Genomic DNA, 72,089 nt, shown 5'->3' with positions numbered 1-72,089 from the left:
TTCAAAACATTTAATCAATTCATAAGATGACTAATGATATAATAAATAATTAGATAAATAAATCAATGAAAGGAGAAACCAAAAATCAAAAAAAATAAAATAAAACAAACTTAGCGCATATACGACTTTTTTTATTTGTTAGTTGATTAGAAGAACACGCTTATATTTTAAAAAAGTCAGCTAATCACAATACATGTGTTGGTTGTTTTTTGGTTTTTTTTTAATTCCCCTTGTTTAATTGTGTATTTATAAATCACGTTGCAAACTTAAAAGTGGAAAAATTAGCAAATAGTGAGTGACAATATAAACATAAAGTTATATCAGGTTCTATTTCACATTCTCTAAAATAACCGGCAAAGATACCGACATTGTTCTGGTTGTGAAGACATTTCATTGTTTTTTAAAATGTTTACATCTTAATATCTCGCGTTTCGTAGAAATGTGCTTAAAAATGTGAATATGCGTAACTTTAAAACGTAGTGGTAAACACTAACTTTACACTTGCTTTTAATACATAATTAAAATACCCCTTACCCATGATTTAGAACCCCATCAATCAAAGTAAAACTAAAACATTTCAGTTTCTCATCATATCATTGCATCCTGTCTCCCGTTTGATATTTAGAAGAAGAAATATATAATTGTTTTTAAGATCGATCGTCAATTCTAACGGTATTAATTTAAAATTTATAGCCTTTTGGACGAAGGGAGTAATACATTTCCACGTTTTCTTCCGTTCCTCTACAAAATTAAGTCAAGATTGGTCAGTTAGTTCCCTGGGAGAAGCTTATACATTGATGGTAATACATTGGAAAATTAAATTTCCAAACCGGCGTATTTTCACTCAAATGTGTTCTCACGTGTTCATAACGTCGAAGTCAAAACTGTAGATAAGCATCGATTAGATGAAAAAGATTCGAGGTATTCCGAATTCCGTGTATAAGGTGTTCCAAAAAGGGGTGAGAACAGGTGAAATAAACGATGATGACCCATGCATGTTATAAAGGCGCATGCCTTAGTTCATATTTGGGGTTGAAAAACCATGTATAAACCGGCGCATTTTCACTCAAATATGTCCTCACGTGTTCATAACGTCGAAGTCAAAACTGTAGATAAGCATTGATTAGATGAAAAAGATTCGAGGTAATCCGAAATCCGTGTAAAATTTTATTCTATGTATTAATAAATGCCATAATTATCCTTTTTTTGTGAGAAATTAATATCATATCAGTTATTGCAAATTATTGTCACGAATGGTCCGCAATAAACATGGCCGGAAAGTAAAAATGGGGGAAAATCCACTATATAGTAGGTTTTCCGTGGGGGTAATCTGGCTATAAAAAGGGGGAAAGCCCACTATATAGTCAGCTTTCCGTGGGGGAAAAACTGCTATATAGCCATTTTTCCGGGGGGAAGAACTGCTATATAGCCATTTTTCCGGGGGGAAAGATGGCTAGGGGGAAAAGGCACTATATAACACCGGTTTTCTGAAGTAAATTGAGGCTAAATATTTCAATGCATTGACAGTTTTCACACATGACGTTGGTGTTAGCTTGTTCTGATTTCCGTTTCGTTTTCATTATTTATGCTTTGTAACCTGGGAGCTATAGTCTGTATTTCGTGATTTTTAAGTATCAAATCAAACAGAGACTTCGGTAAATCAAACAGTTAACTGTTTACCTGCGCAAATTAAGCAAAATCTGATGTATCAAAAAATTACTAAAGTATAATTTATTCTATCGGTAATACGGCATTATCTTTTGCGTAATGGTAGATTAATGCAATATGTTTTGTTAAGATGCTCGGCATTTTCTCGAGTTTATTCAGTTTAAATAGAGTTTGATATCGCTGAAGGAAATATGTAGGTACATACATGTATACATATGATTCATCTCGAAAATATAAATTGTGTTCTTTATTTGTTATAGTGCATGTTTCTTGTGTTTAATTGTTTTCAATTTCTATTTACTAACCATATTTGAGTGTTAAGCTTCGAATTATAAGCAAGATACAGAGATTTGCTCACAATTCTATGTTTGTACACAGATCTTAAAAACTAAAGATTAAAAAAGTAAAAAATTGGTCAATATTTATTAAGAAAATTTTCAAAGTCTGTTCTTCCAGAAACAAACTTTAAAAACTTATTATATTGTAAACTTAACCTTTTTTCGTCATTTTTACTCCTACTGGTCATGTGATCCTTGACTGTGTTTGTGTTCATTGGTATAACCTGATTTTGAACCTCAAATACCAGTGAAATGGTCTTGAGTGAATAAAAGAATTGAAAATCTTAGGCCATTCTTTTTTTCCATTTTAAATGCTGAATAGGAAATACCAAGTTAAAAATCTTAAGCTGAATGTAATAAACAAATGTGAACAAAATATGACTCAAACCTAGGCGAACTGTGAGCTCTGTATCTTGCTTATAATTCTACGATTGACGCTGAAATTTTGGTTGAACATTAGAAATTCTATATGAATTAGAGTATGTTAAATACTTGTACAAACAAAATAAAAGAATGATATTCTGTATATACCTACTCTCTGGGGCCCCCTCTGTATACAATAAATAATGTGAAATCTACATCAATTTTGATAGTTTTTCAGACACGAGTAAATAAAAACGACATCTTTAAAACAGTTTCCATAGTTCTGACACATTTCTGTTGCGGGGATAAAGTAATTATCGCTATTCCTAAGAAAATATCACAGCGGAAAATTATCCTGGTTTGTATGCAAAGTTAATAACAGTCATTAAATTATAGTGGAGAAGACAAATAAATTTTTTGAATGTTTTTAATTTGAGGAATTGAGCACATAGAGGGACAATTTTCTTCTTCACATCTATACATGTAGGATTTTTAAAATAAAAAACAATAACTATTTTATATTTTTTAAAAATACAATAACTAGTAAGTAGTTGATGAAAAAAATGTACCTATATGCTCTCATATATTTTGATCGCTTCACAAAGTGGGGGGGGGGGGCAGAACGAAAATATAGGGAATTGGAAGTTAACAACTTAACAGTGTACCCCTACCAAATGTTAAGTTTTATATCTTGCGTGGGATTTTCTTATTCTGGTAAAAATTAGTATTTCATGAAGGTTCAATGTCAAAGATTACGTGTATGCAAAAATAAATGTAAAATTCGAATACTTTACAATATTTATTTTTTGTTATTCTACCGATGGACCATATGGCACAATATCTTTTGAACGCCCATTGTTGCTCAGGTGAGCGATGTGGCCCCATGGGCCTCTTGTTCATTAATATATTTTATTTTGCAATGCGTTTATCTGTATGAATTCTGGTACATGTAAATCATTGTAAAAGCTGGGAAACAATTTTGGGAAACAATTTTCATCTTGTAGGATTTTTTAAAGTAAATGGCCTAGGAAAAGAAATAAAAAATGGATTTCTTGGTATATTATGATAAAAATAAAGCACATTCATCTTATCTGTTTACATAACATGTATATGTGAATGTGAATTTTCACAAAGTCTAGGTATAATTTTCATCTGAGTTAAAAATAGTTATGTAGAAATCTCGAGTACGTCCCGTTCATTTTAGCTTTTCATACTCTTGGGGTGCAAACTGTGCGTACACGTACATGTAACACAAAAAATGTACATTGTCTGTGAAAAAGGGGTGCTTACGTGGCATTATAATGTATTTACAAAATAACTCTTAATTGCAATCTATAAAATCTATAATTACTAGATATGTTATCGTTCATTTATTTCATCAAGGTATTTAGGTAACTTTAAACAGCAACAAATAGATATTTCGCAATTACAATTGAATTATTACGGGCCGCCGGAAGGCGGTCCGTTATTTGATACACATTTAAATATTGTTACTGCGTTTCTGCGGGATAGTTCTTTTTTAATAGAATTAATACTATGCTTATTTTTATGAATTAATAGTAAATTTGCATGTAGAAATATGTTTTGTGCCTTTTAGAAAATATCACGTATTTTTTGTTTTACTCGTAAATGAAAAGTAAGTCATGCTTAGTAGATTGTCGTATTTGGCGCGTTTTTATCGAGACAATAATCTATTCGGAAAATTTCGGAGTTCTTCATTCTTTTCAAAACAATGCATCAGGATCGGTATGCGGGACATACTAAAGACCTGAAATACTAAAGACCTGAATGTCATTAAATTTTATATAAATGATATTTTTGAATTTCTATGTGCCGTGTCAAATAAAATGACTTTGCGTGTGTACTTATTATCTTTCCATGTAAAATATTGTCATGAAATGACATTTAATTTTATATCAATTATTTACGCAAGAATATGACAGAAATGAAAATTTGAATTGACTGGAAAATTTGAAATAATCCATTTTTATTTTATTATGAGGTCCCTTAAAATCATATGTTAAACTAATGCATTAAGTTTTCATTCAATACAATGCAACAACGAAAAAACCAAAATGGTTTGAAATACATAATCTCTAAGAGAAATATGATGAGTTGAACTTTGTATTAGAGTAATGTACACATCATGCAATGTGTTCTCCATTACTTCATACTATGGCAATGATCATACAATTTCCGTTAGAAATGCTTACAGTAACGAAATCGATTCTTTATGATAATAGTAAAATGTTAAACTCTTCAAAACAAGTTGCTGAAAGTATATTAAAATTTACCATAAAGATTAGTACAACCAACTCTTATTTTCTTCTTTGTGGTGTGTTTTTATGTTAACATTAATGATTCATACAACAATTATATTTTTGCGGCCCATTTGACGCTTGCGTCAATTTGATTTCTTGTGGTATATTGAAAGACGATACTTGTTCCCTTTGAAATAAAAAATTTACGGCATCAACTTCAAGAAGGTTTGTTTCTTGGAGAATGGCAATGCTAGGCCAATTACTAGTTGATTTTTATAATTGTTATACTTTTACACAAGGAATATTTGTAGCAAGCTGAGAAAGAAGGCCTCTTCGACTATTTGATAGACCTTTGATATCGCCTTGGTTAAGAAAAAAAACGACTTCAAAATAATTTCTAATTTATTAATGTACTTTTACCTATAAGTGTCCTACAATGACACAGTGAATGGGGCGACATTATATATAATCAGGGACTCTCTCTCCCACTCCCTCTCTCTCGGTTGGTGATATTGATGTTTTTGGATTTAGACTAATACATCAAAGGGCCATTATTTAAAATGTACTGTATCCTTGTCGAAAATGATCTTAAAACTAGATGTCATTATTGACAACAATACACGCATCAAGTGTTTCCCCTTAATAAACATTATCTTGTAACAATTTTAGTCAAAAAGAAGGCCACATGCTTTTTTTGGTGGTTTTTAGAAATGTTGATTTTCATAAAGGATGGGTCACACGTTATCAGACTTTTATGTACCATCTGGAGTTGAGCCGTTTGCATGTGAATTTTAAATGTATGAATAATCTTCACATTTCATATCATAGAAAAAATGGTCTATATAATTATTACAGACCCGGTGCTAGATTTGCTTTTGCACGTCAACATCATCGGGTACTAGATTTACCAAGCTCTTAGGCTGATATAGATGGGTTTCACGTGGTGTACATATGTGTTTTTGATATACAGAATAGGATTAATTCAGTGGCATCGGAAGCAAATTGAAAGGGGGGGGGGGGCGAGACTAATCCTCAGAAATCTTGACAAGCAAAAAAAAAAAACCTAATTTCCAAAATCGTTAAAATCCTAATCCGTGGGGGGGGAGGGGATGTTTGGAGTATACCTATAGATCGAAAAAAAAATTTTTACCTACCAAAATTATTTTCACAAATCATGAAATTCTTAATCCGTAAGGGGGGGGGGGGGTGCTAGTGTACCCATGACTCTAACTTCTTAGTATTTCAATCTTTTCTTGGTTAAATTTGGAACTAATATATTTGCTTCGAGAAAAATTGGGGGGGGGGGGGGGCTGAAACCTCAATGATACTGTGATGCTATGTACCTAATGGTTAGGTCTAACTTTGCAATACAAGTGTGTGTGTGTGTGGGGGGGGGGGGGGGGGGGGGGCTTAGCCCCCTAGCTGCCCCCCACCCCGGTTCCGACGCCTATGTAATTAACATGCATAAACTTTTTTCCTTTTCTGGCGATCAAGGAATTAATAGTGTGATCTAATTGGATTATCATTATGATGTTGACCAATACAGGAAATGATAATACATGTAGTAGCACAATATTATGAGAGACCGGTATATATGGAACGCCATAGCTGCCTTATGTGGTCATTTCATGAGAAGATGGTGCTTAATTATAATATGCTCGAGTTATTTCATGTGAAGATGGTGCTTTTTAATATGAAGATGATGCTTTATTTTATAAAAATGGCGCTTTATTGTATGAAGGTGGTGCTTTATAATATGAAGATGGTGCTTTATAATATGAATATGGTGCTTTATAATATGAAGATGGTGCTTTATTATATGAAGGTGGTGCTTTATTATATGAAGATGGTGCTCTATTATATGATGATGGTGCTTTATAATATGAAGATGGTGCTTTATTATATGAAGATGGTGCTCTATTATATGATGATGGTGCTTTATAATATGAAGATGGTGCTTTATCATATGAAGATGGTGCTTTTTTATATGATGATGGTGCTTAATTAAATGATACATGAAGCAACACTGTTAGCAACATGAAGGTCGAAAAGACATTATGAATGCATATATGTACATGTACCTCTTGAATGTTTAATAAATTCGTTTTGAATGATTTTCAACTAACAAGATAACTATGGTCTGTTTGCGTTTTTCTTCATTTCAGCTGCTGTGATGCTTTCCACGCTGATGTTGCATACTGGCATAAAATCGGCAAATTACCAAATTACCAAGCTTTGACCTTTATAACCTTCAGGGTCAGTGCTTTCTACATGTTGAGCTTGAATCCGTTGAATGCTTAACATAGACGGTACGGTTATGCTTCTCTCTGATATAGTATACTGGCTGTGGACTTGTATGTTGCTTAAAGTTTTTCTTTTGAATTTGAGCTACATTTTTGTATGCGTAGCTGTAATGTTGTATATGCATAATATATATATATTTTTGGGCATGCTCCTTTTTGCGGCCCATTGCTCAAGTTGATACATTTGATTTGACTTGATATTTGATTTGTACCTGTAATTCATAGTAATAGCCGTGAACACAATATCGATTCAAATACTTATCAAAATATTATCTTATCAAACCTATGCTTTTGTCACACGTTTTGGAGATAATATGATTATTTCGTCCGTGACTTTTCTTAAATTGCTGAACGTTGAGACCGATCAATAAACTGATTGGAATTGGATCTTGTTAGACTCCGGTCTTTTCAGTTTCTATTACAATATTAGTATAATTATTGTAAGAAAAACTTAATGGGTGTAAATACATAAATATATATCAATGTGATCTGATAGACATTGTTTAAAATACATATACATGTGCATGTAACCTTCAAACTTAAAACCAGTGAGATAGCAGGGACATTTTTTGAAAGTCCACCGGTGATATGAATAAAGCCCATGCCAATGACATTTATTTTATCTATTTTTAATCTTTTATTTATATTTGCATTTGAATAATCTGAATTTTTCTCAAGGACAAATGAATACAGTTATATGGGGTAATTCGAATCACCCTGCGTTTTGTGTTTTTATGGAAATTTCAAATATAGCTTTACAATGTACAAACCAAATGAAACAAATCAATAGTCATCTTCAATTATGCTGTAGTTTTTTTTAATAATTATAGAAAATTAACAAATTGTAAGTTAATATATCGGAAATGTTATAAGCTTTCAAGGAATTGTAAAGGTTTTTTTTAAAACAAAACTTATCCAATGTAGACATAATTTCTGCATTCCAACCCCTTTTAGTTTGGGGTGATTATGGAATTACTTGTGTATACAATGACCATACCAAAATAAATCAGGGCTTAGTTACCACACACCTGAGTTGACTATTTTTTAAAACTGTTTTTGTTTATGCAAAGTAAGCGGTTTATACAAAGTGGGGCTGGTATAGTATATCTATAACTTCAATCTCCTAATTTCCTTATTTTCATACCAATTTTTTACATACTCCCCAAAAAGGGGGGGGGGCAACTCCATGATAATTTTTATATCTAAATTTAACAAAATTAATTGCTTCGAGATGCTAAGTGCCTGTTTTATACTGCATTTAATAGCCAAAAAAATCAGAACATGGTTTGAATTGAACATATTTTATTGTTAAGATGGTAAACAATAGGATCGGGCACAAGTTTTGTAAACTTAAAACCTCTCCTGTGAAATTTACACTATTAAAAAAAAATGACAATATCAAAGGTACATGTAATTATAAAACACCATGATTGAAGTAACACTAAAGCATATATTCGTGGACAAAAAGAAAAAGAAATGTAAGTTTTTATTTTAAATTGAAGACAATGTTAAAACCGCCCAGATCACTTTTAAAATCGCTGAACATTAAAAAAATGAACAAGATGGGTGGATAAAGCGTGTAAAATGTCTATACACGGACGGATAAGATACTAAAAAATGTAAATATCAATGAATCTGAAATCTTTACAAAAAATTATTCAAAACAACATTTATTTAACATATCATCAATTTTTAACCTTTAAATATGTGCAATACTTGGAATATGTTGACTCAAACAGACGTATACGTATCAAAACTTCCAAATACATGTAGTGTCATTTTTTAGAACTTCAAGGCCTTTTTTATAGAGTGTTTATTCTCATAGTATTAAACAAGTCTAATGGAAATGAAACCAATCAAAAAACAAAACAAAACAAAACCGTGGAGAGATGACCCACTACACATCAAAATAATCATTTTGTATTCCAACATTTGAACGTTTGGGAAAAATAATTCAAGTTCGTACTAAATTGGTTAAAGTCATACATATTATTTAAACAGACCACTTCGTTGTGTCTGAAATTTATTTACTTAATTTTAAGGATTTCGTATTTAACATCAAAGCACCTTCAAACACATCTAGTATGGATCATCTTTAAAAAAATATGCTTATCACATAAGCACTTAAAACTATTGGACAGTATTCCTAATGAAAATACGTGTTACTTGATATCTAAACAATTATTTGTATACAAGATTTCATGTTTTAATGATAGTTCTGAATAACAAACTGTACTATCTTTCGACTTTATTGAATGTAGTCTTTACTTTAAACAGATCCAAATTGCGCTCTAAACTTTTAATGGACGATCTATGTTGTATTCATTTGAGAAAAAAATAATTACAACATCATTAAATCCAACTTGTTAAAACAAAATATTCTTTTGGGCTCACCGTACACTTTAAAGCTGAACACCGACAGTAAAAAGTCACCGTCATACAGTTACAGAAAGACCCTTTTACAATTTGCGCACGAGCAGAAGCGACATGATGTGAATCTACCATATATCTGAAAGCTAAAAATAAAGTTTGGATATGACAGGTTTTATTGTTTTGAAAGAATATTTCTAAACTGCTCCAAATTATTTTCACTTTTTTCGCAATTATGTTATTGTATTATTATTTCGCAAGGACCTGACTTCTCGTTAGGCTACTTTTTTTCACGTTTGGTTAAAATTGGCTCAGTGGTTCTGGAGGAGAAGAAGGAAAGACGAAAACAACTTTAAAGAGGACAAAGAAATAGAAAAGCTCACATAAGCCTTCGGCGCAGGTAAGCTTATCGTGATGATAATAACAACAACAATGAAAAGTATTTTGTTAAATTCAAAAATAAAGACTGGTTATATCACGATCCTCATTTAACTCTAACATTATTCCAAATAATTATTCTTTGCAGCCGTCCTGTTTCTAAGTACAGTCTTTGTCTCTTATTAAAAATGGGTCGGCGTCATTAGCCGATGTCTATAGACGGCCCCAAAGTTCACACGTTTTGCTTGAGGCGGTTGAAACTTCCAACTTTGTAATCGCAATAATCACCTGGTCTTTAGCATTTACAAACGATAGCTTCTTTTTTGAAGACAAATACAGATGACCAGATTTTAGCATAGCTTCCATTGGAAACTGCGATTACTTTTGCAGCAATAAATTGCCATCTGGTTATTTCCCTCGCCTTTTTTATTTGATGGGCTTTTAAGCTTCCACCATTCTGAAGTAAACTTCTGTGTATTTGATTAATAAAACATAGTTTTTCTTGCTACTAATGATGCAATACATGTTCATATATGTATGGGCCATAATGTTTGCTAAAAGTAAATTGATTTGACAAATTCTGATATACATGTATGCTTATAAAACATAATATTTGATATACTATCTGATCATCTGCAATTGAGACTCTTTATAAATATACATGTAATCGTTTGAGAATGTTGCAGATAAAAAAAAACATATTATCGGCCGTGAACGTGTGACAAAAATGAAGGCGAGTAGAAGATCTTTCTAACTGTATAAAATGATGGTAGTGTTTACTTAATCAGTTAGGAACGCCGATGTTGTTTTCCATACAATGTTTTATCAGCATTATACTAGGAACAACCAATAAAGTTACATCTCATTTTGTTGGGCAACTAGATCTGGGTATTTTTCTTCTTCTAGTTTTCTGTCTGTATATCATGCTAAATGTGTATATAAAAGGATTAAGTGCCGAGTTTATTGGAAGGACGACCACAATAACCCAGGCGTAGATGTCCGGGGAAACTCCAACTCCTCCATAAGCCATAAGCCCTGAAATAACATTTAAAAAATCAGAATTATAATCACGTTTCGATAATGTATTTATCATTTTAGTTATAATAAGGGCAACGAATGCGCCGAATTCATGATGGCAAGAGGCTGGGATGGGAACAAAAAATGAAAGTTAGCTTCTCAGCGCAGAACGTGGTACGCAAAAATACTTTTCTTTTTTAAATCAAGGAATTTTTTAAGTAACATTTACTTATCGGTCTTTGGTAACTAAAGTACGAAATAAGCAAATTGTGTTTGATTAATAAATATTAAAAAACTGTTCTTACCAATGAGGATAATAGGAATCCAGGAGAAAGTGTCTGATACAACAACATACGACAGAGATCTTAAGATCGACTTTCATCTCCCGCTTTGTATTGTCGTTGTTAATCTTTTCCCCCATCCTTTTGACATGTATATAAATCAGGAGTTGTCCAACCACAACAGCTAAAAATATTAGCAAATTGAATCCAATGAACAAAAGGGTTGAATATTCCCAACCGGATACCCTCTCTGTTGTTAAAGGTAGCGATATGCACACTGTTGATCTGCTATAGAAGTCTTGGTAGACGCACAAAGGGACAGCTGAAAGCGCAATGGCAATCAACCAAGCTATTATTGTAATTAAAACGACTGATATTCTGTTCTTGAAAACTCCCGCAGAAAATGGATATTTTAATACGATAAACCTTTCCATGGTAATAAGAAAAATAAACATCACTGATGCCTCACTAGAGGTTGTTGCTAACAATCCTGCTATGATGCAAGTCGTGCTATATCGCCATTCACTATCATTAAATCCATAGATGTTTTGATACTTTAGATTGGCAATTGCTATGATGAACAAATATAGCCCCATAAGAAAATCAGAAATGCTCAAATGCAAGACAAACACACAATGCGAATTGCTTTCTTCGATTCCCCCACAGTTGCGAAAGTATATCACAAATGCGTTTCCAATCACGGAAAACAGTGCCATGTACCATATCATCTGTGAAAGAAAACCAACACTTATCAGTTGTTCACAGGAGGATATACTATCTCGTGGCGCTATGCAGTTATTTGAAGATACAGTAGAGGGTTTTGCGCAACAAATAATATAGGAATCTGTCCGCAACCATTCTAGATTCGAAAGACCGTGGAACATTGTTCTGAAAACTGTTAGTTTGTTGCTATGAATATATAAATACTTTACAGCATGAAGTCCTTGAAATGTTGAGTGGTCCAAAATTTCCAAATTGTTTTCCGATAAGTCAAAAATCTCAAGTTTGACTAGAGCAACAAATCTTGATGAAGCAAGAGCTTTGATTCTGTTTCCTGTGAGATTTAACTTTTTAAGCGACACGAGACCTTCAAATGCCTTTTTATGGATTAATTGTATCCGATTACAGGCAAGATCAAGTGAATGCAACGACTTCAAATTTGAAAAAGTTGATTCATTTAATATTGTTAGCATGTTATTGTGTAAATTTAATATTCTTAAACCATCTAAACCTTCGAAAATGTTATGAGTTATTTCAAAAATTGAATTATAACTTATATCTAATTCACCGAGCATCAATAAATCTGAAAATGTATACCCATCTAGCATTGAAATTGAATTATTTCGTAAATTTAATACTTTCAATTTCTTCAATCCCTTAAACATGTATTCCCTGATATTCTGGATTGAATTGTAACTTAGATCTAATTCAAGCAGTGTATTTAATGTTAAAAATGAAAATCTATTTAAATTTGATATCAAATTTTGTTGTAAATTTAATATTTTCATTCTATCGTAACTCTGGAACATATAATAAGGAATAATTTTGATTGCATTAAAGCTTACATCTAATTCTACCAACCCATCTATTATCGAATAAAGTGAAGTTGGATCAATAGTTTTTAAATTGTTATTTCGTAAATCTAAAACTTTTAGATTTGACAATTGTTGGTTGTATGGGTCTAAATCTGCTACTATATCCTCTATGCAATTATTATTTATAATCAAATGTATTAACTTTGGAGTGTTTGAAATGAAATTCATTTGAAGACTTCTGATTTGATTATTTGAGATATTTAGGTACATCAAGCTTGACAACCCAGAAAATGCTCCCGAATCTAGATCTATAATATTATTATATGAGAGGTCCAAGTTTTGAAGGAAGGTCTTATTTGATAAAACTGCAAGTGATGATTGAATTATTGAACACCTTGATATGTTTAAGTGTACGAGGAAGTTGAATTGTTTCAAATTACTCGTGTTAATGGAATTTAAGCTTAAATCAAGAACTTTGACTTCATTCCTGAGATTTTCCGGTGAATTGCATTTGAAAGCGATGCCATCGCATCGGCAGTGGGAAGGACAAGGTGTTTGACAGCCATCGGTATCCTTTAAGCACGCTGTGTTGTTGATAAACATACACGTCGATTCGTCCTCATCCTCTTTAAATGGACAATTGGTAATTCCATTACATAATTGATCGACTGTAATACATCTTCCATCATTACATCTAAACTGTGAAATGTTACACAGGTCATCGTCTTTATCTTAAAAAAATATATATATTCAAAATATAACATTTCATAACTGAATACTAGCTTCTCTTATGAAAATGATCGGTCGTGAAAAGTTCCGTTCACACACATTATATTTTTTTATATTTAAAACACAAAAACGAAATCTAGTTAGCTACCTGCACAAATGCCTTTTTCATAACTTATGTTTCCGATTTGTATTTCTCCAGATTGGAATTTTTTGAAAGATCCAACTAAAATGACCTGAAAATAATGTTTTTCGGTATTTTTGAAAAATTCAACCACAATGGCATGAAAATTAAAAAAAATGATTTACAAAGATAAATTAAAGTTACTTTAAGATAAACAAAATATTTTTGTTTGTCCACATCAAAGTTAACACAATTAAAATGTTTACCATGTATGGAATATCCATCGGTGTCTGAACACTTGTGGTGGTAAACATTGTGTTATCAAGTTCGCTTCTGAAAACGTTTATACTGTTTGTATATAATGTTCCTCGGGTTACATAAAGTTGTAAACGGACACCCTTTCCTGCGTAAGAAATTGTTACACAACCAAAGTCTGGTGAAGGAGGTTGCGGAGTACTATACAACACAGCTCTATTTTCAATACCATATCTGTTTGGAAACCAGAAGCCGTATTGCGAGGGAGTGTATCTGGCAGAAAGAACTATTTTTTCTGTAATAAATATAGAAATAGATTTAAGCATATAGTATTGATTTTGTTTAAATAAGTATCTGTTTAAATACATCTAAAAAAAAAAAAATTAGACGTTACAACAAAATGTTTAATCAGTGTATGTATGCTATGTATGTATAACTGCTTTTTGAAAAATTGGCATTTTGAAACTCTTGACAAAACAGATTATTAAAGGAGTTTAAGATAACTAAAGTGTCCAGAAAGAGTTAGTTTTTAGTAAATATGAAACATCTTGTCACTTAATTTTACCCAAGAATCATATATGGAACGCCATAGCTGCCTTAAGGTCAATTTCATATTATATGAACTGGTATTTCATTTATATGCAATAGTAATATCATTATATGCAGTGGTAACATCATTACATGCAATGGTAACATCATTATATGCAGTGCTAACATCATTATATGCAGTGCTAACATCATTATATACTATTATTTCACCATTATATTCAGGGGTAAAATCTTTATATGAAGTGGTAACATCATTACGTTATGTCGTAAGATCATTATGTGCAGTAGTTTATTCATTATATGCTATGAATAAATCTTTATATGATATGATAAACTCATTTCATACAGAGCTAAACTCATAATAAACTATTGTTGAATCGTTATGTTATATGGTACACTCTTCATGTGCGGTTGCAAAATCCTTTTATGCAATGCAACTTCTTGACAGTACATGTAGGTGATAAGTTCATTATATGCAGTACTAACATCATGTTATGGTGTATTAAAACCATTATGCATGGTGGTAAAACCTTTATGTATTGTGGTGAAAGCTTTACATGCAATTGTAAATCCTTTATATGATGTGACAATTTTATAATATGCCGTTGTTGAGTCATTATATTATGAGGTCAGTTCTTCACATGATGTGATCGTATCATTATATGGAGTGGTAACTTCTTTATATGCAGTCGTAACTCTTTATGATGAGGTTGTAAACTGGTTCTCGCTGAAAAGTTTTAATGGGGAAGAGGTCCAGTTTTATTTTTAAAAAGATGCCGCGTTCATTGTGACGATGCACATTTCCTGCTGGTCAACTTGTCGTTTGTTTTTAAAAGAGAGAGAGAGAGAGAGAGAGCGAGAGAGAGGGGGGGGGGAGAGAGAGAGTTTATCTGTCCTTTAACATCGATATCATAATATCAATCATTGAACCCATTTTGTGTGAAAATTCGAATGTATTATTAGTAGAGTATGCTTTTAAGTAAAAGAAATTACAAAGAATGAAACAAGCTTTTTAAAATGTTGAAAGACCTTTGTTTCAATGTACCAGGTAGATGCTACTCCTCGCTGATTAATGCCTCCAACACAAAAGGAATAGACAGATTTTTATTCATAGACATAAATAAAAATTATTTTTCATTTTTCTTAAAATCAATTTGATTTTTAAGAAATATTAAAGAGATTGGTTGGTCTTAACCTCTTTTTATGATTGTTTCATCCACTGTATAAAATTTAAGCTCATCGGGCATGTATTTTTGTATTTTAAATCCTACAAAGAAGGTGTTGCAGTTCCTGTGCTATTTTCCATAAAGCTTTTGGAGATATCTTCACATCATTTTTATAGGACCATTTTAAACGCGGATCAATAACAAATTTTCGGGGGGGGGGGGTGCGCGATGAATACTGAAGTTTGCCAATGGGGTGAGGGGAGGTGGGTCCGAGGCAAAATTTTGGTAATTTCATGGAAATTTAAATTTGAATTTTTCTGGGGCGGGGTCCTCCCCGCGACCCACCACCACTCCCGTTCAAGACCCCCATGCATCAAACAAATTGTAAAATGGTTTCTCTGAAAAATGTGACTGGTTTCATGGCATATCCGATTTTTGTTTCAAAGAGGCATATTTTTAAAGATTAAACCTCGAAAAAAAAAACCCGAAGTTATAAACGGTGTTTTAAATCTTAGCAAACTTCATCGTGTCTAGTATAGCCGAGTGGTTAAGCAGGATGTCCGAATAATCACCGAGACTAACTGCTTGGTATTTTTTAAATTAATTTTTGAAAAGGTAATACCCCTATTCCGATGGTTTTGAAAATAAATGATGTCGGGATAAATAAGTTTGAAAACGCTTGTCATTGTAATATTTTACATGTGTGCTGATTTTTTCAACGTTACCGACTTTGTTCACATAAATTGTAAACATTTGCTGCTGAACGAAGAAGTAACGCATTAATCGATAAAGTCAATGTATTTTTTTGTAAAATATGTCGTTTTCAGTATATATATACATATTGTTCGACATCGTTAAAAGCAAGCCGTGCAATAATGTATGAATCAGCAAAATACGGATAAGTTTGTTCCAAGCACCACGGTTTATATGGATGCTATTAAAATTATTTTAAATAACAATCAAGAAGAAAGTAACTCCTCAATTTAAACGTTTTTGAAGAGACAGAATTAGATTAATTAATATAAAAAGCTCCAAAGAATTACATATATATTTAAAACACGATAGCAAGTAGAAATCAAATTGTTCTATGTTAATATCAAGATACATAAAGTGATCTTCCTAACTGTATGCGCGGATCTAGAAGCAGAGGGGGGTATTAAATTTCTACAAAGTACAATCATTTTTTGAAATTTATTTCACTTTTAAAATTAAACGCGTACTGTACTAAAAATTCATTCGATTTATCACACATCGATGTATCAAGAACAGAGAATCTCTCTCTCTCTCTCTCTCTCTCTCTCTCTCTCTTCAAAACAAACGACAAGTTGACCAGGAAATGTGCATCGTCACAATGAACGCGGCATCTTTTTAAAAATAAAACTGGACCTCCTCCCCGTTATAACTTTTCAGCGAGAACCAGTTTACAACCTCATCATAAAGAGTTACGACTGCATATAAAGAAGTTACCACTCCATATAATGAAATGATCACATCATGTAAAGAACTAACCTCATAATATAATGATTCAACAACGGCATATTATAAAATTGTCACATCATATAAAGGATTTACAATTGCATGTAAAGCTTTCACCACAATACATAAAGGTTTTACCACCATGCATAATGGTTTTAATACACCATAACATGATGTTAGTACTGCTTATAATGAACTTATCACCTAATGTCAAGAAGTTGCACTGCATAAAAGGATTTTGCAACTGCACATGAAGAGTGTACCATATAACATAACGATTCAACAATAGTTCATTATGAGTTTAGCTCTGTATGAAATGAGTTTATCATATCATATAAAGATTTATTCATAGCATATAATGAATAAACTACTGCACATAATAATATAATGGCAAGATAAAGGTAAATAATGATGTTAGCACTGCATATAATGATGTTAGCACTGCATATAATGATGTTAGCACTGCATAGTATAATGATATAACTATTGCATATAAAAATATATCAATTCATATAATATGAAATTGACCTTAAGGCAGATATGGCGTTCCATAATCATATACAAATTACAATGATCAGTTTATCAATTTCAATATTGTTTGAAAAGAACGAGCCGCTCTTTGAGTTTATCTACGATATATAAACATATTTTGCGTTTGCTATACGTTTTTTCAGTCTTTGAAACAATAATGAATAAAGTTTTATTTATTACAGGTTAGAAACGGTTTTTAAGGTCAAGATCTAGTAAATGATTCTATAGCATGACATAATTGATTTGATGAACCTTTTCCCGTATTTTACGCCTTAAAAGGAATTAGGTAGAAAATAAAACAATATATTGACATTCTATATTTAATCCCGATACCTATATTCAATTTGACATCAATTGAAAGAGGAGATCAAGCGCTTGTGCAATGTCGTTTTTGGAGAGACTGTAGGCATTCTAGATATATTTCATTATTCAAAAATGAACAGTATTTGTTACTTTTATCCTTCATATTTCATAGACAATGATTGTTTAAAATTTGATTTTTTATTGTGTTAACCAAAAATTAAAGCCCCGGTACATCCTATGAAACAAAGATATTGTATTAAAGCATCATTAAGAAAATTTATATCTTGAATTTCATAAACCTGTAGGCACCTTTCATTTACTAGATCTTGACTTTAAACGGCTTGACGAGGGTGTTTTATGCGCGCCCAAGGCATTCATTTTGTTACAATGTACATATTCTTCAATGAATGGTTATCCTTATCAGGGTTTAATTGTCAGGGACTGTAATTAGATTATTAAAGAATCGATTATACAGTTCTGAGATATGTTTATTTAAGAATCAATTACACAGCTCTGAGATATGTTCAATATGTCACATCATATGCTACAAACAAGAGGCCCATGGGGTCACATCGCTCACCTGAGCAACAATGGCTTTATATGGGTGTTCAAAGGATATTGTGCCATATGAACTCGTGCGACGTTTTATAACCTTACTTACTTGATCGATGAGTACACTCAAATGAAAAATGTTGTCATGTGATATGTTAAAGAGCTATTACATGTATAAGCAATGCATAGGCGTTGGAACTGAGTGGAGGGGCCCCCTCCCACTTTTTGTTTTGCAAAGTTAGAAATAGCCGTACTCAAAATCTTTTTTTTTGCTTGTCAAGATTTCTGATAAGGTCTAGCCCCCCACCCCTCTCAATGAGCCTGAGACTGCAATGTATTGACAGGCATATCGCTTTATTTTACTAAGGCCCACCCTTTAAATTGATTTTAATTCAAAATCAACGTAAACAAATGGCTACAAATCAAGATGTTTTTCCACTGTACTTTTTTCTTAACAATAGCGATAATACATTTTTGTCAACCAAATTTTTCCATAAATATAATACATAAGCATTTCCAAGAGAAGCACTTTATTAATTTTGCCCAATTTTGAGCTTTGTTGCTACAAGTAATTTACCCAATACAAGTTACTGAATCAAAAATCTTCCAATGAGTCAAAATTCATTTGCAATAAAATAGACCAACAGAATGCGTTAAAGGTCGTTTATTCAATGAACCTAATTTGTATTGTTTAAATTGAAAACAATAAATTGAAGAAGAAACAAATCATTGAATAAATGACAATTTAATTTGCAAAGGTGGGGTTAAAAAACGCCAACTCACAATAATTCAAATACTCAATGAAAGCCAGAATAAATGACAAATTACTTTTCAAAGGTCGGGTTAAAAACCGCCTACTTATAATAATTCAAATACTCAATGAAAGTTAGAACAACATTTGACTATGATATAATGTGCGTGCATATGTAAAGGGTGTAGGTGGGTGGGTAAAACAAAGTTCATGGACAAATACATCCATCAGCAAAATCAAAGAAAATAAGAATGAGAGAATTTACATGTGTCAAGTTCTGAAAAGACAATAATTTATTACAAAAGATGATTGGATGCTGGACATGTTAATTGATCTATTATGTTTAACAACCTTGAAACCTACCCCCCCCCCCCCCCAGTGACCCTGCTGTGCACAGATGCAAATTACCATCTGTAACATGACAAAGTATTTTGACATGGTTGTTAATGACCGAGCATTCTTATTACATGCAAACAAACATTATTGTACAAGCTTGACTAACAAAGAGATATCAATAAAACACACACAAGTATATTATTACAAACTTCGTTACCAAAAATGATTTTATTTACAATAGAATTAGTTTTTGTCAACCAAATTTTTCCATAAATATAATACATAAGCATTTCCACTTTTTGACCAATTTTGAGTTTTGTTGCTACAAATAATTTACTCAATACAAGTAACTGAATCAAAAATCTTCCAATGAGTCCAAATTCATTTGCAATGAAATAGAACAACAGATTGCGTTAAAGGTCGTTTATATAATGAACCCAAATTGTATTGTTTAAATTGAAAACAATGAATTAAAGAAGAAAAAATCATTGAATAAATGACAAATTAATTTGCAAAGGTGGGGTTAAAAACCGCCACAACTGAAAGACCTTGGACTGGAAGGACCCCACCCGAGGACTCATTGGAAGAATTGTAAAATATTCATAGTTTCTAAAACTAGCAGAAAATTATTTGACTATGATAAATACCATGATGGATAAGAAGTACATGTACAGGTATAATAAGTCAAATATGTGAGGGGATTTATTTTTAAATTATTACATGTATATGCAACTCAGTGAAATATGAACGAAATATCCAGGTGGATTGTGATATGCGGTTCACAAGCGGAATACTTTGACCAATGAGTTATGATAATATACAACCAAATAATTCATGCAAAAAATTTAAATGATTGTAAAGTTTCTGGCATGACCCTATAAACATTATGACAGAGGAAGCCTTGTTGACCTCTATTAGAAACTATGTATAGTTCTTAAAATATTTTGCTTATAAAACAAAAAATCGATAAAGAATCCCTTGTTGACCACTATTAACCAATACAAACATGCATAAACTTAATAAATATTTGGTCTTGTTAACCTTTATCGAATAATACATCGAACAATTAGCCAATAAAATGATACCTGTCTAGAACTTAACTACAGAGCAAAACTTGTGTACAGTATATAATTCTTAGTGACACAAACAGAGCAAGCCTTGTTGACCTCTATCAAACCTTCAACAAAACAAACAACAAAAATTAAAAATACTTCAATGGAATATAACAGAATAGAATACAGAGTAAGTTTTATTGACGTTTTTCAAAGAATGTACATTTACTTAATGACACAGGCTTTCAGAATAGAGCAAACCTTGTTGACCTCTATCCAGCTTTCTATATACTTTACATTAAAGGAAAGCATTGTGTATATATTAAAGAAAAAAATTAAAAAATCAGCTATTGATAAGCTTTGTCTACGTAGACTGAAGGTAATGAATTGTTGACACAGATAGCACCTGGATTCTGTGCAATAGTAAAAAGGCTCTTTAAGAACCCCCCCCCCCCTCAAAAAAACAAAAACAAAGCGGCACAAATACCATTAACGATTTACATGTACCAGTCAAACATCATTCTTTTGTGCACCTCACACAATTTTGAATCATAAGACGTATAGTCCATGTAAAAACTAAATTGTTTTAACATTGAACAGATGTTGTAGGTATATTTATTCAGCGTAAAAGGGATTAGTTATATTGCAATGTAAAAAGACTAGTAAATATCAAATGCTGCAGTCTATTGTTAAATGAACTAAAATTGGTTGTTTTTAATAATCTGATGAAATTTTAAGTCCCTTAATTTAAAACAAATTACATTGAAAACCGTAGGTAATGATACCAAGTGTTGTATTGTAAATACCTATAGTTTCTGGGTTTTTATTGCCACTGCTTAAGATCTTGGAGCCTTGGTGGTTGACATAGGTGCCAGGTAGGGAAATTGATACTTGAAGGGTCCTTGCATCCCTGTATCTGCTCTGACTCTAAGCTGAGCAATAATTAAGGTCTTCCGTTTCCAACGGAAGACCTTATAGTTTTCGTACTGTTTCTTCTTATTAAGGTCTTCCGTTTCCAAAGGAAGACCTTATAGTTTTCGTACGATTTCTTATAAAGGTCTTCCGTTTCCAACAGAGGACCTTATTGTTTTCGTACTGTTAATTAGGGTCTTCCGTTTCCAATGGAAGACCTTATTGTTTTCGTACTGTTTATTATTTTTTTTTCCCAAATTTTGTGCACGCGATTTCTCAAAAACTACTCAACCGATCTGAACAATTTTTTCACAGATGATGGGAAATTATCTGAATTTGATATGTTTTTGAATTTTTTGTCGTCGTCACTTCCGGTCCGGATTTACGGTCGATTTTGTAATTTTTTACGACCAATTTTGTGCAGAGTTGATCTCAGAAACTATAAGAGATATGACTTTGAAATTTTCAGGATAAGTAGAGCATGGTTTGAAGTTGTGCACTATTTTGTTGTTTTGCACCAGTGGCGCTATTCCTTGGAGCTCGCTTAGGCACAAAAATGGGGTACAGATTTCGAATCAAAATTTCCATATGTTTTGATCAGTATCTTTTTATCCGTTGATATTTTGACAAGACATATAGAACAAAAGTAGTAGAGAATCAAAAGTTCTATCCAATAAAATCAAGAAAAAGGGGCTGGCCCCTTTAATTAGGGACCAAGAGACTCGTAAATTCTATTACGAATAACTTGAAAACGATAAATATTTTGTTATGCATTATAAAAATCAAAGTTGTTGATCTCTACACTATCGGTTTGAAAGAGTCATCGTCAGGCCCATGTCTGACGTAATTAGGGTTTTTATTCTTTATCTTCAAATTTTTTTTTTTTGGGGGGGGGGGGGGTAATTTTGAAATTGTATCGATATATCATGGTATCATTTTATCTAAAAAAAAAAAAAATCGGACGGAAGACCTACTCGTTACTCGTAACGAGGTCGTATCTAGTGATACCAAATCCTGCACAATCTTCTACAAAAATCGTTATGTGCATGGCGTTTAAGAGTGGTAGACAATAAGTTGAATAATGTTGTCTGAGGTGGGATTAGAACGCACCTTTGGGTTCGCGCGTACGAATTTCATTGACCATGCAGAGAGTGCAATCAAAACCACTTAATTCATGGACGTGAGAGTGTGTTAATGCCACGGTAAGGACATAAATAGAAAGGTCAGGTCTAAATAATGTTAGTAATTGATTGAACAGTGGGGAACATGTCAGTTTCAAAAGCTGCGATCGGAAAGCAAACCGAAAGTAGAAATCGCGGGTTCAGTTTACACCAACGCAAGGATGTCGATAAACAATTAGTTATGCATTCTGCACATGTATTTCTGCTTTAAAAGTTTTTTTCACGTCGTTTACAAGGATAATCTACTGTTTGAATTAAATGGGATTGATATAATTATGCTTGATAAATGAAGAAATGACGAAACACGTAACATGTAAATTTATTCAGTATAAAATCGATGACTGTAATTTTCACAGTTTCAACATTCAGAAATAATGCATATCTTTTCTGATTTAACAAAATACAAAAAATATACATGCATCTGAATAGTTATACGTTTGCTTACATCCCGTGCACTGTGTACATTTTGATTCCCCGTACAATCAATACATGTACGTGCTGTTTGATTTCAGGATTTTAATTATAAATTGTTCATTCTGCTTAAGATTTGGCCGACAATAAGAATGAGGTCCGATGTACATTTACATGAGTTTTTATTTAAAATTGAGTGAGAGGATCGGGAGTTTCAAATGTTTCCCCTACAGATCAAGCCATACACGGCAGCTGAAGATTCAATAGTCATTTTTAGTCGCCTTAAACTCCTAAAAGGTGTCAAAAAGTAACCCCCGGACCACATTTTTTAAATTGTATTCTCTCCTCTGTACAATAAACCGAAAAGATTTTAAAAATCAGATGAATAGTATAAAAGTTACAATTTTTTTTTAATTTTTTTTTTTAATTTTTTTTTTTTTTTTTTTGGGGGGGGGGGGGGGTAAGCCCCCTCTAAAACCCTTAATTTTTGGCAGTTTTATTCCCAAGACCCTTTCTAGGTCTGCGCATAACGTTAATCATTATATAGATGAAATATGGAAAGCTTCACTTTTAAACTGTGCGAGAAAACGAAGAACGCGTGATTTCAATATTTTACCTTATTAAGGTAATCCGTTTCCAACGGAAGACCTTATTGTTTTCGTACTGTTTATTATTATTTTTTTTTTCCAAATTTTGTGCACGCGATTTCTCGAAAACTACTCAACCGATCTGAACAATTTTTTTCACAGATGATGGGAAATTATCTGAATTTGATATGTTTTTGAATTTTTTGTCGTCGTCACTTCCGGTCCGGATTTACGGTCGATTTTGTAATTTTTTACGACTAATTTTGTGCAGAGCTGATCTCAGAAACTATAAGAGATATGACTTTGAAATTTTCAGGATAGGTAGAGCATGGTTTGAAGTTGTGCACTATTTTGTTGTTTTGCACCAGTGGCGCTATTCCTTGGAGCTCGCTGAGGCACGAAAATGGGGTACAGATTTCGAATCAAAAGTTTCATATGTTTTGATAAGTATCTTTTTATCAGTTGATATTTTGTTAAAACATATAGAACAAAAGTAGTAGAGAATCAAAAGTTCTATCCAATAAAATCAAGAAAAATTAGGGACCAATAGACTCGTCAAATCTATTACGAATAATTTGAAAACGATAAATATTTTGTTATGCATTATAAAATCAAAGTTGTTGATCTCTACATTATCGGTTTGAAAAAGTCATCGTCAGGCCCATGTTTGACGTAATTAGGGTTTTTTTCTTTATCTTCAAATTTGGGGGGGGGGGTTATTTTGAAATTGTATCGATATTCCATGGTATCATTTAAACTTAAAAAAAAAAAAATCGGACGGAAGACCTACTCGTTACTCGTAACGAGGTCGTATCTAGTTATTATTATTTTTTTCCACAAATTTTGTGCACGCGATTTCTCGAAAACCAATAGACCGATTTCGACCATTTTTTCACAGAAGATGACACTTAATGTAAACTTAAAACATTTTTTAGATTTTTCCTGTCGTCACTTCCGGTACCGCTTTATCGGCATTTTTGTACTTTTTACGACCTATTTTGTGCAGAGCTGATCCCAGAAACTATCAAAGATATGACAATGACATTTTCAGGATAGGTAGTCTATAGTTTGAAGTTGTGCACTATTATTTTGTTTTACGCCAGTGGTGCTATTTCTTGGAGCTCGCCTAGGCACGAAAATTTGGTACGAATTTTCATTCAAAATTTTCATACGTTCTGATTTGTATCTTTTTATCAGTTGATAATTTGTTAAGACATATTTAACAAAAGTGGTAGATAATCATAAGTTCTTTCCAACGAAATCAAGAATAAGGGGCTGCTCCCTTTATTTAGGGGCCAAGACACTCGTCAACTCCATAACGAATAACAACTTAAAAATGATAAAGATTTTGTAATGCATTATAGAAGCAAAGTTGTTGATAGCATCAATATTTATCAGAAAAAAAATTATTGCCACGCCCATTTTTTACGTAATTAGGGGTTTTTACGGGCCAAAATACTTAAACTTTGACGCAATATATCTAGAGAAGGAGACATAATTTGTTAGACATTGTAGAAGAGAAAATGTTTGCATTGGTGATTCTAATAGATTCCATTAATCCAAAGACCAATGCTTGTCCCCATTAGGGATATAGAGGGCTAGCCCCTAAAATATTCAATCATTTGTATCTAAAAAATGAATAACAATTTTAGATGGGTGGAAGACACAAAATGCTAGTATTTGTGAGACCTTTTGAATAAACTAAAAAAGAAAAAAGAGAAAAGCCCCGGAAATTAGGGGCCAATACACTCGTACATATCTTTTAAATATTTCTTTAAAACGTTGTCACAGTGGAGACTCTAGCCTTTCTGTTTTGTTTAGGCATGTCTTTTCTTTAATTCACAATCTGTCCAATCACCCGTTGCGTGTATTGTTCTGCCCTGGAAGGGATGACCAATTTGAGTCTGATCACGCTCATTCCGCCCTTGACACTGTTGTCGAGCTGCTTGCCACAATGGAGACTCTGGCCCTTCTGCTTTGTTTAGGCATGTCTTTTCTTTAATTTACTAAAGAATTTAATATAAATACGCAGTAATGATGCTAAATACACCAACTTGAAATCTGAATATCCTTGAATACTCAATATTAATTATTTTTCCCAATGTAAAAACATAAATAACAACACTGAAATATGATATTTGTGCACCAATTGAAAGTAGTTAAACCCATTATAAAGGAACTTATATATGCTTTTGGCTATTAATTGTAATGTAATTATACATATTTATTTTAAAATACTATTTGTATCAAGTGAAAAGAAACCACATTTCGAGAGACTCACAATTGAGCTTAAGGTGTAGATAATATGAAATATTTGGTGGTCATGCAATGCCCTTAGATTGAAATCAAACTAAAACATTCACAACACACATGTATGTACAATGTTACAGGATGAACCGAATATAATCAACCATACACAATGAATTATTCATTGCAAAAAATTTCCATAATAATGCAAAGAACACAGTTGCACAGAAATTTGAATGCTAATGATAAGCATGAAGTTTTACCCAGGGATGAAGATCCCTGTAATTTAAGGAACCGAAAACAGGATATATGGTGTTTCAATAACAGTGTTTCAGCTAAACCTTACAGAAAACTATTGTATAAATTTGCAATATTAATGATGCTTGAAACAGTAAGACATTGACCAATACAATTAAGAATAGGACATATCTTCTTCATGCCGATCAAATACAAATATAGCTCAACTCCTGTACTTGTATGTACAACGATGCTTTATGAACCAACTAAACTGATAATCACTTTCCCAATATGTAGCCAAAAAAGCTAAATGAGCAGATGATATTTATAGCTTAATGACATTGATCATAAATTGAAACTGAACCTTAAGCCATGAAGTATATGAAGGTTCCATGATGAACCATTAACAACTTGAGCAACAGAACTAGATTCAATTGTTTGCATAATGATGGAAGATGCAAAATTCATATTAAGGGCACAAACACGTGTAAATGTATATGACAGGCAAGTATGTTGTCAACTATACATATTAAACCATAACAACTATAACCATTTGAATGCTGCAGAATACCACTTCTCTCTACAAATAGAGATACAATAGACTATAAATATTAAAAGCTGCAGATGATTATTGAATTATGCACTGATAAATAGATACAAGGCCCTAAAGTTTTAATATATCAGTGTTTTAGTTCTATCTTACCAGAGACCATTATATAAATCTGATGCTTAAACAGTAACACATTCATTAATACCATTATAAATAGAATATACCTTCATGCTAGTCAACTACAACTATAACTCTACTATGAAGTGGTGTAAAATGATGTCTTATGAAAGAAATAAACCGATGAACCCCTTTTTTTATGATAAGTAACCATATAACTTAAAATGTGTAGATGTTATTAAGAGCATGGTGATCCTGACCATTTACTTAGCCATAGGCAACGTATATGAAAGTAGCAAGATGAATCGTAATCAAAATGTGCGCAACAACTTTATTGAAATACTTTGTATAAGGATGCACGTTGCTAAGATTTCAATGGCTATAAAATGAATGATAACCTTGATGAAAAGATAATATGTACCAGCAATGTACATGGTAGCATAAAGAACTACACCCATGTACGTACAACAGAATGTGTATGATAGGCATATTTGATGATAATTGTCAACTAAGAATAAACCATGTGCATAAGGATGCAAAAAGTACATGTTGTACCATGTATGTAAATACAAAATACACTATGATGAGTGTGAACATTAAGTATTGAAGACACCATATATGCCTCCAATAAATGAATAAAATGTAAAAAAAAAACTCAACTAAATGTGTATGGTAGGCTTATATGTAATCAACTACAAATAAACCATATGCATATAGTGATGCAAAAATTTACATGATGAAACATGTATATAAACACACTTTAATGAGTGTGACTATTCATAAAGATGATAATATGTACCAGCAATGTACATGGTAGCATAAAGAAGTACACCCATGTACGTGCAACATAATGTGTATGATAAGCGTATTTGTTGTAAGATATAAATAACCATATGCATAATAATGCAAAAAGGTACATGTTGTACCATGTATGTAAATACAAAAACCACTATAATAAATGTGAACATTAAGTATTGAAGACACCATATATGCCCCTGATAAATGAATAATGTAAATACACAACTTAATGTGTACGATAGGCTTGTATGTTCACAACCATACTTAAACCATATGCATAATGATGCAAACTACAGTGCTGCTATCGTGAAAGTTGACAAAACTATCCTATCCTATCCTATATCCTGTATCCTGCATCCTATCCTGCAAATAAGCTCTATCCTATCCTATCCTATCCCATACTTCCAATATATAGGAATGCAAGTTAAATGAAACGAAATTTAAGAATGCAATGATTTTATCAATTAATGTAATACTCAAAATGAATAATTAAATCTTAAAACCGAATATTCATCGAGCGGGATAATTTACTTACCTGTGCTACGGTAAAATTAAATCGTACGCGGGATGGACACAATAACGTAAACAAACAGGTAAGCGATTCGATTTTTGATTTTATTATATTTATGCATAAAAAACAGATAAATAACTTCGATGCACTTATTGAGGAACTGTTTAGTCACATATTTTTATCAAATTATTTTCTTATCACATATAACTGAGCGTAATTCTCGTTATTCGAGCGATTCGTTCGGCGATAAATGTAAACACGATCTGGAAATAAATAATTTCTTTAGGAAGTTTAAATCGTTTATAGTTAAACCACTCGGAGTTATTTTTAAGGTATAAATTCTTAAATACTTATAGCTAGCTAACATTTATTAATTCGATATGTTCAGGTTAATATCGGACAGAAATATGCGTCCCTGTTACATGTATTGGGCATCGAAGAAATTATATGAAACGTGAAGCAATGTCTGTTTCTTGTATACATGTTTATCTTTTAAAATGCCAAATTGGTCGTTTATAAATTCAAGCTTTTATTAATTAGCAGACTTTAAATGAAGTAAATACAGAAATCTATTTCTGACGTTGTCAAATGTTGCATCGAATTCTCGCAGTAACTCCGTATACGTACTTGCGTACCAATTAACAAAGATGTAGCGCCGACATTTTAGCGCGCATTAATGTTATGCACCGCGTTCTTGATATAATGATTATTCTTAAATGGTTTAACTTGTAAAACGTATTAAATTGACATTGAAAATACATTGTTTAGCCAATTTTCGTTTCGCAAAATAACTCTGAAATTTATACTCGAATCTGATTGGCTACAGGATGCAGGATAGGATAGGATAGGATAGGATAGGATAGAACTTAACTTTTATATTTCTATCATGTATCGTGCATCCTGCATCCTATCCTATCCTATCCTTGTCAACTTTCAGGATAGCAGCACTGTAATGATGAAGCATGTATATAAACACACTATAATGAGTGTATTTAAACCATATGCATAGTGATGCAAAACAAAACATGAAAAAACATGTATATAAACACACTATAATGAGGGTGACCATTAAGTATCGAAGACTTCATATATGCCCCTGATAAATGAATAAAATGTAAATACACAACTAAATGTGTGCGATAGGCTTATATGTTCACAACCATTCTTAAACCATATGCATAATGATGCAAACTAATACATGTATGATGAAGCATGTATATAAACACATAATAATGAGTGTGACCATTAAGTATAGAAGACATCATATATGCCCCTGATAAATGTAGGACATGTAAATACACAACTGAATGTGTACGATAGGCTTATATGTTCACAACCATTCCTAAACCATATGTATAATGATGCAAACTAATACATGCATGATGAAACATGTATATAAACATACACTATAATGAGTGTGACCATTTAGTACAGATGACAACATATACGCCCCTGATATATGAATAAAATGTAAATACACAACTGTATGTGCATAATATATGCTCATGTGGTGTAAGCATATATAAATAAACCATATGCATAATGATGCAAACACAGTACTGTTATGTACATGTATTTTGTATGTCGACATATATACACACTGAGACCATGCAGGTTAACAGCAAAACTATGAATGCATGTATGAGTTATACAATGTGATCCAGACAGTGTCATGACCGATTGCAACCAGAATTGACTGGTACTCTATATTATTAAAACAAGCCTTACAAACTATATAGCTTAACTGGACTACCATACGAACATATAGTAACTACATAGTTTGATAAAACATAAAATGATATTAACATAACAATCTAACCCGAATTTGTTCTGCCTTATTTTGATCGATCCGAATGCTGCACGGATGCTTTTCGCATATATCCGCATACCAACATATAATAATATGCACTTTTTCCGTTAGCAAGGACTCAATGTTTTTCCATAATCCTCGATGTTTCCAGAAGGAGATATTGTTTTGCTCCTTGAACATCGCCGTTTTCAATTATGATCTTGACATTGTAACGAATCGGAATACCTCGGCAGTAACTGACCAATTATAACATTAAAACACTATGCACAACTAGCAAGGATTATGCAAACAAACTTATAGGTCTATCACGCACTATTTTTCTGGATTTTCTTCTCAACACAAATCCTTTCCACTAATCTGAACGAAAACTAAATTTGGTTGATATGAATGAAAAACTTGCACGAATCGTTTCGATTGAATGGATTTTGGACCCGGGCGTAGTGTCCCCCCCCCCCCAAAAGCTGCAAATTGAACCTAAATATCGGTATCATCGAAACCTAAATTGTACCAACTAGACCTACGATTTAAAAATTGAAATGACTCTAAACGATGAATGCAAGAGGACCCACAATTAGAACTACATAAACCATTGTTACAAATGTAATTTAGGTAGATGATATGGGTGGCCTATACCTTCCACGTATTGCAAGTCCTCCCGCGATCCAAGACATCACATTTGTAGATTGGGTCTGGTGGAGATCCCAAGGATAAGATAAAACAAAGTTCATGGAAAAATTTACATCCAGCAGCAAAATCAGAGAAAATAAGAATGAGAGAATTTACATGTGCCAGGTTCTGAAAAGACAATAATTTATTACAAAAGATGATTGGATGCTGGACATGTTAATTGATCTATTATGTTTAACAACCTTGAAACCTACCCCCCCCCCCCTCAGTGACCCTGCTGTGCACAGATGCTAATTACCATTTGTAACATGACAAAGTATTTTGACATGGTTGTTAATGAGCATCCCCCTTACATGCACACAAACACACAAACACTATTTTACAAGCTTGAATTACAAAGAGATATTAATAAAACACATACAAGTATATTGTTACAAACTTTGTTGCCAAAAATGATTTTATTTACAATAAAATTAGTTTTATCCCCGTAACAGTAATGTTTAAACTGTTGTAAAGACGTTGTTTTTATTTAATTGTTTCTGAAAAACCAACCAAGTGGTGTAGATTCATCGTATAAGAAGGGGGCCCCAAAAAGTTGTTACAGCATATCATCCTTTTAATTTTTCTGTACAAATATTTAACGTTTAGTGAGACATTTCTAGTGATAAATCAAAATTTCAGCGTCAATCGTGGAATTATAAGCAAGATACAGAACTCACAATTCTGCTTGGTTTAATGCAATTTTTTGTTCACAAGAGTTAATTACATTCAACTTAATATTTTAAAACTTGGTAATTCCTATTCAGAATGAACAAAAGCATGGCCTCAGTTGTGTGAGCAAAGCTCTGTATCTTGCTTATAATTCGAAACTTGACACAGCTTAATATGGTTAGTCAAGAGAAAACAATTAAAACAGAAGAAATATGCACTAAAACAAAGAAAGAGCACAATTTTTTTTCATAATAGACATATACCTATATATTTCTAGCAGCAAAAACAATCTCCGTCTAGACTTAAAATGCAGAGCATCTTAACAAAAAACATTGCATTATAATCGACCATAATGCAGAGATCGTACCGAATTACCAATAGAATGTATAGTATTTATGATAAAATATGTTGTTGGTGCATCAGATTTTGCTCATTTTGCGCAGGTAAACAGTTAAATGTCTGATTTACCGAAGTCTATATTTGATTCGATTGTAAAAATTCCAAAATACAGGCGATATTTCCCTTAAAGTTAAAATGCATAAACGAAATTCATAACAACGTAAAACCACGGTCACGAGTGAAAATGTCTACGCATTGAAAGAATGAACCTCAATTCACTTCACGAAATCGGCACAAATAAATTTAGCATGTTTCAAGTATCCATTTGCACGTAAACTGTTGCACAACAAGCAAATTCATCTTTGTCAGTTTGACCCATTTGTAATGCGTCAACATTCAAATATGGCTGCTTAAGTTTATACAAAGAACTTTCGTTTTCGATATGGAATACCGAACCCGAAGTTATAAACTGATTGACCCCGATTATTTCTTCATTTTTATTTACGTAAATTACTCAAATTTGAAACAGAATTCGCCGATAATTTTTGCAATTTATATTTTCCTTTCCATAAGAAATATTTATACAAAATTACGTTGAATTTGACTCAGTAGTTCTTGAGAAGAAGATTTATAAAAATGAACCCCACTTTCTCCCCAGTTTCGAGGTTTTCTCTGTTTTAAATAAAGATCGGTCTTTCATTTCTGCACTTTATAATCACCTTTCTATAGGGATACTTTGTGCCAAATTTGGTTGAAATTGGCCAAGTGGTTTTAGAGAAGAAGTTTAAATTGTGAAAGTTTACAGACCGAATGACGGACAGACAGACGGACAGACGGACGACGGACAAAAGGTGATCAGAAAAGCTCACTTGAGCTTTCAGCTAAGGTGAGCTAACAACTGCATAGCAAAGGGTTTTTTTTCATAAGATATATTCTAAAATGGTCGTGTTAATGTTACACTTTCTGAGATATATTCGCTTTGGTTAAATTTTATGAAGTAGACAAAATAGCAGAGCAGCATACTTGATAAAATACACATGAAAAACTAATGATTAACCAGCCAACACTTTGTTTTTAAATAAGACTCGTGCAGACTGTCACATCAGTGATATACATTATACACCTCTCTCTCTCTCTCTCTCTCTCTCTCTCTCTCTCTCTCTCTCTCTCTCTCTCTCTCTCTATATATATATATATATATCACGTACCTTTTTTGTCCACTTTCTGCCGAATCCAATTTATCTCCTGCTGTAGAATTTTCCAGTTACACATATCCTTTTGAAAATCGCAATCCAAACTCATTACTTCTGAATAAGAAAATGTGTTAAATGTTGTAGGTACATGTATTTCGTATTAATTTCTATGAAAATGATTTTTCCCACCTACGAATCAGTTATTTAAAATGTATTTTGTTATACTAGACGACGCTTTATTATATTAATAGATACAGTCTCCTGTCATCGTTCTTTAATTTAAAAGGCGCTACACAGAAAAACGGAACCCTAATTCGAAACTATAATTCGCGCATTATCGTATCGATTTTATCGTTGCGCACGTAAACCAATTATCGTCGGTACACGTTTGAAACATGCCGTGAACTTGTTGCTGCGTACATGATTGTAGTTATATGGATAACCTCGTTTTTTCTGATAAACTGGGGAAAAACGTGGATTAGTGCAAATACCAGGAACGTAGCATCGTTTTTGAAAGTGGAAGGGGGGGGGGGGGCAGACTCATCCAAAAAATCTTGACAAGCAAAAAAAAATAAAGGGAAAAAAGACTTTCCCAAAATCTTCAAAATCCTAATCGGAGGGGGGGGGGGGGGGGGCTTGCATAGTATATAACTTCAATTTCAATCCTAATTTCCTTAATTTCATATCAATTTCTTACATCCTCCAATCCTCAAAAAAAGTAGGGGGGGGGGGCAACTCCATGATCATTCCATTATTTATATGTAAACTTTAAAAAAATTAGTTGCTGTGAGAAAAAGTGGGGGGGGGGGGGCAGGCCCCGCCCTGCCCCCCCCCCCCCCCCCCGATGCTACGTGCCTGAATACATGTAAACTTGAGAAAATTTGTTTTCAGTGGTGGGAACCCTCGATACATGCTGTAGTGTGGAAATCGCATTTTAGAGACAATGACTACCTCTCAGAAACGGTTAACTGTAATTCTTTACTTATTTGAATTGATTTAATTTTATTTATTTTAAGATTAATATAAATAAACATTTAATGACTTTAATTGAAAAATTGCATTATTTCAACCAAATGTCATCCATATGATGCTGATTTTATTAATGTTAAATTAATTAGAGTTATCGGAATTTAACTTAGGGACTCGGATTACACACAAGGTGTTCCGAGTTCAAAACAAGGGAAATCAAATGCCGCCTGTGAATAGTTTCGATCACTCTTTACCATGGACAGATAGCACGGAAACAAAAAGGTTTGAGTAGCATGTTATTTTGATAAAACATGGAAACATTTTTTTGAACTTCAAAGGAAAATTGATTACAAGATGTGGACGTCTAAAAGGGCAAAATGCCCTGTTATAGGAAAACGATGCCAAAGTACAAAGAAAGTATCATACGGACAGACAGACATTTTGCAAGACATGAATGTTTTTAGATATGCAAAAGAAGCACGTTCTAGAGAAACAAGAAGTATTGTTAGTGAATTGTTATATGTACCCAAATCAAGGACTGAATATTATATGCTCTTTTTTTAGAATATCAACAGCAATATTATGAAATCAAGTGCCAGAATGTGTTAAAAAATGTAATATAATGTCTTCTTTTATAAAAAAATAATTACAGCAATATTATTTAGCGAAGAAAATTTTATTGATTATGATATCGAATCAGTGCATATATATATATATTTATTGATGAGTATGTGTATTTTATCTGCATTATCTATTTATGTGTCCTATACTTATTGTTGTACATATGTTTTAAACAGGACCACAATGTAAACAAGTACTTCGTCACTAATTGTGCTATCCTGTCTAATTAAAAGACTTTATTATTATTATAACGAAAGGAGGAGGCCTAAGTCTGGAATTCGCAACATTTGACTTCCAAATGACAATGCACCAGCAGAAAAAGTCCAAGATTGTGAGATCATTTTTGGAAAAAAAGGTTCATGTTTTGCCCCATCCTTATTATTCACCCGACTTGTATCCATGTGACTTTTTCCTCTAAATTACAAAAGCATTTGACAGGAACAAGATATGCTTCAAAGAATAATTTAAGCGCTGCCATTTATCAGTGCACCAGTAATACCATTCGCAGTATAACATTATATGAATGCATTCAAAGCTTAGATAAAGCGGTCAAAACTATGTGTGTCTGTTAAAGGAGAGTATTTTGCAGGTAGACATTTAAAATATAGCAAAAATATCTAATTGTGTTATTTTTGTAACAACGATGGCATTATTTGTTAAACGGTACTCATATCTTCCAACGGAAGACCTTATTGTTATTGCTTTGATTCTTTTCCTCTATTATTATTATTTTTTTTTTCTCCCACGTTTTCTCAAAAATGCTTCATCCGATTTTGATGAAACTTTCAGATCTTACTTACGACAAAATTATTAGAAGATTATTACACGAGATTTTTTTAGTCGTCACTTCCGGTACCGAGTTATTAAAGATTTTATGTTTTTGCTTGTTCACGATTTTTCTAAAAAAGTATTCAAGATAGGACTTTCAAATTTTCAGAGAAGGTAGAGAGTGAACGGCCGCAGTGCCCTTCGCATATCCGAACGTCCGCCGTCACTTCCGGTCGTCATCGGAATGAAATGAAATACCTTAATTTTTTAAATTTTTTGGATTTGAGTTTTTTTTTTTTTTTCATTCGATAGAGACGCTCTCAAAACTTCTGAATATGAAATTCGTTTGAAAATCGATCCACGAATTCTTGAGATTTTGGACCCCAATGTTCTGAAGCGAGGGTCCGCGTAGCTCAGTCGTTAGAGTGGTGGACTTGTGCCCAGGCGACCCGGGTTCAGTCCCTGAGTGCCAAATCTTTTTTCTCTCTTATTTGTGCTTTGATTAATGATTTTATCTTTGAAATGATGGATTTGAATGTTTTTGTTTTATTTTTGTCATAAATAAAAAAAAAATAGCGTTTTTTTTAGTACAAATATAGAGCTCTTTTCTGTCAGCAGCTCTCTAAATTCCGACGCTCGTCGCATCGCCGACATCAAAGACATGCCGCCGAAGTGCCCCTGCAGTTCGACCGCATTAGAGTTCGCTGGGTCGCTTTGCCGGCATCAAAGAAATACCGCCATCTCAATGACTGTATGCATATGTACAACATTTAGCAATGCACCCACATTATTCTACTCGGCTTAAAAAGGAGGACTGCTTAGTATTTAATCCCATATATAGATACACACATGCATGTATACATGCGTTTATTGACATAGGTTGCTTATATATTGATTTCCTGAACATTATAAAACACTATGTAATCTCTCTCTCTCTCTCTCTCTCTCTAAAGTACAAATGTTTTAGCATTTGAATAAGAACTAGTACAGGTAACATGCAGTAAATTGGATAGAAGCTAAATGTACATTGGCGTCCAAAAATTATACATAGTTCATATCAAGTTACGGGATAATGTCTATGGATTCAAATAATTTGAAATTCATTGTTTAATGATTGTCTTCTTACTGATTGGAAGTCAACGCTAAAAAGTCATCTTTATCAAAGATGGTGTACTTTTTCCTTTTTTATGCATCTCTATATACTGATACAAATCTGTTGCCTGTCTGGGATTAGGAAAAACCTCCGAAGTTTATACACGTAACTATACAAACGAACGGGTGACTGCAACAAGGTTTAAAAACTGACCACCTGTTTATGAGTGTTTGAGCCTAAGAATAAATAGATGTAAAATAAATTAACAGTTACATCTTTCAAACAACGCTTATACATTGTTCTAACATATGCATTTTATTTAGAAATTGTGTAATATGTGATATTTAGAATCTAATGTTCTACGTTTAATTTAGAAGTCACCGACCGACCCCCACCCCCTCCCAATTCATAAAATCATTTAGTTTTTCTGGCCCGATTTTACTTGATCTTTGATCTTGGGCCTTTAATTTCAAATAATTACCATTGAAGATTACTGTACTAATTACCAGACTAATTCGTTCATTAATAACAGAGTTATGAAGTTTTTGGCATTTGAGTTTCAACTGTCGTGTTTGACATGTACTATAAAAAAAATTCTAACTCCCAAGCCCTTCACTCAATCCTAATGAAAATTCGTGAAAATGAACCTCGGACCCCATTCTTATTGTCTGTGAAATATGCAGCGGATTGAACAATTAAGACGAAATTCCTGAGATTAAACGGCGCTTATTGCCTATACGTGGAAAATAAATTTACACAGTACACCCACCGACCCCCCCCCCCCCCCCCATTCCTATTCACAAAATCATTTGGATTTTCTGGCCTTTTTACTGGATCTTTCATCTTGAACCTTTATTTTCAACCTAGTTCAAGTCGAGATTACTGTACTAATGACCAGACCTATTCGTTCATTTTCAAGAGAGATATGAATTTTTGGGCATTTGAGTTTCGATTGGCGTGCGTGACATGTACTGTAGAAAAAAATTCTAACTCCCGAGCCCCTTACTCAATTCTAATGAAATTTTGTGTAAATGTACCTCGGACCCTATTCTTATTGTCTGCCAAATATGCAGCGGATTGAACAATTAAGAAGAAATTCCTGAGATCAAACGGCGAGTATAGCCTGTACGGGGCCTTAAAATTTACACAGTACATGGGATGTAAGCAGCCGCGTAATATTTCTGTTGCATGTATATTTCTTGTTTTCCGTTTAATCTGTATCTACGATAGCGTGTGAACTACTTATGAATGTTAGAACTGTGGAAATTACTGTCATCAAATTTTTACCGAATAAATAAACGTGTTTCTGATTTCGTTATTTCTACATTTATAAAGATTTTATCAATCCTGCTGAAATAAAACAGCCAAACATAATAGTAAACGACACGAAAAAAAAACAACCTCAACACTGAAATACATGGGTAAAATGCATCAGTCATTGTTTTAGGACTTCCCCTAATTGTTGTTAACCGAATCCGAGTTCCACACCTCAAAATTCTATTTTCGATTTATTTAAGACGAAAATCAAGCACGGGTCTTTTCACCCCCTCCAGACACAAACACGCATCAATATTTCAAATGACCTCGCACTGTTACCAAACCTTAATAGTCAGACATCTTACACGTTGTTTTTCATCTCATACAAAAACTCAGCTCCTCTCCCAGGCGGAAACAGAATTTTTTTCAGCGGAAGACCCTTCTATTCTTATTGTTATTAGGGTCTTCCGTTCACAAAGACAGGCCCTCTTTTTTTTCGATTTCTTTTTATCACAGGTAATAAGACCTGTTATTAAGTCAAAAGACCTCTTATTTAATATGAAATAAAATGGGGCTGGTCCTTTAAATTAGGGATCCAACGGGGTGTATAATCCTTCATCCATCCCTCTTTTAGATCCCATCTGCATTTCCTGATATGTTTCATTGATGAAGATAAAAGGCAAGGTCATTTCCTCTTCTAAAAATCGGACAGAAGACCTCCTCGTTGCTCGCAACGAGACCGTGTCTAGTTTTTTTACTATTATTGAATTCAGATAAACATGTAATTCGGCAGAATGTCTTGTTTAGCTAATATTCAAGACCGAAAGATATCTAGTTAAAGAGTCTACATTAAGTTTAACATTGGACTTGCCAAAACTTTCGAGATTTTAGTTGAATGGATTTTACATTAAATGGTCTTCACATACTACATTCATTTGCTTTATACTGATCAATTTTAAACTTGCATTGTTCCCTCATATGCTTAGATAAATTTATGTAATGCAATAATTTGTTGTTTTTACATCAATGTCAAATACATATATGGAGGACAGTGAAGTCAAAGTGATGACAACTTTTATTTTTGACAATGCCAATTCTTAATTAACTTGAAATAACCTTTCCGCTTTAGTGCGGATTCAAAACATTTCTAAAAAAGAAATAGTTTTATCTATTTTAATCTAAATCAGCAATTGTACTTTGTAATAAAGCAAGAATTTTACTGATTTTTGATACAGAGTTCAGCAATGAAAAAACAAATCTAACAAGCATTCTGGGAGCATTGCATAAGCAATACACGTCCCCTACCGGTTTGTATTATTCTATGACAGCTTCGTAGCATATATCAATTTTAAAATTATTTTAAACGAGATGTTATGCTTTAATCAGAGATCAAATAACAGAGGAAATTCAAACCACATAGTTGATATAGAATTAAATAAAAAATGGGTAAAATAATACTCTTTATTTTATCTCCTGTAATTTCGCTTAAGTATTTGCTGGTAGAAATTTGTGAAAACAATGCACTGTTATACAGAATATCATTTCTTACCAAGTTACCGTCCTCTGTACCCCGAATCAACAGATCAACCCGATAACGAACCCGATTGTAATAATACAAAAAACCCCGTCGATTAAATTTACAACACAATGCATGACACTATTTAATAGAACTTGTTTGTTTGTTAAAAACAATAAAAGGAATGGTACAAGTAATGTATTTACATACTTTCGTCGTTTATTCAATACACACCGAACCCGAGAACGAACCCGAACATTAAAAAATTGGAATATAAAACAATAATTTTCTCGAAAATATGTCCACCAGACGCTTCAAAAGTGTAAACTTGATCTGTTGTTTGACATTTTGAATCTGTTCAGCAAATTTATGTTATTCCTCAAACGCATAAAGAAAACAAGTGTGGAAAACTGAAGTGGGACAGACAGACGGACGGACGGACGGACATGCTATCGTGAGTGTTGAAAAGCAATCCTATCCTACATCCTGTGTCTTGTATCCTATCCTGCAAAAAAGCTTTATTCTATGCTATCCTATCCTACCCCATACCATTCATTTTTAAGAATACGAGTTGAATAAAACGAAACTGAAGAAAATGATTATTTTATTAACAATCTTTCGACAAATTTAGTTATCGAAACGTCTAATTAAGACATAAAACCAAAAATCTTTAGAAAAGGTTACTTATTTACCTGTGCATCGATGATATTAAATCGTAGACGGATTTAACTCGATTAGCAAACAAAAAACAAAAAACTGGTAAACAATTAAAGTTTTGTTTTTACTAGATATTATGTAATGTATAAAAAGGAGATAAAGAACTTTTATTTATTGCTTAAACAAACATTTAAATCAAACTTCTTTCCTTATAACATAATTCCACGGAAATTACTGGCAATCGGCTGATTCGGCCAATGAATGTTAACATCATTCGGGAAAGCATTATTATTGAATAAATCAAAATATCATATCTGTTGTTATATCATTAGAATGTATTGATAAGATATAAATTCTTACGCATTTATAGTTAGCCTACATTCCTTAATTTTATATGTTCAGTTTATTATTTGGTCTCATACGCCCTTGTCATTTGACATCGAAGAAAATATTCTGTTTTTACACTTTTGAAGTCTTAGACAAAGCAATATAACTTTTTAATGTATTAATTTTACGATGCAGTGTGCAGCCTAAAATGTTACCTAAACTCCATACTTAGATATGCCATTTCCGAATTAACAAAAATGTTTCGCGCATTAATTTTTTTATCACTTTGTAAATACAAAACACATTTATCAATTTTTAAATGTTTTACTTTGTTTTACAAACAGAATTTATGTTGAAATGTATTTAAAACTAATTTTCGTTTCACAAAACCACTCTGAAATTCATACTAGAATCTGATTTGCTACAGGATGCAGGATAGGATAGAATAGGATAGGATAGAGTTTGACTTCATTATATCTATCATGTACATGTATGCTGCATCCTGTATCCTATCCCACTTATCCTTGTCAACCTTCAAGACAGCAGCATTGTACTTTGGAAGAAAAAATAATAAAGTTAATAGCGAGCGCAGCTCGCCGGCGCGCAGCGCCGGCGCGAAGCGAGCTCTACCGGCAAGGCGTGTGTGAATAGAAAATTCGGACTAGTTGCACATTCATTCAACGGATTTTTTTGGCGTCAGTAAATCGGACCAGTAATGCATCGTTTTAATCGTCCCAGTAGTTCCCTGTAATCATGGCAATTTTTATCACTTCACACTCTCACGAGAATCAGCAAGACAAATTTAGACAGTAAAAACAATAACGATGTAAGCGACATACAGTCAATGTTACCTCTAAAGTTCACCTCAGTACACTTTCAATCAAAAATAATCGTGTGACGTCACAAACGTTTACACATTGATCCGATATATTTTTTCAGAGTCAGTAAATTTTGACCCACAATTCATAGTACCAATGGTTTCCAACCTCACGTTCCAACATCACGTTCTCCCGAGAATCAAAGTAAAACTTTTGAAAAGCTTATAAGATGTGTAATTTTAAGAACATCATGCTTTTTAAGTAAATAAAACAGTATACTTCGCATACTTTTATTTCTCAGGGGAGTTTTAAAGAGTAAGACGACACTTAACCAACGTCAGCTTTGACGTCACAATAAGCACTGATAAGGGGAAATTACTCTAATTGAAGTCATTGTAAATCTGCTGAAATGACCAAAATCCTCTCAAAATCTTGCAAAGGCTAAGATAAAGAACAGCTGACGAATAAGGACATTTCTTCAGATACAGGAAACAGTTGTAAATTGCACTAATTTGGATGAATGCTCACAAATATTTTATTCACTATAATTACGGTAATTTCCTGAAACGTAACGTTATACGTAGCAGCGCCTTTTTTTAAAGGGGGTGGGTGGGTGGATGGCAACCTCATCCAAAAAATCTTTGCAAACAAAAAGAAAAATAAATCATGAAAATTCTAATCCTTCAGCTCTTTAGCAGTTCAATGGTTTCTTTATTTTCACTTCCATTTATTACATGCGGGGGGGGGGGGGGGGGGGCAACACCATGTTCTTTTAACATGATAAGCAAATATTTTTAAGCGTAAATTAAAAATAAAATTAAACATTAATTATTTTTTTTAAAGTGGAGGGGCAAATCCATGGTAAGTCGATTTTCTATGTATAAATTGACAAAATTGAAAAAAAAATTTAGCATGGGGGGAGCTCTATGATGAGTCAAGTTTTATATGTAAGTTTAAGAAAAAATGTCTACTGCAAAAAAAAGGGGGAAATCAATCAATCAATCATAATCACAATCACTTTAAAGGGGAGATGCAGTGCAATGAATATTTATATATTAAAATCTTTATTATTTAACAACATTGTATCTGAGATTAAACTATTGTTCTACATATAAATAAATAAATTATAACAAATCTTATAAACTATGAATAATGAAAATTTACTGAAAAATAGGTATCTTTTATTTTTTGGCATTCAAATTTCACGTTGTTAATTTTATTTTATTAATTTATTATAATTGATTGTTTGATCACATGATGTGCTCGCCCCAACGGTCGCACCGTAAAACATATTAGTTTATGAAAAGGCAATCGTCCTCTTGTTCTCTGTGCATTAAAATAACTAGGTTTATCATGAAAATATCGATGATATTAAAATATGCATATCCGATGAGGTATATACATTTCATAGTAATCTTGGTTAAACAAATGTTTGAATGCCAGTTGTAGACATTACCGTTACCTCTTACAATTTTATAAATGAAATGAATGGTTGTTTTTTTTTTTTTTTTTTACACATTTATTAAGCATAACATTTTTGCTACTTGCAGGCTGATTGGCTTCCCTTTATTTTATGTTAAACCGACAGGAAAAATCATGTTATTGATTTTAAATGTATTCATATACTAGAGACAACTGGAGTTTAAACACGTTATCATAAATCATGCATGGAAATAAGTAGACATATGCAAGGAATGACTATCTTTCTGACCTGTCATTACCATTTCTTTGTTATAAGAAAGAGCAATGCCTGTCAAAAAATAATTAAGGAGTAATTGAAGACACGGAAGAGTACGGTTGGGCAGATTGTGCTTGAACCCGCACTTTAGTAAAGGTTGTTATTTTCGGCTAACTGTGATGGAACCCCGCAGAATAGTGAAGTGTGGGATGTTGGTCTTACTGTGTTGAATTTCCAAACATTGGTGTCGGTTTTATGAACAGATTTACATCAGACTGCCCGTACTGAAACTTTTGAACGTTAATTATTCAGCACTCCAAGGTGGCAGGGGATATTTTCGAAGGAAAGACCCGGTCAAAATTTTGAAATAGAGGGAGAACCTGAGGTTTGGCTGGTTATTTGAGGGGTATAAATTTCTAGAATATTTATTGCATTCATTTTGTAGATAGAGGAGCTCATGTCAATTTCATTGACATATGACACTTTAATACTGGTAGCACTTTTCATCAGATATGGAATGAAAATGCGAAACTGTGGCCAAAATTTTCACTTCGGTTTTGTGCTTGAAAAGTAGGGTGGGTTCAGAACACGAAATGTCACTCGAAAAGAAGGTGATTGATTCCCCCCCATCAATTGGTAATTATTTGCATGGGTATACATTAAGCTACCAATCCTATGGTAGTTTATGGCAGTTGCTCGGGACTGGAGCGTGGTGCTGGACCCGTGAAAATGTGAAAAAAGGGCAATTTTTCAGAAAATTTTGAGACCGTCCCTGGCTATTCTATATAGTGCTATATAAAAGTTGTGCTTGTTTTATTCTGAAATGTTTAAAAATTCTCAAGAGTCGGGACCATGTGTCCCCTGCATGCAAACCAATGTTAGCAAACGTAAAAATCCACTGAAAAATTAAATTACATATATGAGCACTATCTGCCTCACATTTCCTCGACCAAAAAAAACTATTCCCTGCCACCCCAGTCTTTGTCAACAATGGAATAGCATGTACCTCTTTCACCAACTAAAATACAACTTGTTAAACTTTTGTTTTGTTTAGAAGGGTTTTTTCAGCGATAACTGGAGCGAGTGTTACGAATTAAGCTTTCCCATTAATTCACGATGTGGATTTAAGAACCTTTACACTACTATATACAATATCAATCAAGTAACATATACGTTATAATATTTTGGGTAGCATTTGTAGTAGTATAGCCGAGGTGCATTCTACCGCTTGAAACTTGTTTTGGAACTATATAGTGCCCAAAAATGATATACCAATGCGTGCATATCTATCATCATGAAAAAAATCTAAGTACAGAAAGCACTGGAAAGCGGTAAGCAAGCTTGTTTTATTGTTGGAAATACATGCGTTAAGATTTCATTTTTGGGCACTACATATTGAAAGGGAAAAAAAAGATAAACCGAAAATTGAATAACTCCGATACACTTTAACAAAAAAAAAACTCTTATTCATTTATTTTCATAACTTATTTTGATATGATGGTACATTGCACATAAATGCATGTGATTATTATAATATTTATAAACTGAGAAACTAATAAGAGTTTCTTTATTTACAGACTTTTTAATTATTATTTTGTAAAAGAGACAATACAAAAAGTGTATCTCTTTTGCTTATCTTGAGCAAGAGAGTGGGCAAACTAGGAATAACAAGCTATTAAAATCTCGATACTGTAATGCCAGGAGATAGGAAAAATTATGAATTTATCATTTTTCACATTAATTGATTATTTGTCTTATTAATAAGGGGTTAAGTGGATAGATTTTGATGAATTTTACATCACTTTATACCTAATACAGTTTATTCAGGATTTAGTTCTCTTGAATGTTTACTGTATCTGCTAAAATCTATTGTTAGCACATGTTTACTTTTCTTTTTAACGGTTTGCATATTTATTTTTAACATAGTGGATTTAATAATGTATGCAAGGAAACAATGCATGTTGATTGTACCTATGCATCCTTATTTCGTGCTTTTCAATGTCTACTACACCTGTAAGTGCACTGGATTCCTGTTGCGGGGAAGATTGTTTACATCCCGCTGCCAGCTTTTCCTCTAGTGTATTGAGGTAGCCATCGTTTGCTCTCCGCCTCTAGTACATTCAGTACTTTGAGTGAAGTATTTAGTTTGTATTCTGACAGTTCATGCAAGCTCGGTAAATTTTAAATTAAATATTTACAGCCTCCTTATTCTTTTTTACGTTTACATGAAAAACGGTGCATCATTTCACAGCAAACACGCAAAATCAAAACAAAGTATGTACATGAATATATAATCAATAGTTTCTATATTTGGTCCCAATTTCTTTGCTTCAGACTTTTCTAATTCAAATTTCAGCTGCGGAATCGTCATCATTCCAATATTTTTTGCCAATGGGTATGTTTTACTCCGTTAATAAGTGTTACTCATCCAAAATATAATAAAGTGCAGCGATTTTACGTTGGACCGATTTTTTGTTGTCGTGACCCATAGCGGTGCTAAATATAAGTCATACATGTATGTAGCCCATTTCTATTCCTTATTGAAAAAAAAAAACATGCTAAGAGTGTGTGTTTTCTTAAAGCTATACACGCTATAATTTACGTCAATTTTGAATAACAGTGAAAACGCACGCGTTTGTCTACTTATAAAAGTTATCCTTAATCTGTAAATTACAATGGTGAATTCCATCTCGTTACAAAGATATAGATTTTTAATTGTTTATTTTCCTGCCAGAAAAATATACCTTTTCATGAATATTGATGAAGGAAGAGCGAAACCGACCTCATTGCGCATGTCCGCGGAGAACTAGGTGGTCGTTATTGTTTGCCTAATTAAATATCCAACTTGATTTTTAATATGCTTAACAGTTGTTAATTTGAAATACATACATGTATAATGAGTAAAATACGTTTGTCATTCACGATACCTTTACTTCTGCATTAACACTTATCGGATCTATAAATAGCACATAGGGGGAAAACACACGTCTACGTCATTTTTTTAAAGGAAGTATTCATATCTACTCACAGGCTTGTATTTTTTTCTTTTGTTTGTACTCGTATATCGGGCAAATTTATGCTTTACTGATAATATCCTTTCCTTTGTGAAACTATCACAATTATGAAGATGTTGACCCTTCACCAGTTTTGGTATAATAGACTAAATTTAGCTGTCGATATCACGTGATAGATTGATATTCACGAGGAGGCATTACTTTCCTGGCAGGAAAATAAATATTTTTTATTGTTTAATATTTGATATATTTGTTACGTGTTCGAATTGAGCATTATAATTAACAGCATAAAGGTAACTTTTATTAGTAATGAAACACATACATTTTCCCCTTTATTCAAAATTGACGCAAATTATAGCGTGTATAGCTTTAAGACTTTAGTATAGATTGTAGATTACTTTTCAAAATAATCATAATCCTTACCACATTTTGATATGCTGCATTCATCCCATTCCTGTGTCCCTTCTGTATGACAGCCCGGTTTTTCTTTGCTAAGATCAAAGTTACAGGTGGTTCCAGAACGGCAGTGGTGAAGAGACTTTGTTTTCTAAATCCTTTATACACATTTTCATGAAAACATTCCAAAGCTAAATAAATATGAAATATTCAATAATAATACACTTGTTAAATTAACGTAAAAATAACAAAACGTAACAATCATGGAGTTGATTGTTAAATCTTCTAAACACGAAACAAGTCGATCATTTCATCATACGAATCATATTGTATTTTTAATGACAATAAACTCTAAATGTAGCATAATAAGGATCTACATACTTTTATAATGTTTTAATACCCACAAGTCATGAGTTTTTGTAGTATTAATATTTGTTTGGTATATTTTTTCAAAAATGAAAAATCAATTAAGCAACGTTATCAAAACAAGAGGGCCTTTAGCCACATCACTCACAGAAACAACAGTCATAATACAATCGGCCTTATGGAGTATATTCGGAAAAAACTGGAAAATATAATAGAATAGTTGATTATTTAAGAGGATGTTCTTAAGATAGGATATTCTTATTTTTAACATTGTTATATGATTACATGTAGTCATATCACATATTGAGCATTGCTGTTCTAAAGATCTTGAAAATCAGGAGTATGTCACAATGCTTGCATCCGTGAAAATAAAAACCATAAATAATAACCTTTGATTTTTTTTAGAATTATTAAAAAAATCTTTAATACCTGAGTATGTTACGAAAATGGTTTTAGTTAGTTTAGGTTTGTGAAAGAAATTTTTTTAACATGTTTTTTCTATATATTCCTGTGTAAAAATTTTAACCCCCCTCCCTTATTGTGCCACCTATCAATAGAGCAAACTTTTTTTTTTTTTTTTTTTTAGAGCAAACTTAATTCACACTATCTGGGGATGCTTCAACACAAACTACAGCTTCGTAACGTTTTTTAAAAATAAGCTTTTCCCCTACATATTCGTATGTAGAAACTTGACTCCCACTGTGACCCCACCCTACTTCTGGGTATCATGACTTGAACAAACATAAATCTACACTACCTTAGGATATTTCCAAAGAAGTTACAGCATTTCCGGCCAATTTTTTTTTTACGAAGAGGAGATATCTTTCTATTTTTCTTTGTAAATATTCGACCCCAATTGAACCACTACTTTACCCTTATGGGTAATCATTAGAACAGATTTTAATATGTACTTAGGGAAGGATACTTTCACACAAGTTTCAGCTTTTCTAGCCAAAAGTTTTTGAGATGACTTTTTTTTAGAATTACCAACAAATATTCAAATATTCCATTTATTCTGTATGGAAGAGGGTGTGACATTTCATTTTGTAAAATTTGAATCTCTTCGACTAATTATGTTTTGTGCCAAGTACGACTGAAATTAGCTAAGTGGTTCTGGAAAAGAAGTGAGAAATGTAGAAATGTGGCTCGTATTTTGTCACAAATCTTAAATAAGATTTCTCTTTGTTTCGTATCTCAGTAGGTCGGGTTGATCCCTTGGGGTTAAGACCTTCATTGCGCTCACATTCTGATAGGTATTGAAACCTCAAATATTATAAATGCGTAGATACCATTTAGAATGAACTATTTTTTTTCTCAATTTTCAATAAGCATATTTTTGGAAGTTAGAATCGTGAAAAGTAGATTTTTTTTCAAATCTAAGATATACGAAAAAAAAGCATTTATATTAAGCAAAAAGAAATTAATACAGGTGAAGAATTTAGGAAAATTTTAAAATTGTTAAATTCGAACAAATTCCGATTGTAATTAACTGATCTCAAACAGAACATAACAACGTGAAAATCTGTCTTATTCGTATGGTGTATATTATGACAAATCTTTACTTTATGAAATTTGCAAAATTCAGAAAAAAGAATTATCTAAAAAATGACAATTACATATACCTAAGGATAATAATGTCTCTACTTACCACAATTCTCTTCGTCACTTTTATCGTGACAATCCTCAATCATATCACAAAATTTCTCATTTTGAATGCACAAGCGGTCCTCCAGGCAAGCAAAGCAATCTTCAATATTAAACATTTGATGAATGCAGTATACTTTAAAAACTAGTGGAGAAATGTATATGTGTAAGATTTTGTGTTAAAACTCAATTGTTACCTTTGCATGGTGTGTTTTGTATGTGTATGTACTTTATCTCAAAATTCACAAAAGATGCAATGGAAACTGGTGTCATGATTATCTAGTGAAAAAAATAAAAATATCTTAATATTTCAAACAGAGTATGAAACCAGGCTCTTTAACTTTTACTAAAGCTGACATGAATTCATAAAGGCAGATGTCGCCAAATAGTTTCGATCGCTCCTCAACCACTAGGGTATATTTACCGACCAAAGAAAAGTTAATGTCGATTGCTTTACAATCAGGGCATTGAAATGCACTGACTATTAAATGTTAAAACTACACATTGTCATGTCATGCCATGATTTCGTTGTTACCGCTTAAACTTCATTTGAAGCTAAAAATAAAATATATATATATATATATATATATATATATATATATATATATATATATATATATATATATATATATATATATATATATATATATATATATACACATATATATTCCATTTACAATCCAATAAGATTTCTTAAAGTTCTCAAACCTGGTAGCCATCGGATGAGTAGTCTATGTTAACTTTTGTAGGCATCCACTTGGTGCTATTCTTGAGACTCGTCAAGTTTTGTTTGGCAGTACTTATATCTAAACGTATGCCTTCGCTACGGTATTCCATTTCTAAGCAACTTCCAGTGTTTGTGAATCGCATATTTGGTAATCTCAGTGTGGGTAATACTGGTTGTGGAGCCGTCAAATAAGCTGAGAGTGTTAACGCTATTGTTTTGTCTACAAGCAAGTAGTAAAAATCATGATACCATTACATAAATGATGTTTGTAACTTGTTTGTAACTTGATATAAGCCTTAAAAATAAACATACAATCAATATAAAAAATTGGACTATACAACTTACTTTCTATTTCATTAAGAACCCATTTAGTTGTTTCATCGTTTATTTGGTCCAATGTACAGTTGCTTTTAAAGAAGTCACAAATATATTCTAAAAAATATACATGTACATGATATCAAATGTTAATTTCGTTTGACGTATATATACCCAAACGAAGGGCGGAGTATGCTTTAAATACCAATCACAAAATCGAATATGTGTTACCTTATCAAGTGTAATGATTTGAAACTGAATTTAATATCTAACATTTTTAAACGCATCATCGCATCAAATACTTTGCTGTATTTGATTTAGATACAAAAAGGTCCAGGTGAGTTTACAAAGACAGTACAACAAGTTAATATGCTTTCTTGCCGTTAAAACAGAGCGGGATACCACAGGTCTGCCAGCGCACATTGGGATCAACTGTGTAGCACCAGGGATCTGAACTCAAATTGTTTGGATTTCGACAAAAATTTTCTTGCGCAGCGAGAGTAGCTCCAGGAAAGCTGATTCTTGGGTCCGGCTGGTGAGGGGTAGTTCTATCCCAACGTTGACAAAGTATTCCTTCAGTAGTGCTGTTTTGTTTTCCGCTGTACTCTGATCCAGATTCTGTAGTCTTACAGTCGTTGCCTATTTCAGTTTAAAGTAACAATCATTGAATTTACAAAGCATATGTTATGTATTGCATTCAAGTTTGTTTATTGTTATAAGCAATGCAGTTTACATCTGTGAGGTAAGCGTCTTGTCACATGATCTATTATTTTTTAACAACATATTGTGTGTAGAAACTTTACAAGGTGTCAGTAGTTCGAAGCTGCTACCAAGGATTATGGGGCAACTGAAGCCTCCTGGCCATTTGCTGAAAATTAGATAGAGTGGGTGAAAGACAATAAATTACTGGTAGCTACTTTTTGAACGTAGCCGGCATTAAAGCATGAGCACCCTTGGTCTATAACACTTTTGGGATATCGGCCAACAATGCTACTAACTTGATGGTTTGAAAAACAATAAAAATACATGTACTGTGAACCACGCATGATTTTAACATACATTAGGCATGTGTTTTTCAGGCGTAACTATGGTCGGGTGTGGACATAGACAATTCTGTGACAGATTTTAAAACTAGAGTGCAGCCTTACGAATTTGGAAATTTATCTGACGGATTAATCGGAGACAGAATAGTGTGTGAAATGTAGGATAAGCACATCGTGCGTGTTTACTCAGAGAATCTGATTTGACATTAGCGAAAGCAATCGATGTGTGTAGGGCTCAGGAAATGATTAAGAAACAGATAAAACCCTTAAAAGGTAGTGAAGAACAAGCGGCGGAAAGTCAGTCAAAAGAAGAAACAGAGACACATCTGGAAATCAAAGGCTTGACAGCTCTGATGGGAGGTTATGTCGTAATTGTGGAAGAAGACACATGAAAGATGCATAACCTACATTTGGAAAAACTTGTCATCGTTGTCACAATAAGAATAATTTTGCCAAATACTGTTTGACAGAACTACATTTGTATCTTACATCTTACCAGCCGATGAAGAATCTAACGAGGATACAGAACATTTCATTGGAACCGTACAGATTAATACAGTAGATCAAGATCAGATGACTGAAATCTTGACATTTAATGACCACCATGAAGAAATCAAGCTGGACACAGTTGCCAAAGCCAATATTACTTCTAAACAAGTCTTTAACAAGTTAGATATGAACGATCAGCAGCTTACAAAAACACACGTCAAACTGGTAAGATACTGCGTAACTGAAATCACACCGAAGGTCATCAAGACTTTGGAATGCGCGGCGAAAAGTTTGACTTGTCATTTTCATAGTGGATGCGAATACTCACGAAATTCCGGGAAAGAATGCATGTACAGAAACTGAATCCACTACGCGCGTACACTTAGTGAAAAAGGACTTGTCGATGGAAAACCGTTACTCCGGCCATGCACACATCGAGAAAGGTCTCTGTCGCACTCCGTAATAAAGTGAAAACATAACTTTTAAGAATGGAACAGTTAGGGGTTATCGCGAAGCAAGATCAACCCACCGATTGGGTTCACAGTCTAATTACAGTGCGTAAACCTAACAAGATAAGACTTTTCATTAGCAAAAAGACATGAATCGTGCGATTTTGAGAGACGTAGCATTTAAAAACAGTCGACGAAGTGATTGAAAACCTTCCGCAAGTCAAAATGTTTTTGAAGTTTGATGCAACTTGTAGATTTTGGCACATCAAACTTGATGGGCACAAGTCAAAGCTATTAACATTAAATACCCTGTTTAGTCGGTACAGATACTTGCGTTTGTCATTTGAAATAATTTAAATATTAACATTTAATACCCTGTTTAGTCGGTACAGATACTTGCGTTTGTCATTTGAAATAAGCTACGCGTCAAAATGTTTTTAAACGAGTACAAGAAATATTTTGGATGTAAAGGAGGTAGCGTGTAAAGAAGAGGACATCCTAGAATGGGAAGTAACCACTGCTGAACATGACTCCCGGGTACAACAGATGCTACAAAGGTATCGTGAAATGAACTCTAAGTTGAACTAGATTAAGTGGAGTTTCGTGTGCCTGAAATGAGGTATGTGCATATAGGGTATTTCATTACAAACAGTGGTACATGTATTAAGGTAGACTCTAAGAAAGTACGAGCGACAGTAGACATGCCAGCACCAATGAGCGATTCAGGAGTTAAGCGAATTTTAGATGTCGTACAGTGTGTAACAAAGTTCATTCCAGACTCTGTCTGGATTCTAAATGGTAAAAATCGTGACCAAAATTGGGGGGGGGGGGGGGCAAGGTGGGATTCAAAGTTTAACATTGATAAACATAAAAAAGTAATGTTTAAAATTCTTTTTTTTAAGAACCAAAGCACAAGAAATTCCAACAAAAGCATGTTAACATAGTGAAAAATTTAAATCTTAAAAATCATGACCCTTAAAAACTGGGACCCGGGGGGGGGGTGTCAAAGTTTAACATATATAGGAAACAATGTTTAAATATGTTCTTCTCAAAAATTACAATGCAACAATGTAGGATATTACTATGCATACATCCTTGGCTATTTTTGATTCTAATGTGTTAAAATTGGGACCCCCAGACTAATACTGGGGCTATTTTAGATTTTAAACTGTTTAAAATCGTGACCCCCGCACCAAGAGGTTCAAAGTTTAACATAGAAATATATTGCACGGCTCAAGAGAAACAGCGGAGAAATCGCATATTCCCCGCTGACTGTCACCGCTTCGAAATCGGCCTTTAGATCTTAGTATAACTAAAATGGAAGAGATTTAAGGGTTTCCCAATAAGTATCAATAAATATTAAAATTATTTTAGGAAATATGTAGGAAACATGTTTAAAAATCTTCTTCTCAAGAACTAAATGCCACAGTTTGTGAGATTATTATTCAAGCATCTTCAAATTTTTAAAATCTAAAATGTGGAAGTCACGACCCCCAGACTACAGTCATTTCACGCATATCTTTTACAATTTCATGCAATGCTATAGTATGCGGTTTTAATGATATGCTATGAGATTTTAATGCAATGCTTTGAGATTTGTATGTTATGCTATGAGATATTGAAATAAAGTCCTAATTTTATGATATGTTATGCTATGGTATGCCATGAGATTTGATAAAAAACGCCCTATACAGAGAAGAGTTCCACATTTTTCGAACTAAAATAATAATTAAGAAGCTTTAGTTTACAACTAATCTGCAATGTTAACATTTATTCTTTCAAATAAAAACATTAAAAAAATAAAAACTGAGTTAAAATTATGTTCTTTGCTATGCTATGGTATGCTATGACGAATGAGATTCTATGAGATTGTATGGTATGCTTTGCTATGAGATTTCAATGCTATGGTATGCTATGGTGAATGTTGTAAAAGATATGCATGAACTGACTGTAAAATTGGGGCCCCAGGTAGGGTTCAAAGTTAACGTAGAAACATATGAGGAACATATTTGAAAAAATTCTTTTCAAGAACTACAACGCAACAGTTCGAAGGATTACTTTGCAAGCCTCTTTCGCTATTGTAGTTTCTGAATTGGGAAAATTCTGACACCGGATTAATACTTGGACCCCAGAAGGTGTTTAAAGTTTGACATAGAAATAAAGAGGAAAAATGTTAAAAAAATCTTCTTCTGGAGAACAACAATGCTTCAATCTGTGAGATTACCTTGCAAGCATCCATAAGAATGTAGATTCTCAAATTTATAAAGCTGTGACCACCGAACTAATACTGGGGCCCCAAGGTGAGCGACGTGGCCCAGGTATCTTTTGTTATCTCTTACGATAGCATACCGTTGCATTGCACCTCCGTTGTTTGCTTCCCTTGACTGATTGCTTATAATTACGTGACCATTAATTGGAGTTGCAAAGACTTATTTACGTCACCGATTACAAACAACGAATCATAAGCAAAGAATTGAAATAGAGGGATATTCTCTAGATATTACTCGTTCGAAAACTATTTATACGGTCAATAGCGTTCAAAACAGTGTACTAACAGTGTTCAAAATCAAAAGTCCAGAGTTTAAATAAAAAGCAGGAGTAGAGCAAATACGGACCTCTACAAAAATAAGCGTAGGATCAGGTGCCCTGGGCGGGGGGGGGGGGGGTGAACAGTCTCTGCTGAATGGTCATATCCACCGGGTGCTCTTTGTCGTAATGGGGAAAACGAGAAAATCCGTAAACAATTCGATGATTAATAATCGCCTAACAATAAACATGAAAATCGTCAGTCAGCATTCGACCAAACGGAAGATTGTATTTGTTCACAAGTTCGTTTTATCGACTATCGAGACTTCAATCGAAACTGTTGATAATATAGTTTCAACTTGTTTATCAGTAGCTTTCATCGTTTTAAGGAAGGAGTCTTCTCGTTATCAAACATACTTCTTATAATAAGAAACTCATGAAATTTTGACACACTAAAACAGATTATATAACTAAATGAATCTATCAGTTTAATCAAATTTGACCTCTTTTGTTTTTTGCATATAGGTCAGGCCAAGGTCACTACCTTTTTCCTCAACTTAACAGATGATAAAAATAAATGTAGGTCTTTGCAGTTATGTAGACATCTGTTTAAGATATGAAAATGAAATAATAGAAAATCAGAATGCATATCAGCTTATACTACTAAATTGGATTAAATTTTGGTATTAAAATTGATATGGCTTAGCCCGAATTTCCTCTAATTTCTTAAATTTTGAAGATATTTAATTTTTTTATGCTTCCAATATAAAAATATTTCTTATTTTTACATATTATGAAGACTTTATATATAGATATGAGTTGACAAAAAAACTAATATTTTGACCATTTAATGAGAGAAAAAAACTGATTTTAGTGATTTTTTTTTACACAAATCAATGTATAGAATGGGTGCTTTAAAAAACTTATAAAATGTAATTTGATAGGCACATTTTATTTTAAAAACAAATGTTGAAACCCAACATTTGTATCATCTGAAAAACAAGTTTTTCAAAAAAAATCTAACTACTATGTGTTCAATAATATTATAGATCTCTAATATATCAACTTTTCATATCAGAAAAAACCTATCAAATAATTAGAACAAATTATACTCACTGCGTCTACAAAATGCAATGTTGCAATAATCCCAAAAACCGCCAGATGTTTCCGTAAAGCACCATGGCGATTGGCGTTGGTCGGGATTTCTGCAATAATTTTCATGATCACTTAGTTTTTCTGTAAATTCGCTGTTGTTGATATATTCGTGCTTTGAAATGTTTATGCTATCCCATCTCACACACTGACGCCCATTGACTGTGCGCGAGATTTTCCCAATGTATGCTTCTCCTTTTGGGGTGTCTCGACATTCTGTAAGCAGAAATAATGTTTCATCATAAGATTTACTGATACAAACGGCAGCTTGTAGAATATACACTGTAAGAAACCCTTGTTGTCATAAGATACGTCACTTTTTAATGATTCTCTTAATAACATGAAATCAATGATTTGAAATTCTACAACTTCTTCTTTAACATATACCTCATTTTATCCAGCAGGATTTTGTGAGCCGTAAATTGCAAGTCTGATTTATGGGAGAAACTGTATCTGTTCGGCATATCAATCCGCATTATTCAGGTAAATCGAAAGATCTGCATCTAAAATTACTCTTACTACATGTACGTACAGCGTCTGCTGTTACTTACATATCATATTCCATAACTGATTAACATTTACCGTTTCATTTCAACAAAAGATATTCGATTGAGATTCTTGAATTTAATGATTCTGATTTATCACTCATTAATCCGACTTGAATAAAATTGAAAAATATCATAGTCTTTGAAAATGACACAGACCTGTAGTTCTAAATTAAAATTTGATTTTATCTATGGTAATTTCAAATTTAAACTATACTGATATTTCAAATAACATTCTACTTTTTTCCTTCTGTTTAATCAAGTGTTTTCAATCAAATGTTATAAAAAACATGAAAAACTGGCATCTGATTACCACAGACTGGAACATTACACCATTCCCATTTTGTCTTTCTGTCTGCTGTGTAACACCACAGGTCTCTAGAATAATTTGGATTTCGACAGTAATTTTTTTGTAAACTAGCTTGTTCTTGCTGTGGGTAGAAAGAATGCCCATGCGGGAACTGACTGTCCCAGCGTTGACATGTTATTCCGGAAATGGTTCTTGAAACGTCTCCATAGTAGTCTAATCCCTTTGTAGTCATTTTACATTTTGAAAAGTCGATAGCTAAAAAAATATTTGTTAATTTAAATACATTTGCTGTTGGTATATATTATACAACATGATACTAAATGGTTGTGATTTCAAGTGGAATGCCAAATATAATCTAAACACTAAGAATGTCATTTCACATAAATACTAAATTGATGAATCATCCATACTTTTTGAGGGCCGTAAAGAAATTATATAATAAATAGAAAGCGTTCTTTGCATTTAATCTTAAATCATTAAAAACTTACGAAGATTCACTCAATATAAGAAGTTTGAAAAGAAGAGGTCAAGAACCTATTAAGTACGATTATTTTGGAATACAAATAAATTTTTAAAACCAATCTTTAGAATTGGAAAATGCTCTAACATTACTAATAAAATTTTGTTTCATTGTGTAAAAAAAATTATTAGTGCAAGTATTGGGATAACCGACCAATCAAAATCAACTATTTTTTCTTCGACTGCACTTTTACTTTAGCCTTTAATATTCACATTTTCAGCTGTCTTTACCATAAGAATCATTTTTGAACCCTTAAACCCAATAACATGAGTGGGCAGGTCTTATAGCATAACCAAAAAAGGTATTGTCTGCGCTGCGTAGTAATACATAGCATGTGCTACATAAAAAAAAGTGGTTTAAAAAAATTTTGTTTTAAAGTGTACAGATTGGAAATAATGTAAATATAAGGAATTATTCTTTGAGTATTATGAGGTGATAATTTCGGTGGGCGTGGTCAAATCAAATAAAGCCCGATACATAATACAATTTTGGCTTTACAAAACAATAATTTTAGAGTTTAAAATGATTGATTTTTCTTTAGACCTTAGGATAAAACCTATCAAGCCAGTAATAGAAATAAACTGCAAAAATAAGAAATTTAAGCCAAGTCCTCATAAACCCTTTGCAGATCTAATTAAGAAAACTCGGTGATGCCGTGGCGCTATTTAGCGAACAACTTGAGTTGTGCCCTTAAGATAGATAGATAGATAGATAGATAGATAGATATATAGATATAATATATATATATATATATATATATATATATATATATATATATATATATATATATATATATATATATATATATATATATTCTTATCAAATGAAACAACGGGAAAATATACACGCTAAGGTATAAATACAACTTGAAAACATGTTGACTAGCTGTGAATCAGAATCAGGAATGAAGATTTAACATAAAGAAAACAAGGAATGTTTTATTGATAATGTTTGTAGAAACCTGTACCGAGAGTGAAAAAGTTGCTGATATATGAAAGCATGCCACCCATAAAACCAGGTATCGCTGTCGTATATATTGCGGAAAAAAGAAATTTGACAAACCACAGCTCATTGAACCTTTCTAAGCAATAACCATAAGCAGAGAGGTATATATAAACGGGATAGGCAACATCTACTATGTTTCTTTTCCATACTATGACCACGCAAGCCTCGACACGTTTGTAAAACTGTTAAATCCCATGCAGTAAAATATATCTTTTTGTAAGTGATTTGATTAGACCATTCTTAGGGAGGTACGGTACTCGAGTACTTGTGCCTCCCCATGTGAAAAGCACCGACAGTTTTACCAAAGATCACACGTGTGTTTCTTTTAAAGTTTATTTATAAGCGCTTGTTTAAAGGTGCATGATCACGATTTTGGTCAAATTTTATTTTTCTGTTTTAATCATTTACAATGCTTTAGAAATGCATTTCGAATGACCAACTGAAATTGGGGAGTCAGTAGTGAGGTTATAAGCAAGATACCGGGCTCACAATTCTTTGTCATGTCAACAAGGCTCGTGCCCTGTTTTTGTTTACATTAGTTCACTATACCGGTAAAGGTTCTTTTACAAGCTGATTTTTCCATCTTCTGATTCAATCTAAGCAAAAATAAACATATCTTAACGTTTACCACATTCATTTTTGGTCTAAAAATGTAGTTTTCACTTCAACGTTCAAAATTTAAACAAAAGCTTTGTTTACATAGTAAAGAATTGCAAGCTATGTTACTCGCTTATAACTCAACGAATGATACTTAAATTTCGATTGCCTATTAAAAATGCCTTACTGAAGCATTGTAAACATTAAAATTGGGAAAATAATTTTTGACCAAAATCGTGACCATGCCCCTTTAAAACGCAGTGATTGGATCAGCTACTCGAAACTGCAGCCAATCCTAAAACGGAATTTGCCATCGAGGTTTCGTAAGTGATCTACCAAGGGTTTATGGGGAACGGAGTGAACCGAAACCATTTGCTGGCGAAGATCAAATTTTATAATACAAGTAGAAATTTATCATAATTCTAAAAATATCGAGATTGACTAATTGTTAAACTAAACATTGGTTATTTTAAGTGAATTCATAATGCATTATCATAGTGTGTAGCTTTTTTTTCTTCTTTTTGGAATAGTTGATATCGGGTTCTATCAAATTTTAAAATATAATATCAAATAACAATTTATATTTTATGATTATTTTCTTTTTAAAACATTAACCTAATTGTTCTTGACAATATATATACATACTATATATACATATATTGTATGTATACAATATATACTGTTCTATTTAGACCAATTTAAGGCTATAAAATTCATTATAAGCAGGCAAGACATTGTGTCCCATTGTTTCTGAAAAAAAGCCAAAAAAACAATACAAATCCATCAAATATTATCAAATTGATTTTTAAAGATTTTTTTTTATTTCAAGCCATTTCATTCAGAATTCTATGTTGTATATCGTAAACATCTATTGAATTACTTTTCTGAATTTTTTACCACTTACTCTGAACAAAACTGAGCCAAGTGAATATTCTTTACACAAGCATATAAACAGAAAACCTAACAATAGAAGAGAGTCTTCTAGAGGCCATCTGTCTTTGAAAGAAATAAATGGGTTGACTGTAAAAACAAGTTCCATTTGGGTAACCACAAGACTTGATGTGATACCTGGCTGACCCAATTGAATACCTTATTGCGCAATCCAGTAAGCTATTGAAACCCTTACTATAATTCTGTATTTTAAAAGATATGAAAATTCATTAATTAACAGATTTCCAAATTAACTTGACCTTCGACCTTTATTTCATTTTGTTCGGCCAAGGTAGATGCTTCTATTCTAAGTGGTCCGAAGTCTCTATGATAGATAGTAAAAAGTTGGAAGTGATTTTATCGAGGTTTCAATACCTTCAGATCCTTTTTGTATGAATAGACTGAAGAACCCTGTAAGTGTACTGAAGACACTGGTAAAAGTTCCAAGGCTCTATCTCTTATGGATTCAGAGGAGTAGCGATAACAATTATTTAGTATACAAGGGGCAATTTTTTTTTAATGTCTTGAGATGTCCTACTAAATCCATGAAAAAAGTTTTTCTCTACTACCCTAAACAAAAGAGATGTAAACACTCATTAATTAACGGATTTCCAAATGACCTTGACCTTTGACCTTTACGTCATTTTGGTCGGGCAAGGTAGACGCTTCAATTCCAAGTGGTCCAAAGTCTCAATGATAAATAATAAAAAGTTGGAAGTGATTTTATGGAAATTTAAATACTTTCAGGGGCAGTTACTACTAGAAGGGGGCCTCAGAACCTTTCGGTATGAATAGACTGGAAAACCCTCTAATTGTTCTAAAGACATTGGTAAAAGTTCCAAGTCTCTATCTCTTATGGTTTCAGAGGAGTAGCGACAACAAGCATTTCCTTCTCAAAGGATAATAACTCTGTAAGTTCTGGGAGTTTTTTACACAGGGTCAACTGGTACCATAATTTTTATTGAGCAATTACATAAAGTTTAAATTGTTTGGATAATTCTAATACCAAAAAAGTGACCCCGAGGTAAATAGAAAAAAGAAGAAGAACAAAAAAAATAAAATCAAGAGGTTTTTCACCTGAAAGGTGGAAAGACCTAATAAAATATTGGTGGGTCGAGCCACCTAAGATTAGTTTCATTACTTTATAAGATATTGAATAGTCACTTAAAAGAAAGAGAACGACAATCTTGAGAAAAACATAAGCTAAATTAAGATAATCAGATCTCCGTTTATGGACAATGCTGTGTACAAATCTACCTACCACAGTTCTTTTCGTCACTGTTATCGGGACAATCCACAATCATATCACAAAACTTCTCCTTTTGAATGCACAAGCTGTCCTCCATGCAAGCAAAGCAATCTTCAATGCCAGAAATGTAGTGATTTGAACATACATTTTAACAAGCTATTAAAGCAAAGTATAAGTAAACTTCTCTTACAAAAAATTATATCAGTAGTTACCTTTGCATGGAGTGGTTTGTATGCGTATGTACTTTATTTTAAAGTTCACTGAGGATGAAATGAGAACTGGTGTCATGATTACCTAAAATCAAAAGAGCATTTCAATCTAGGAATGCAATAAGGCCCCACAACTTTGGATAAAGTATGTGTATGATAAATATTGAAGGTTTTTTTTACTTAATTCTATGAGTTTTTTTCACACGTCCTAACATTTTTTATTTATAATTTACCTAAACTGAAAGCTTAATTGTGCTTATCCGTTTTCTTGTCAACAGCCCGTGTTATTTCTAGTTTAATTTTGTCATTTTCAACCAAAATTTTACAAGGTGAAGAGAAATAAAATAAAATTTAAAAATAGGTATACCCTTGAAAAATGGGAAACTATTGGTGTCGCCAAAATAATCAATACTTCAAAAGCAACTGCACAAGAGAAAGTGTTTGTATTTACGCTTGCAAATCCTTTCCCTTATATAACAATATTTAATCTAAATGTTGTTTTCCTTGCGAAACTGCACGACTTAGTCAAGAGGTCACGATAATGCATAAATAATCTGGGTAAATACTTTTTCTATGTACACAAAGTAACCGACTCATATTAAATTTAGCTGATATCGTACTGAAAAAATGTATGTTTAGGCATAAACGACAAACTCCGTTAAAAACATACTTAGTTTTTGTAGAAAAACTTTTGTTCGTATTTTGTTCACAATAAAATTTATTATGTTTAGGTCGAAATCACAACAATACGTCACTGAAAATTATACATTAGCAATATGCCAAAGTAGCAAAAGTCTGTCTTTTCACTTATCTTTGCTAGATGAAATTGCAATTCTTTATTACCAACTTTTCGTGTATTGCCCTTTTATAATGCATGTAAACCATGTCAAACCGAAAACATTTTGCTAATCTGTCCGTATCAAATAAAACAGCTTCTTTTAAAATATCGGAGAAAAACAATATGCTTCAAAATCTTTTTTGTCTGTAATATGAGTTCCTCTTACAATACCTTTGTAAACCTGTTCTTAATTGCTATTTTTTTTTCAAATTTCCAACAGATCTGTGATTTAATTCAGCTGAAGTAGTGAATATCCGTGGAACTTCAATCGTTTTATTTTAAATTTTTTAGTAGAAGTAAATTTAAATTTCCTCTTAAATTTACCTATTTAAACAAATAATGTGTCGTCGAAAATAGTGCTTTATCCATTTATACTGTTAATCAATACTTGTAACATTGTCGAATAATTGTTGATACTTAAACTGTCTAGGTCAGCAAACAAAAAAGTAAAAATGTTATTAGAGTATTTGCAATAAATGTAATAAAAAATAAAGAATAATAAATATTGGTTGATCACGCGATCAAATCTTATATTAAGCCTTTATGAAGGGCTTTATGAAACATCTGATCACGCTACCAGTCCGTTTTTCTATCCCCTTACATACACATCCAAAATAAATATCATACTCCTAAAATGGTAGTAAACAGAGCATAGATTCAGGCAGGTACATATAATCTAGAATTACCTGATCGACAGTTTCGCAACAAGAAATTTCAAAATTTGTCGCAGTAGAGCAAGATGTGTCCAATAAAAACAATGTATAAACTTTATTTGCCTGTTATTGTTAAACGGAGATGCATTATTTTAATTCTACGAAGGATGTAACACAACCTTTTGCTATTTATTTTAAATAAACGTAGGTTAAAGTCATCTCCTACCTAATTTACAGTATTACGCCTTGTCCCCCCCCCCCAAATTCGAGATAAGGATGCACTTTCTGACCCTAATAGATTTGTAGATTTGAAACATCCTTATTCTTCCTTTAACTTAAAGTAACTCTACAAAAGATCTACAAGTGTTTGCTTCAGAAGAATTTTTCCATATTTACTCTTATTGTCATGTGAAGAATCTAAATTTATTTGCAATTTTATTACAATACGATAACTTGAGTTTCTCAAACCTGGTGACCATCGTCAGATTTATCTAGGTTAACTTTTATAGTCATCCACTCTGGGCTGTTCTGGAGACTCGTCAAGTTTTGTTTGGCAGTTTTTATATCTAAACGTATGCCATCGCCACGGTATTCCATTTCTAAACAACTTCCAGTGTTTGTGAATCGCACTTTAGGTAATATCAGTGACGGTAGCACTGATTGTAGAGCCGTCGAATTAGCTGAGAGTGTTAACGCTAGTGTTTTGTCTACAAGTAACAGCAAAACCCAGAATATAATTTTACAAAATAAACTATTTACCTGTCGTAAATGATGTTTGTAACTTGATATAATCCTAAAAAATACACTATCATTGTCAATATTATACATTTGGATTTTTCAACTGACCTTCTAATCTATTAACCCATTTGATTTTTTCATCGTTTAGTTGGTCCAATGAACAGTTGCCTTCGGAGAAGTCACATTCATAATCTATAAAATAAACATGCATATCATATCAAATGATAATTAAGCTTGAAGCATATATATAAGGAATAAGGAATCATTCTTTGAGTATTATGAGGTGATAATTTTGGTCGGGGCGTGATCAAATCCAATAAAGCCCGAAGGGCTTTATGATAGATTTGATCACGCCCCGACCGAAATTGTCACCTCATAATATTCAAAGAATGATTCCTTATTACTTATATTTATATAATCTTTAGCCATTGTACGATTAAATATTTAAATGTAAATAAGCAAACCCCGCTGGCGCCTCAATTTGGCGTAATTTGTATTATGGGTTATATAGTACAAAATCGATACGTAGTGTTATCACAGGCAAAGACACTGGAAATGTAAATATACTTAAACAACGGGCGATGTACAAGTATGTTTTAAACACCATTAACAAAGATCAAAGAGTTGACAACTTTTCAAGTGTACTTTTTAAAACATGAGATTAAATTTTAAAAGTAATTTCGTATGGATCAACAACATGCTTTGCATAATTTGACTTAAGTTCTGAAAGGTCCAAATATATTTTAAAAGACATTTCAACAAGTTATTGAGCGTTCTTGCCGTTTAAACAGAGCGGGATACCACAGGTCTGCCAGCGCACATTGGGATCAACTGTGTAGCACCAGGGGACTGACTTCATTTTGTTTGGGTTTCTACAGAAGTTTTCCTGTGCAGATAGGGTGGCTCCGGGAAATCCGATATCTGGATCTGGCTTATGCGGGGTAATTGTGTCCCAACGTTGACAAGGAATTCCTCCTCGAGTTCTGTTTTGTTTTCCTTTGTACTCTGATCCAGTTTTTGTGATCTTACAATCATCGCCTATTTCAATTCAAAGTACCCCAATTTATAAAGCACTAAATCAAATAATAATCAATAACGCGAACAATCAAACTCAAGATATACATATAAAAAAAGCATTCAAAATAACTATGGAATAGCAGTGGCACTAAAAAATACAAAGCATTAAGTTTTGATTGGTATTTTAAAAATATTTCAGTCTAAATTTCCTCTATCAGTTTTAAAATTCCTATACAGGTACTTTTTTATTCAATAAAAAAAAATTGAATGATGATAATACTAAAACATTTATAGTTTCAAACTTATTATATTTACCTTATTCTGCTGGCATAAAAGCTATATGAGATAGTGATCAAGACTTTGAGATACTGTGTTTTTTATAGTTTTGAAGAGTTTTTAAATATTTTGGTAGTGCGCGCTATACGATTATTTAAATAAAAAAGTGAGATAAAACCAGCACAAAATATGCACAACTATTTAACTAACAAATAATATTAACTTTTAATACAATAGTACTGAAAGAATATTTCAGAGAAAAACAAAATAAGAAAAATCCGAATTTTTTTCTGCTTTTCTAAAAGTCCAATTTTGTTATATAGTAAAAATATCGAAAGTTACGTCAGTAATTATTCTTTTCAAAAATACATTATGTGTTTAGAACACTTACTTTTTTTACATTCTTGAATGTTGCAATACTGAAACCTAACTGTGCTCTTTACAGTAAAACACCATGGCATTATGTCGTCATTAGGATTTCTACAATAATTTTCGTGTTCAGAGGCAGAGAGTCCCATGAATCCTACTGAGAAATTATGTTGATGTGGTGCCATTGAATCCCAGCGTTGACATTCTTCTTTGTCCATCGTTTTATTCTCGGTTCCAAAATAATCTAAGCCTTTGGGAGTATAAAGACACTCTGCAGTATCTGCAAAACAAGTATTTCAAAACACCCACCTAAAATGTGTGAGATATAACATTATGTATAATAAACTGACATTTTTTGATATCACAAAAACATATTAAATAATTAGAACAAATTTTACTCACTACGTATACAAAATGGAATATTACAATAATCCCCAAAACCACCAGATGTTTCCGTAAAGCACCATGGCGATTGGCGTTGGTCGGGATTTCTGCAATAATTTTCTTGATCACTTAGTTTTTCTGTAAAATCGCTGTTGTTGAAATATTCGTGTTTTGAAATGTTTACGCTATCCCATCTCACACATTGACGTCCATTGACTGTGTGTGAGATTTGTCCGATGTATGCTTCTCCTTTTGGAGTGTCTCTACATTCTGATGGCAGAAATAATGTTTTTAATTAAGGTATTAAATATTTCACATATGATATTATTATAATGTAGTACTTGTATTATTCAGGAGACCAATAAGCAGCTAATGGAAATTTAACTTGAAATCAATGAAAGGCAAATGCCAAAATATCTTCTTTGACATATCCCTAATTTTACCCAGCAAGATTTTGTAACCGGAAGTTGCACGATTTTTGTATGGGAGAAACTAGTTCTACGGCATGTCAACACGCATTTTTTTCGGAAGACCTAAAATCTACAGATAAAATCACTCTTATATGTACTATGTACTGTGTCTGATGTTTCTTACAAATAATAGTTTGTTTACAGTTGATTTTCAAACAATGATATTTAATTTAAATTTTTAATGATTCAGATGTATCAACAATAAATCCGACATATATTAATAATTATGATATTTTTGAAAATATGAAATAGGCCTGTAGTTCTAAACTTTAAATTTGATTTCATCTATGGTAAATTCAATTTTAAAGTATATTTTGAATACCATTCTAAATTTTTCTCTCCTTTCTGTATAATCAAGTGTCTCTAATTGAGTGTGATAAAAACATTTTTTAAAAACTACTTGTAGTATCCGTTTACCACAGATTGGAACATTACAAAATTCCCATCTTCTGTTTCTGTGTGTTGTCATACACCATAAGTCGTCATCGTTATCCGGATTTCTACAGTAGTTTTCGTGTAAACGAGCTTGTTCTTGCACTGGATAGAAAAAATGCGGATGCGGGTACTGACTCTCCCAGCGTTGACATATTTTTCCGGAAGCTGTTGTTGAAACGTTCCCATTGTAGTCCAATCCCTTTGTGGTTATCTTACATTTTGAAAAGTCGACAGCTAAAAAAATGTGTTTATCATGAAAAAATGGATATTTGATATCTTTACTTTGCTACTTTGTTATTTTGAATGAAATAGAAAAAGTAATATAACAATGTATATAATGTTTATGCGGGTCTAGAGGTTGTAGAGGTTTCTCTCCGCGAAAAAAAATGGAATTTACACAGTAAAATTACATAAAATACACATATGACCTCCCCTCTCCTAGCTTAGAAAATCATTAATTATCCCCCCACGGATTTTTTTGGAAGTTCACAACTTTCAAAAAAATAAGCAATATTTTAAAACCCTTCACAGGGTGGTTTATGACATATCAATGCCTTCGTTTACTAGTTTAAGGAATAAACTAGGGATGACCATCGACTAAAATTTTCTTGATCGATTACACGAAATCGAAACAATTTATCTTTTGAACGCATTAGATTTAGTATTCTTTGTGATCTTGCTTAAGTCATGAAATAGTTGTGTTGTTTTTAATAAAATTAGAGGCGCGGGTTATGTAAATTTTTTTTGCAGTGGCCGCTACCTTCAAAACCCGCATGAATCAACATGGAAAGTATTTTATTGCTTATACATTTACATCTTTCTTTTAACTATAGTATTAAATTAATTATAAGTTAATAAAATCTGCTAAATTATTGTTAAAGGGGCATGGTCACGATTTTGGTCAAAAACTATTTTTCCGATTTTAATGTTTACAATGCTTCTGTAAGGCATTTTTATTGGGCAACCAAATTGTGAGCATCATTTGTTGAGTTTTAAGCGTGTTACAGAACTTACAATTCTTTAATACGGAAACAAAGCTTTTGTTTACATTTTGAATGTTGAAGTGAAAATTTCATTTTATTTTTAGACCTAAAATGAATATGTTAAACGTTTGGAACTGTTTATTTATGCTTAAGGATTACGTTTACTCAGGGCGAAAACAAATTCCACTATATGAGCAAAAAACTACTTATTGTTCATTGTAGCCCTACTATTGTGGTGCTATTTTTCACTTTCAAATAACTAGGTCAATGACCTACTTTTACTTTTTCTGCTATTGACCTCTAAATGTTTTTTGAAAATTTTTTCAAAATTTGTCAAAATTTTCCACCATTTTCAAGGTTTTCTTTATTTTTTAATTATTAAAAATAATAAAACAATTTGTTTAAATTGTTTTAAATAATAAAACAATTTGTAGGTGGGGAAATGATAAAATACGAATAGCTTTACTAATTTTATATTTGAATAAATCGTTTTAAGCTCATATTTTAAATTTAATTTAGTCCAAATTTCCTCTATCGATTTCCAAAATTGTACCCACTTTTGATCGAGTTTTACAAAAAACTGACTAATAGGAGCTCCAAACCATGGATTGCCTAAAACCTTTATTATTGTCTGTATTATTTTGACATTAACATTATATAAGGTCTATGATCAAAATTTCGAGATATTTTATCTTGAATCGATTTTATGTATTTTAAAGATTTTTCCAAATGAATCGCGTGCCAGCCAGTGATATAAATTTATAGATGAGTAAATACAACCATAAAATAAGTATAATGATATGGAAAAAAAAACACATAGAAACTTAACTTTTGCAATTACACTGCAACAGAAAGTTTTTAAAAGAAAATAAGAAAATGAAAAGAATTAGTCCGAATTTCCTCTGTTTCAGTTTTAATCTACCTTTGTCGGAACATATCTTCCTCAAATAAACAAATCATGGATATCAATATCGATCTTTATTAATAACATTGTTTTTTGTGTTTTTAAACCAACTTTGGATTTTGTAAAAATATTGTTTAAAATCTCAAACCCTGAGTAAACGTAATCCTTAAAATGAATGAGAAGACAGACAAATCAGCTTGATTTTTTTGTCCCCGTATATTAAACCTATGTAAACAAAACCAAGGCACGAGCCTTGTTTACATGACAAAGAGTTGTTAGCTTTGTACCTTGCTCATAACTCTACGACTGCTTCTCAAAATTCACTTGATCATTAGAAATACATTCATAAAGCATTGTAAATAATAAAAATAGCACAATGGAATTTGACCAAAATCGTGACCATGCCCCTTTAATGTACATCAGTACGCTAGCTAAAAGAAACAGGCAAATCGGAATTTGAGTCTGACATCATCATGATTATCATGAACGATGGTCAGTTTAGGGATAATGAAATACTCTCCGATTGGATGATTTATACATGTCAATTATTAAGAGGGTCATGCCATTAAAATATAATTATATGTTTTATATAATTATAAGAGTCTAAGTTAGTAAGGGTCAGAGTCCGATAGTTAGAGGTTAAGAGTCAAGGTACAAGTCGTCCGTCAAATCCGTTACGTTTTCCCTCCCTGTCATATGTAGGTTAGCATCAAGTTAGAATTATTGATAAGCGAGTTCCCCCTTTTTAGACGGAGGCTCCTACATTGCTACTAGTCAGCTTGCATGTGACGTCGATAATGAACTTGGTGGGTTCGACGGACACCACCTAAAAGCAAAATTTGCAATATTTGTTTAGGATTCATATTTAAATATTATTATTGAAATATATATCTTATTTGCAATTACAATTACACAATAGCTAGAACTACTGTAAATTCCTTATATTACGCGAGTACTTTTAAATTCCACGATCCCACTGGTTTGTATGAAATCGCGAGAATATAAAATCGCGAACGCTCAACTTTCTCCTTATTTCTTTAAGCTTTAAACTCTCAGAAAATAATAGCGAGATTTTAAAATCCGCGAAGGATGCTTCTCGCGATTTTACGCGGATATTAATTCTTCGCGTTTAATTTGGAATTTACAGTATACTTTTAGCAATTAACAAACATAATTTCGCTCATAAAATTTGCTCCATACGTCAGTGAGTATGAATATGGATGAGTTTGAGAATGTTTGGGGTACACAAGCAATGGTGTGTAATCGTATAGTGGCTATTCATACTTTTTATACAGCCTCCTTTCCGTGATATCAAATAATGAGGATTCCTCATGTTGACCTAAATATTGAATAATTTTGATTCAATGGATAAACATGCCGTGGTTCTTTCTCTGTATCGTATATTACTTGCGGATTATCAATTAATCTCCTGCAGAGACGTATCTTCCTATGTATAGTTACCCCCCCCCCCCCAACGGCATTGATCCAATTAACATGATTATTCAACAAGTTAAACCACTGCTATATGAAGCTTGAATATTCCCCATATTAATAACTGTAAATCGTGATCGTTATTTGAGCCTTCTCTACAATCGAATCATACATTCTGCAAAAGAAAAAGAACGACAACTTTGTGAGATTGAGATCATGCATGTTCTACCTTACATCAGGGGTTCGCAAGCAGGAACGAATTTTTGATATGAAAAAGTTCGCTGTTCAAGAGTTTTAATTGATTATTTATCATAACTTTTAGTATATATTGTGAATCATTAATTAAAATCTTAACTTGAAAAAAATTTTTTGTTTTGTAAAATATCTATTTTTGCATATTCCATAAAAGAACACGAATATATAAACAAAGTAGTTTCTATCCTGTAGTATTTAGTATTGCAAAATCATAGTTAAGACTGCAAATCTTCCATATCTTAAAATTTGAGAAAAAAACCATATATTTTTGGGAAATGGTTTCAATAAACTCTCCTATGTTACTCTGCATTGCAAACCGGAAGTGAAACTGTGTTTTGACCTAAGCACAAATCATCGCCGCTGACAAGACTTACTTCTCGAAAATAATCGATAAATTCGATGTAATGTATTCCGAAACATAGTTTTTCAACGAAACTTATTTATTAATACTTTGAAAATAGTCATATCTAAATAGTACGAACAGTTTAGATAATTTTTGTAGTCTTATGTGTTACTACGACGGAGTTAAATATAGCCTCGATCAACCAGACACTCGACTGTCTCCGTAAATCTCCGACAAGCAGAGAGTCTCTCTTGCTAGTCGGAGATTAACGGAGACAACCGAGCGTCTGGTTAAACGAGACTAGACTGAGTTAAATATTGCGTGTATCCATACAATTTTCCAGAAATATTTCCATTACTGATACATAGTTTGATGACATTAATTCTGTCTTTAAATATTACACAACAAGATTCATGTGGTGTTTCCCGAAATTCTTCAAATTGTCGGAGAAGCCTGAAATTCTCCGAAAATCATTAAAATGTGCGTAATTCAAATACGGATAAGAAACTACTTGTCATGCGAAATAACATGTCGTTGATTTTAATATAAATAACAATCGATAAAATCAACTCCGGTCAGTACTTCAATACTTGGATTAGATTAATCTCCTCCGAAATGATGCCTCCGTCTATTAGTACTTTCAGTACTGTACGGAGTGGAGAGTAACTGTTTGTATAATTGTGTAATTAACCGGAATAAATGTGGGAAATAAAACGGGTGTTGAGCTAATTCCCTAGCAATCGCCGAATCCAGAAAAATACCACATACGGTACAAACCAAGCAGTAATAATATTGGTGGAGTATCCTGCTTTCCCAAAGATGTATATCTCACAGGAAAAATAGACATTTAACCTAGACACGAGGAAACGTGTCAGAACGGTATGACGAGAAGTTACGGACAGCTGGGCGGACAATGCCTGAAACGCAGTGAAGATGAAGTTTAGAATGGATTTTTTTAAATTTTCGCCAGCCAAGTTCAAAGGAAACTTAAAAGAAAATGCTGAAAAATGGATTTTTCAGTTTGACTTGTTTGCAAAAGCGACACAACTTAACAACGAAGAAACTTCACAGTTCCTGCCTTATTATTATTTGTTGAACATGCATTAGTATGGTACCAGTACACATCTGAAGAAATTAATGCGAATTAGGACACTTAAACAAGTACATTTCTTAAAAAGTGTGGAACTACAAATGCGGACTGACTACTAGCCTACAATAAACGCAAACAACGCAAAGACGAAAATGTTACAAACTACTTAAATGACGTCACAGAATTAGCGAGAAGAAACCAATTGCCCGACCGATTCCTGATGCATAAATTCATGTTTCTTTCCAGTCCAGAGTACATCATGCACGCTGTTGGACAAAACGACGGGAAGACACCACTGGAAATAGAGAAGCGTCTCCGCATTGCTGAGGTTGCAAAGAGAATAAAGGAGAAAGCGGTGGCAAATGAAGTGGAAGCGATCACTTCAGTGTTTGAAAACCTACAGGAAAGGGTCGACGAAATTCAAATAAAGTGCTTTGTGATACATAGTGTGTGAATCAAGTTTGTGATAAATAAAAACAAATAGTGCCACCATATCAAAATACTGAAAATGTATGTGTTAATCAAAATTTTCAAAATGTGCTCCATTATCAAAAATGCGAATCTGTGTCTTTTAACACAAATGTGTCCCAATGTGCAAATCAAAAGAGAAAACCACTTAAACATTACAGAACCCCCTGCTTTCGTTGTGGTAACTATGACCATTTTCCTTCACTATGTCGCTGTATTACTAGAATGTATGGATTTTGCAAGAAAATCGGGCATATTGATATAATGTGCCCATCCAAATTCAAACGTTCAAAGCCCCGTCAAAAACGTTGTTGGGTCCGTTTTTAACTATGAACATCAAAACAAGATCAAAGCTACGGTTGCTGGTCATGTTGGTTCGGCTTTAGTGAACAAGGGTAGGCATTTTTATCATATTTGAAAAGCTGTTCAAAGGCAAAATTGCACAGAAATTATCCTCTTCAAAATTCAGTTACTTTTGCAAGAAGTGTTACTGGCACTTATCTCAAAATAAATGGTCAAACTACAATTCCCATTGAAATCGGCAACCTTGAGCTTCGTCAGTCATTTCATGTCACAATTAATGGATTACTTAGATAAGCTGAGTGTCAATTTAAAGTGTCTAGATCAAACGCTAGTGACAGGGAAAAAGGTGTCATGTCCAAGGGGAACATTTCACACGGTTACACGATTTAGAAAGTATACAATATAATTAAATGCATGCTGTAAGTGCTGGCACGGTAAAAAAAACGTTGCTAATCATGAGATGATTCAGTGATTATTTTTAGGAGTATCTAGCTGCAGGTCTGTACCTCCCGGTCTGTTAAAAAATATTTTTACAGAATGGGTGCTATAGACCTGCAACTAGGAATACTTACGTGAATTTTTTTTTTTTTTTTTTACAATTTTTTGTTTGGATTTAAAAAGCGGCAACATATTCGCTTTAATAGTTCTTCTTTATGGTCGTTTGAATCATGTAAAAGCTAACTCATCTCTGCTTTTCTCTGTTCTATTTAAATTTAAACATGTTTTGTTTCTTTTCGAAGAGTAAAATATTGTTAAAACAAGAGGCCCATGGGCCACCTCGCTCACCTGCACAGCAGTTCATTGTAACATTCTATTTCGTAGCATATGTCATTTCTATTTTTAAATTGAACACCTTCTAAGTCCCCAGTATTGTTCCGTAGTTATGAGTTGGCTTTAACAATTAAGAATCTAACATATCTTAGGATGCTTGCTTAGTGATCTAAAAAACTGTAGCTTTGTAGTTCTAAAAACCAAAACTTTTTAAACATTTTCCATAATATATATTTCTATGTTGAACTTTGAACCTCTTGGGGCCCCAGCATTAGTCCAGTGGTCACGCAATTATTGAGTACATTATTCTAATATAGTTGCATAGTAATATCACAAATTGAAGCACTGAAGTTCTTAAAAAAAATATGTTTAAACAGTTTTTATATATATATGTGAAACTTTATACCCAACCTAGGGCCACTATTTTTGTAGTATTTAAGCACGCTTTTGTGTACATATTGGCATTCCTAGTGCAGTAGTTTTAAGTAGAAAATTTTTAAACATTTTTCCTACGTATTTCTATGTTTAACTTTGAGCGCAGCCTGGGGACCCAGGTTTGGTCTGAGGGTCACAATTTTCACAATTAAGAATATTCGCTATATAAA

General features: G+C 32.7%; 3 protein-coding genes and 1 long non-coding RNA gene across 4 annotated transcripts; all 4 read right to left on the bottom strand.

Annotated features, from left to right (window-relative positions):
* Positions 1-8,376: 8,376 nt before the first annotated feature.
* On the bottom strand, positions 8,377-13,457 carry LOC117688990 (relaxin receptor 2-like). The gene is made up of 3 exons (XM_034468451.2): positions 13,392-13,457; positions 11,004-13,245; positions 8,377-10,716 (listed from the first exon to the last, which is right to left on the bottom strand). Exons 2-3 carry the CDS (start codon positions 13,115-13,117, stop codon positions 10,629-10,631), a joined length of 2,202 nt encoding a protein of 733 aa, XP_034324342.2. The 5' UTR covers positions 13,118-13,245; positions 13,392-13,457; the 3' UTR covers positions 8,377-10,628.
* Positions 13,458-32,596: 19,139 nt separating this feature from the next.
* LOC136276449 (MAM and LDL-receptor class A domain-containing protein 1-like) lies at positions 32,597-48,876 on the bottom strand. Its single transcript, XM_066088428.1, has 6 exons — positions 48,763-48,876; positions 48,399-48,637; positions 47,888-47,969; positions 47,695-47,793; positions 45,708-45,871; positions 32,597-32,680 (listed from the first exon to the last, which is right to left on the bottom strand). The coding sequence occupies exons 2-6, from the start codon at positions 48,558-48,560 to the stop codon at positions 32,675-32,677; spliced, it is 513 nt and encodes a 170-aa protein (XP_065944500.1). The 5' UTR covers positions 48,561-48,637; positions 48,763-48,876; the 3' UTR covers positions 32,597-32,674.
* Positions 48,877-54,335: 5,459 nt separating this feature from the next.
* Positions 54,336-62,179, bottom strand: LOC136276146 (plasminogen-like). Its single transcript, XM_066087247.1, has 6 exons — positions 62,094-62,179; positions 61,716-61,954; positions 59,760-59,841; positions 59,560-59,658; positions 55,250-55,501; positions 54,336-54,607 (listed from the first exon to the last, which is right to left on the bottom strand). Exons 2-6 carry the CDS (start codon positions 61,842-61,844, stop codon positions 54,336-54,338), a joined length of 834 nt encoding a protein of 277 aa, XP_065943319.1. The 5' UTR covers positions 61,845-61,954; positions 62,094-62,179.
* A 1,847-nt stretch (positions 62,180-64,026) lies between these two features.
* Positions 64,027-65,067, bottom strand: LOC136276045 (uncharacterized). The gene is made up of 2 exons (XR_010714525.1): positions 64,919-65,067; positions 64,027-64,301 (listed from the first exon to the last, which is right to left on the bottom strand). It is a non-coding gene; the product is annotated as an uncharacterized lncRNA (long non-coding RNA).
* Positions 65,068-72,089: the final 7,022 nt, after the last annotated feature.

This window comes from Magallana gigas, chromosome 6, assembly GCF_963853765.1.
Source record: "Magallana gigas chromosome 6, xbMagGiga1.1, whole genome shotgun sequence".
NCBI lineage: Eukaryota > Metazoa > Mollusca > Bivalvia > Ostreida > Ostreidae > Magallana > Magallana gigas.
Note: the sequence above shows the minus strand (reverse complement) of the source record. Positions and strands in the feature narration are given on the sequence as shown.

Excerpts from the sequence above, each read along its gene's own strand:
- LOC117688990 (XM_034468451.2), bottom strand. The coding sequence starts at position 13,117 with ATGTTTATCAACAACACAGCGTGCTTAAAGGATACCGATGGCTGTCAA. Across the intron at positions 10,717-11,003 it reads GATTCCTATTATCCTCATTG|GGCTTATGGCTTATGGAGGA; the intron begins GTAAGAACAGTT and ends ATGTTATTTCAG.
- LOC136276449 (XM_066088428.1), bottom strand. The coding sequence starts at position 48,560 with ATGCGATTCACAAACACTGGAAGTTGCTTAGAAATGGAATACCGTAGC. Across the intron at positions 47,970-48,398 it reads ACTCATCCGATGGCTACCAG|ATAATCATGACACCAGTTTC; the intron begins GTTTGAGAACTT and ends TTTTTTCACTAG. Across the intron at positions 47,794-47,887 it reads ACAAAACACACCATGCAAAG|ATTGCTTTGCTTGCCTGGAG; the intron begins GTAACAATTGAG and ends TTAATATTGAAG.
- LOC136276146 (XM_066087247.1), bottom strand. The coding sequence starts at position 61,844 with ATGGAATACCGTGGCGATGGCATACGTTTAGATATAAAAACTGCCAAA. Across the intron at positions 59,659-59,759 it reads ACAAACCACTCCATGCAAAG|ATTGCTTTGCTTGCATGGAG; the intron begins GTAACTACTGAT and ends CTGGCATTGAAG. Across the intron at positions 55,502-59,559 it reads CAGTGACGAAAAGAACTGTG|CTATCGACTTTTCAAAATGT; the intron begins GTAGGTAGATTT and ends ATATTTTTTTAG.